Source organism: Diadema antillarum, unplaced genomic scaffold, assembly GCF_040938485.1.
Source record: "Diadema antillarum isolate AM-2024a unplaced genomic scaffold, OU_Dant_1.0 seq00000633_RagTag, whole genome shotgun sequence".
Classification (NCBI taxonomy): Eukaryota; Metazoa; Echinodermata; class Echinoidea; order Diadematoida; family Diadematidae; genus Diadema; species Diadema antillarum.
In genome coordinates this window covers 2084233-2156321 of record NW_027271550.1, presented here as the reverse complement: position 1 = coordinate 2156321, position 72089 = coordinate 2084233, and the positions used below count along the sequence as shown (strand labels likewise).

Sequence of the window (72089 nt, the reverse complement as noted above, 5' to 3'; positions counted from 1 at the left end):
CTGCATCAGAATCAGACTAAAAATCCTGAAAACTTTAAAGACAAAAAAAAAAATGCTCTGGGAGTCAATTTCTCTCTCCGCTGCAGATATTGACTTGATGGATCATATTTGCAACAGAATTTAGTTTGTTTAAACTCGATTGGAGGAATACAGAGGCAGAATACAGAAATATAGAAGCAAAATCTTTTCGGCTGTTTTAGCCAAAATACTAAGTATTGGAGGATAATGTATAGTGACTTTTCCTGTCGTATGGGATCACGCATACACACACGACATTGTGATTTTGTCGAGATAATTGGAGCTTAAAGCACTGTAGGAAAAAAAAAAATATTGCATGTAGCGCGGGGAGCAAGAACGAAGAACATGTGTTTTTATTCTTCGGCTTTTTAAACGCATACAGGCGAATTCGCATGTTTTCACTGAGAAATATTCAAGTATTCACACATATTCACCCACTGTTTAGCTTAATAACTGCAGGTCAGAAGGAAAGAGAAAGCAAAGGAGAGAGAAGAAAAATATAGAAAGCAAAAGCACGGACAGGTGTATTGCTTTTAACGATTTAAGATTGATGACGGCAGAAATAAATCAAGTGTATGGAGCAGTCCCACGTAAATGCATTTTGCATATACTTAAACGATATCAATGCATGTTTTATTCGATAAGTCTGGTTTCCAGCGCCGGGAAAAGCTTCTGTCTCAGCTAAGCACCGGTGAATGTATCGAAAAAGCGCTGAAACGTGATGGATACATCTTCGTAAGCTTTTATTCATGCATAAACGTTGATGTCTCGCATGTAACCTCGCTTCTCTTTCTATGCCCCATCTCTCCCTCTCTCCCACTACTATATCCATTTCCCATCGTTCGCTGCGCAAAGTGCAAGAGTGAAGATGAATCTTGAAAGCAGAAATTGAAATACGGGAAAGCCGAATTCAATAAACTACATGAAAGCCCCCGCTTCCTTTACTCAATGAATGAACAGAACGAGCAATGGCCATCGTTTTTTTTTTACTTGCACTGTGAGTCCGCTGTAAGTCTCTATTCTATTGAGACCGTATATAATATGACGATCTCCGTTGAGAAAGGAAGAGATGTTGAATACATTTCAAGCAAAGACAAATTTGAATCGCCCTCTTCACCTCAAGAAAGAGGGGTAGGATGTGCATTGACATTAATGGATGGAAAAATGAATGGTCTTCAGAATTTCTCAGATACAGTAATCTCAAATGATTTAGAACTATCATCAAACCGCAAACCACAGTAGCCAAGGAAATGTTTTCTATTTGCAATACCTGTGGTTCACTATGAAACATACATACTGAATGTTTATGCTTAGATCATAATAGTACATATCATTATGTGACTCAAGCCCATAGGAGTTATAGGAATGATTTATTTAGCGATGGTGAAAGCGATACAGAAACAATGCATAATTTCTCATAGGGGTATCACTAGGAAATAATGTGCTTATTTCCTCGAAGACGACAAAGGTGTCTTTGTGCTACGCAAGGTGTACGAGATAAAATGTTGATATTTCATAATGTCTGGTTGATGGTATAACCGCACACTATCTGTTTTGATGTCACTTCAAAGATTCTGTTTGACGATGAATGATTCACTCCAAAATCCAATTTTGGAAATTTAAAGAAACTGCATTCGGTCTGTTGATTAAAGCCCATCTAGTTCTTGGTTGAGTGATTGTGTCATTGTACAGTTAATGTGTAGATTAATCGCAGTTAACAATTTGCACTTCAAGTCTTGCATTACCCAGGTAGCAGTTTAATGCTTAAAAACGGAATTCAAAGACAAGGTGTGTGTGGTGATTTTTTTTTTTTGGGGGGGGGGGGGGGGGAGGGGGGGGGGGGACAGATAGTTTCTAGTATAGCTCTTATAGGTCATGATTTAACTAAGAATGATAATAATCGAACTTTTCAACCCGTTGCCCCTGTATTTGGGCAGTGTGCCCGACTTTCATATTTCGATTTGCAGCTGATTCCTGCTATGAATTCTACCCCCCCCCCCCGAAAGAAAAAGAGAAGGGAAAAAAAAAACAGAGGCGAAAACAGAAGCCTGTGCTGTGCTCTGACGCTGTACTACAAAGTCAATATTGTGGCGAAAAGAAGAGAAAGACGAAGGTTGGGGAAAAGAAGAAGAAAGAACACGAAAAGAGCCTCTTAAGCCCTAGCAGCCTTTCTTGGGGGCAGACAACATGACATGCAGACCACCGGTCGAACGTCATGCGGTAAGTACGAGAGGCCAAGCTAGGACAAGCGGCAAATAGAGCAGACTTAAAAGACGTTGTCATGCACTTGACTTATTTCCCTGACAAAAACAAGTTTCAAAAATCCAAAGATGATTAACAAAGGAAAAGTCTGTTTCTTTCTCGTTAGCGAGCAAAATAGTAATATTCTTTCAGGTGGGAATGAATTTATATACTGTGCAAAATGGTTGTGAAAATACGATCATGCACAGATTATTATTTTTATGTGCGTGTGCGTGCGTGGTGTGTATTTCTGGATTTTATTGATCAGAAGGACAGTGGAGGATTCTGCAAGTTGCCCGAAAACTGTAAAAAGTTTTAGTATTTCACAACGACAACGGTAAATACATAACAAGCAAAAAGATCTCGACATTACCCGTGGATTTTGATATATTCTTTCATTTTGACAATCAAACGACGTGTATATATGATGCCAGGTTATTCATAGTATATTCGAGATGATCATTGTAGCTTCTACATCTAGTATACTGAAGTAGCTTATTTGGCTCCGATGTATAGTGTTTCATCCCGCCCAAGCTTTTCGGCTCATGATGGAGCATCAGTAAATGACGACAGCTAAACTTTGACACTAATCAGGAAGACAAGCTTCGATTGTCCTCTGCGAATGTTTACTATTCGTGGGAAATATATCTGCCGTTGGATTTTGCCATCCATCGTCTGTGGGATCTCTCCCTCTCTCTCTATGTCTCTCTTTCTCTCTCTATGTCTCTCTCTCTCTCTCTGGCTCTTTATATATCTAAATATCTACATATTTTCCTCTGTCTCTTTCACTTTCTCTGTCTAATTCTCTTTCTCTTTCTCTGTTTATCTCTTATATCCGTTTCTCTCTCTCTTCTATCTTTCTTTGTCTCTCTTTCCACTTATATCCCTTTCTATTCCCTCTTTCCTTTCTATATGGATTTCAACGTCTCATATGCCCGAGCCGGTTCAGCTATTGCACCCTTACATCTTTCAGATCGACTTACTCCTTGACAAATTTCGTCAACTGTAGAGAGAACCACTGAGACAGTTCAAATAAACACGGTGTGCCGTCTAATTTGACGATGTTGCTTCGACGTCCACCACCCATGTCCAATACTTTGATGCGTTCATCTATTGGTTTCCTCCTGTGAAGCTTTCGCTCATATATTAAATTTTGTGTCAGAAAAGTTTCCTTCTTCACATTCTTTTGTGGATACTAACAGAAGAGGTATAAAAGTACCAGCAAAGAATGGTTTTCATTATGAGTGCGACTTTAATAAGCTAACATTCAAGTGCGTTCTCCCAGCTTGATGTTACAAAACTGAACTTTAATGTTAAATGCGACTTTGTTTATACTCCGTATAACTTCAATATGTGTGATCGAGCCTAAATGAATGTGCAAAAGGTTTTTCTCTTTAACAGGAAGTGTAATCATTGTTTTTCTCTCTTCTAAGGCCTGGGTGAATAATTGTTCTTTAGAGATTTTCACATCCAATGTTTGATTTTCATCGTTATCATTATTTTTTGAATACATTCGGTAGTATAGTAATCACTTGTATCCAGCAAAGGATAAGTAGAGAAGTAGAAGTTTACGGATCAATGCTATTTACGGCAGATAGCAACTCTTAATGATAACATCTACCATCAGAACAAATTTTCCTGATGTAATACTGTAATAAGAGCTTTCAGTCACCCCGATATTATGAGATGTGAGTGTGTACAAAGAATCACTTGGTTCGGAATTCTCACCATACCATCTCTCCACAAATGGAAATTCCAAGTTGCAAACGGAATGATATTATACTGTCATGAGTTTTTTAACCAAAGAATGTTTAGTCGATTCGTTCCACCAACATAGCTATCATTGCTTAAACTGTCTGCGGGTGGTTTCCTGATTTTTCAGTTGTAATTGCATCTATTTAATGTTTATATTCCACATGCACGCGCACATGCATTATCATCCAAAAACATGCAACACCATGAACACACACATACTAAATCACTGAGTCAGAAAGATGATTAGACTATAATGGTGACTATTAATTGACAGTCAAGGTCACCCTGGAGGCAAAAATTGTTTCCACGTGGTCTCTACAACAGACAGCCAGTTTGCTAGGCAACATAGCTAAACAGATTACCTCCGCATGACTTACATTAAGCGCAGTTTCAAACCGGTGTAATGTGAAGCATGGCTTTCCAGCACTTTATATTTGACTTTGTGAAGCAGAAAGTTTGCAAAGTAGGTCATATAAATTTGACACTTACACATGACTTCAGCCATTGTTTAGGTCAAGCTTTTAAGTGAAACATTTGCAAGGCGATACACGATTTACGCATTTAATCTAATAAAACTGGCTCATTGAATACATCCATTTTATGTAGCAGGTGTTCCGCGAGGTCTCATTAAGATATATTTGGTACAATCTGAACAAATTATCACAATCATTTTCCTATCGTTTCAGTCTGATAACCCGACCCGTTCCTTCCGCTTTGCACACATACTTGATCTGAAATGCATAGACACACCATGATGTGAATACTATCTCTTCAGCCCATGATGCACCGATCTGTTTACGACATGTCATCCCAGTGGCGGATCCAGAGGGGGGCGCAACCGGCGTACGCCCCCTTTATTATTTCGTTAAAAACAAAAGAAATAAAAAGAGAAAAATGAAATGAAACCCGGAAGTGGCACCAGAAATATCAGTCACGCCCCCCCCCCCCCCCCCCCTTTACAGAATTCCTGGATCCGCCCCTGTGATCCACACATGCTAAGGATGAACACTATACAGTATAGTAAGTGGTTGCCTTGATCGCGTCGCGGGATTCACCTGCACAATTCCTTTTGAGCCCATATGATATTATTCAAACAAAATATTGACCAACACCAAGAAAACACTCATAATCTTCCCCTTCCTTCCCGTGAAACATTCAGCGACTTTGTTTTGTTTTGTTTTTGTTTTTGTTTTTTCTCGTTTTGGGCCGAGTACGCCCTTTGATGGACATTTTCGACTTTTTCTTCGCCTTTCCCTATTTTCGTGGTCCAATCAATACCTGCGCACGTCATATTCCACGTGCAGGGAGAAAGCTGGCATTTATTTCGTCCGATGTCGAGTGGCGGGGAGCCGTCTCGAGTGGCTTGAGAGTGTTCAGGACTGAAAGTAGCATAAACTATGTGATTTATGCAGCTGGTGTAGAAAGGCATTTCATTTTATTTTCTTTGGCTTCGCGTTCTATGGATATTGGTTTGGTTCTTTCCTGTTCTAAAAGAGAATAAAAACCAAATATATACGTGGATTTTGAGAAAAATTGAATGTACATGGGTTATCTCATTTGGGTAAGCACTTGAATTGCCTTTTTCTGAAAGCAGGGGGAATAATATTCATGCTATTGTAGTAACATATGTCATTTGCAATTTGAGGAATTGTGTTCTTTTCATATAAATTGCAATTTTGTGAAATTCTCTTCATAATTTCATATCGTAGTCCATGCGTGACGTCACAAAATGTGACGGCGGCACCGAAACTTCAAAAATGCATAACTTTTGAACAGATCTTCCTATTTACCTCAAACTTTGCTAGTGTTCTACTAATATTGCAGCAGTCATTCAATCCACATATAATGAATAGGTTTCATTCCCCTCTAAGTTAACACGTGGACAGGTTGTTCTCTTTTAGATGTGCGCTTGGCAAGGTGACTTGTTGGAGAAGTATACGACAATGACGTTCTGCCTCGAAAACGCGAATACTAGTAATGGCTGTACAGGGTCTTGATAAATTAGTCAAGGCGATACCATGACTACGTTGAAGCAACACCTTTCAGAAGAGACACCTTTTTTTACATAGTGGAGTTTCTGGCTTTCAGTGCTATCCATAAACTAATGTAAGAATCTGATAAGTTGGTAATGGCACTGCCAATTTTTGTTGCTATTGCGTGTTCCCCACAAATGGAGATACCTATCTACATAATCCTGTTTACGGTAATACGATCCTATACCCGTGGGAACTGTGCTTTTTACTATACCGTCATCAACTTGCTCGTCTTTTCCTTTTTTCTAACTGTTTAAATGACCTTGGTTTGTAACCATCATTCGACAATCAGACAAATTAATATGATGGAATGCCATTAGCCTTGCAATTTCTCGCGTCTTTCCTGGAATATTATCGCCATAAACACTCAATTCTTCAAAACCCTCGATTACTACAAGTTGTATGGAAAAGAAATTGAGGTCGGCGGGATTTCGCTACCATGAAGAACCACAAGGCATGGTATACGTCTACTACATGTATTTCCATTTTTATGCAAGGTACAGACTTGAATAGGACTCAACTCTGATGGTGAACTTTTACATTTCCTCCTTCACACAAAAGAGCGAAACTGCACGCTGCACAGTGTGAAGCTTGAAGGCGAGAGTGCGATTCCAGTCGTACGTTTGCACACGCACTCACTCTCTATCCGACGGGGATATCGACAGATTCCCTCGGCAAAGATACATGAGGTTGCTAAGCAACCCGCATCATTGATAAAAACCGAGATGTACGAATGTGTGCCTCCCCTCGTGTGTTCCTCTTCTCAGCAAAGGAGAAGGATGAAATGGCAGGATTGTAAGTGAGAGAGAGAGACATAGAAAGAGATGAGAGGGAAAGACAGAGAGAGAGAGAGGGAGAGACAGATGCACACAAACTCGCACAAACACACACACACACACACACACACACACACACAACACTATTTAAACCACCTTGACGTTGCTTTCTTTATGAAGCCGCAAGGCTTTGAGCACCTTGTGACTTGCCGCCTTGTGTGCATTCATTATTGTACATTCAACAGCTTTGCAAGCATTAGTAGTATATAGGCCTTCTTACCAAGAACATGGAGCTATCAGTAGCTCCATGCCAAGAGCAAGATATTACACGGTCATACACAATATGGTGTGTATGAGGCTGAACAAGACAATGATAGACCTATACTTTTAACGTTATCATTCCTGTGGCTGTGTTGTGAGGTTTAGAATGAAATGAAATTACGGTAGGCGAATATGAAATTTAGGTCATGTGCAAAGTTCTTGAATATGAGATCACAAAAAATCATACCGAGCGTCATGTCTTAACAATGTACGGCCGTTTAAATAGAATATTTGTCTGAATTTCACTCCCCAATTAGCATTTTGATTGCGGGCCAATCATCTTATTCTTCATATCTGGTCAAAAATACCTCAGTCTGGATGAGGGACACCTGTATTACCTTTACCTGGCCTTCTCACATTAGACAACATTACGTAATCATGCATGGCTCTCAGATTAGGTTAGCAACTTTATCATCTCTATTGGACCGACTTCATTATGCCTTTCGTTTGGACACACTTGGCGACTGAAGTAACGACCATCTCAATGTATCTTATCTGCAAAGGCTGGAACAGATATAAGAGAGATAGAGAGAGAGAAATCAAGAAAGAAAGAATTAAGGGGATATAATTGCAGGCGACAGACAGACGGTGAGACAGACAGAGCGGGGGTTGGTTACGAAGGAGAACCGCGAATCTTCGAACTGGATCAAGACTTGTGTCGTCGTAGAGTAAACGAACACCGCTGGGGAATCTCGAACAGGTATGTGCACCTCTTTGCGAGGTCAATGAGCCTGCTCTTATCCGCTCTTGTAAACAAAAACCCGTCGCCCCTCTCAATCAAGGAGCGCCTTGGCGCTGCGCCCCGACGCTCGTGCGCACTGTGTCACTTAATACAGCCTCGGGTAATCGGCTTTGTAGCGTGCACCAACGTGTAATACAAGCCTGGCGCCAAATTAATACAGGTGCACAAAAAAGGTTTCGCCAGTGTGACTGGAAAAACAAGACTACGATAAACAAAACGAGACGAGTCTGTGATGCTTTTCTTTCTGCGTCTCGGTAACTAGATATATACTGACTTCTAGCTGTTGTTTTGTTACTGATTTCCAGCACATATACAGTGATATTGCCGATAAGACAGTATGGCAATCATATTAACGTAATGAAGTCAGGAACAAAATAAACTTGGGATGTGCTTCTAATCGATTCGAGTCATTTGCGCAAAAAATAGGTCACACAGAACCCCAGAAACGTATCAAGAGTGTTTCCATGAAATAGAAACATATGACCTTGTTCGCACGCTTATCTTACCAGAAAAATAAAAAGTTTAACTCACTTCCTCATTACTAGAGCATCATCTACTCTCAGTCGCTTGAAAATAATAGACAAGAAGTCTCTGCATTAGATCACGCTACCACCATATTATTCAGTATAATGAGCACGGATTGAAGAATTTTGTCATGGGCAGTGCAGTGTGAACCGTCAAAAATGAACAAGTGATTTGTTTGGGAAATAAAACAAAAATGGATATCAAAGATGTTAGTCATAGGAATTAGCGACCCTCTAGCGTTATCTGCATAAATTTGTTTATTTGATTACTGTGTCTGTGAGTCAGCTAACAGCCTTAGTGCAATATGAGAACGGAAAAAAGTGATTGGCAAGCATTTTTATCAGATTTTCTACTGAAACGGTGCCCTTTGTAACATCTCACTGTGTAACAGGAGACAAAACTCGCCGAGCGGAAAACAGTTTTCGTCTTTTTCTTTTCTTTCCTCATCGGCTGATTCAAACATAATATGACGGAAAAAAACCCACACACACATGAAACAAAACAAAACAATCAAACAAACAAACAAACAATAAGAATACACATAAATCATTAATGAAATTGAATTATGTAACAGCATAAGTCATTATTACGCCGCTTGAAATGACCTGAAACCATTGGGATTCAATTTTCTTTATACTCCAACCTTGAGTGTTCATGCATGCAAATATGATTTTTTTTTTCGTCTCTCTCTTCAGTGCCCACTTCCTTCCGATTGGTAGGTGACGTCACAGAGAGAATGAGAGAGAGAGAGAGAGAGAGAGAGAGAGAGAAAGAAAGAATAGGAAAGAAAGTCCAGAATGATTGACAAAAGGGGCGCTTCAGTCCATTGTCAGTGCACGTGCCTGGTGGAAAAAAACACGGCCAGAATGGATGCATCAGAATGAGCAAAGTAGCTCGTCACACTCCAATCAGATAAACAGCAGGTGTCTAGCAATGGCCATACGAACCGTGCGGGGGAACCGTAGAAATTCAAGCGTTTCTCCGACACTAGAGACAGCTGTACCATCAGCATGCCCTCATCCCTCCCTTCCCCCTCCCCCCCCCCCCCCCGCTTCCCCCAGATTCCCCCAGGTCATATATATCATATTCCTAATCTGCTTCAATCAGCTTGTAACTTCCTGATTACTAATTTTCCCCACTGACAGATCGCTTAGCGGATGGTTTCAACTTTCAAGGAAGCAAGCAATGGGGGGGGGGGGGGGCTCCGTTGTGACTGCTATCCACTCATTAATTACAGATTGATTCCTGGAGAACTGTAGAGACCAGATGAGTCACAAAATACAACAAACAAATAGGATGAAAATGACACAAACGGCATTGCTCAATCGCAGAAATATATTCATGTCCTTGAAGCGATTGCAATCACATTTGGACAGACGTGTTATTTCAGGGCGACGTGTATGAAATAATGATATGAAGCTGCCTATACGTTTATTAGATGCATTAGTTCGTCTTATCTATCATTGGATATGACACTAATGTAATATATAAATCCGAGAGATTTTTCTTACTGTGTGGATACATGTAATCGTACCGGATTTCCGCATATTCTGACATCTCATCTACAGTAGATCTGAAACGAGTGGAGGTAATTGAGTTGAAGAAGCCACGTACATGATATGGAAAGGGTTTGGGTTTCTAAACCTCCCATTTAAAATCTCTATAGTGGTGTCAAAGACAAGTTATATTCCAACGATGCAATCGTCAAAGTACATTTGTAAGCCGTTGGTATGGGGTAATTTTATCAATCTCAACCCTATCTACAGAAACCTGGTAGTCGTGTCGATAGATTATTTTTTTTTTGTGCAAAACCTCTTCTCGCAGACATCGGATAAATGAATAAATGAATAAATAAATAAATATATATATATATATATATATATATATATATGTATATATACATATATATACATATATATATATATACATATATATATAAATGTGGGGTCAAAAGTATCAAATGTGTATCTATTATAGTTTGCACTTACAATGGGAAGCATACTTCACTAGAAATGAATAAAATTGAGCAGCGTGTATTCATGATGTATTTCATCAAATTGATATAAGCTATTGTGTTACTAGCACTCAACCTAAAATTGATGCGACAATGCATTCTTTCCCTCTTTCTCCCGTCTTCTCTATCTCTTTAATGCACAGCATGTGTTTGACGATGTAACCGAAACCCTCTGCCAATACTCTTTGATTCCGCATTCAGTCCCGGTTGACCTCCAGGTATGGGAGGGCTGCTTTTAATCCGATGTCTTTGCCAGAAAAGGTGCGAACCGTGGCAAACCTTTGCGGGTTTCGCGCGCGCCACATTGCTTCCGAGCTGCTGAATCTAACAGTACCCCGGGGTGCGTCACATATTAAGTTTGATTCTCGCACCTTTCCCCTCGAATATTTGCCGGCCAGCAAATGGAAGGAGCTGTGACAAAAGCGTATATTCTGGGGTGCTTTCTTTTTCCCCCTTCATCCTTCACTGCAGCTGCAGGGGACAACGCTCGTAGACGGGAAACGGTATATCGAATTTGGTTTAGGTTTTCATTTTTTCTTACTTTGCTGGCTTAAATGGTCTTATTTAACGAAATGAAATAATGATGTACAAACTGTAGTATTTACAGAGTGAATTCGGGTAAACGCTTATACATTTGCGAAGGGAAAAGGTAAAATATGCTAATAAGCTTTGCAGGTGGTAATGCTTTTGATAAGATTATCCCATTTAACTTGACACGTATTTTAATGTATTGTTTCACAAGCACACACCATCGCACATACAATCACACACACACACACATATAGGCTATATATACACATGTGATACATACATACACATACATGCAAATATATACATTATATGTATATAATAAACACGTAGGGAGAGAGGTAGCTATAGCATTAATCAAAGTGATAATTTGTGAGGTAAATTTTACAGCTGCCTATCTTAGAACATTGAATGGCAGCAATTATAATATTGCAAGAGGACGAGACACAATGAAATCAGACTGGATTTGAGCAACAAACGAATAAAAATGGTAATAACGATGCCTTTAACGATCACAGACGTTGTGATACAAGTAATGATCTGATGTCTGATATTGTCTTGGTTACCCAGGCTAGACTCTTCCATGATGGCAATAGACTTCCTGGGGGACCTGTCACTTTGATTACTCCCACGTCACCCGTCTGTCCATGTACACGCTGAGGTCTAGCGAGAATAGACGTTACATCTTTTCGTAGGATAATGTATACTGGGTACTGTGATTGGAACCTTGAATCTTCAGTCTACGGGTCTGCATTTTTATCCGCCACACCCCAAGGACCAGCATTAATAAAAGCTTTAGCTGTACCCATCCATTATGACGCAAACAGATAATATAGGCAATGATATCGACGTACAGGCATTACTTTGAGTACATAGAACGCATTCTGTGCAAACTTGAATACACTGACGTTGGTCATGTATCAACTTTACTTAAAATTTCGTTTATATCTATTTCATATATACAGAAAGTGTTATTTTGCAATGTATTGCTATAGCATACGAGCAATGTGCGACTTCTTTCCTATTTCAATTTCAATAATTACATTAACTATTAATCAGCACAATTAGTCTGAATAATCCCTCTGTCATCGTACGTCATAAAGTCACAAATTATAAAGTCACTTACCTTAACCATGAGGACTCCCTTGGACACGAAGCGGTCTTCCTTTTGACTCTCCTCAAAATACTCAAACACTACATCCACAATGGGGTACCGGCTGGCAAACACAAGACCACTGTTAAGGAGAAAGCGGTTAACCTTCCACGAGTGCACTCCGACGTCATACAGTATATGACTGAAGTAATTATGCAGTATATGGACCAGCTGGTTGGCGGCCCTGTGATCAAAGACCTCCTGGAAGCAGATAAAGTCCAAGTGGGCTGGAAAGTTGGAGCTGATGCCGTGTTCGCATGGTCCAAGGCGTTCTCGAATACTGCTCTCACTGCAGAAGGACACCGGGCAGTGAGTGATGGTCACTCTAGGATTACCGGTTCCCGGCGTCGAGGGTCCGACCGACGACGCGTAATGACTCTGGGACGTCTGAACGCGCACCGTCGAACTGGATCCCACGGACTCCGGTGACGACGGGGAGGATGTCACGCCGCGGCTAGGCACGATGTCGGGAACTTCGTTGTCAGATGATCCAGTGGGCTGCTGAGGTAATTCCCTCTGCTTTCTGGCGTGGCCCCGCAAGGGTTGGGGCGAAGAATTATCTCCTGTACTAGTCCTTGAGGAAGTGCGGGGAGACCTCGGTGGGTCTGGGCTTCTGTCTCGGCGTCGTCGTCGATCTTTATCGCGCAGCGGTAGGGTGTCGTCTTTGGAAATACTGCCACGTGACGAGTAGCAACGACTGGTGTCGAATTTCAGCACGTTGTCATTGGCGCCGGCAAGGTGACTGATGTTCTGAGGAGTTAAGAGCACCGAGGTACTGGGTGAGTGGTAGAAGCACGATTGCTTGAGTTCGCTGTCTGATGGAGAGTGAATGAATATCTTGGGATTCGGGCGCAATTGTGAATTCACTATCTGCGTCGCCATTTGTTTCGCTCGCGACTGCACCTGACTTAAATTACTCATCCTCGCCATTGCCTCTGGCATTAGGCACGAGTCTATGAAGGCGAACTTAAAGTGACGCTTTTCGGTGAGGTCCGTCCAAATGCGGTTACCGATATTGATTAGATACGGGTTGCTTTTGAAGGAGAAGCGATAAGGCCGACGAAATCTGGCCAAGATGACCCTTAAGGCGAATCCAAGTCCGGCTAGCGGACATGAAATGATGACGATTGCTATCATGATTGGCACAAGGATGACGAGCGTGATGACCCGCTCGTAGCACGGCATTGCGTCTCCGTCCTGTAGCTCGTCGGACGTCCTTAGGAACAGCGCAATGAGTTGGTTTAAGGTCCATGACCATGGTAGGAGGAGGTAGAATCCCAGGGAGTACAGTTTCTCCTGGATGGAGTAATTGAAGAGAGACTGGTGGAGCATCTTGCGCAGTGCTCTCATTCATGCGGCAGGTGTGTTGAAAATTCAGAAGCTCATGCAATGCTTCGGTATTGTGCTCATTAGTGCATGCTTCATAAAGACCCCCCACTGAAGGGGATACAAAATAAACGAAGAGCAATATCCCGCAACACAATTACGCATACAACATCTATAAAAAGGAGAAGTTTACTACAACCGCTCAAACTTTAAACAGAAAAGCAAATGCATTTTAATGTATCATACTTGGATATTCCTCTCGAAAGCACAATCTCATTTCATATGAGTGATGAACAAACATAGCGCACACATTCACGCGTGCAGCATGATAATGTTGACTTTTATCTTAAGGCCACGTTCTCAATTCTGCTGAAATTATTCACAATCCACCGTACCAGCTTCAAACGACACAAGCAGCGCGATCAACACGTTTTCACTGGGTTCAACGTGGACGTGCAAATCTCGTGTAGATTTGTTGCTAAGCGCGCGGAATCTACTCGCTGAACTACACTGCAGACTGCGGTCGCTTCAATGGCACAATTTGTTACCTTAGTGACCATATGGACAGTACTGGGCAGAGAATCGTCACCTCACTTACGAGATGGATCATTTCGCGCCATTTTCATCCAGCAATCGTCCGTGAAGCATCCATGTATTATATCATGCTACATGTACCACGCCAATGTCACGTCCAGATTGCCCCATTCATCAGCAGCCTCTCTGCCAAGTACTCCCTCTTTTGAACGTGGCGTTGTCACTCCGCATCGATGGTAAAATTAAAGTCACCTGCGGGATGCCAGTATCACAAAAAAGTTTAGATATGATTTGAACGGTTTTAAACATTAACCTGCTTCAACTCGAAAGATTTCCAAACCCTAATAGCTGGTATTAAGGAAGAATTACTTTTAGTTTGATCGATTAGTTCTATATTCTAGTTTTGACGTTAATTGCATCCGCAGATTATTTCAAACATAAGGGAGATATTAAAGCAATGACACTGATCGGTTAAACAGTATTTTCGGCGTACCTAGAGCAATTTCTGTCAATCTGGGCAATACGATAATGAACTTCTCCGGTCTAGCGCTAATCGATGATAGAGTGGACCTCGAGAAATGACACTAAGATTTCCTTGCATAGATTTAGCGTGTATTCACCGAAGGGATGAAGCGACTGAAGGCGAAATGCACTCCACAAAGTGCACGATATTCGTCGAGTATAAATGCTGGATGTCCACCGCTTTCAGCATAAAATGCAGTGCTTGTTTTCATCCCCTTCAATCACGGTTCGCTCTCTCTCCACTAAGCGATTCCCAGAATAGTAACAAATCAACTCGCGCTTGTTACTCGTCCGTGCATAGATTTCTCTCACTGTCAAATGCAGAGGTGCTCGCGAAGTGCGGATTTTCCGTTCTCATTCCATCCCCATCTGCGAGTCCACACTGGAGACCCACGCGTCTTTCCCACTGCACGTTTCCTTCAGTCAATGTCTTTCGCTATGCTCGTCCGTTCTCCCGTCTTTCCTCTTTCCCGCTCAATGACTTGAATGCCGGCGACCAATTCTTAACCACGCACTCTCTCTTTCCGACAAAACATGCGCTGCCGCCTTGTCGTGTAAATGCGCGGACGTTTCCTCAAATACGCGTGCGTTCGTGTTCTACCACACAAATTATCTCCTGTTTAGCAAGGTAATTATTTCACCAACAGAGAGGGAGAAGAAAGAGAGGAAGGGAGAGAGAGAGAAAGAAAAAAGGGGGATGGGGAGAAGCTTCATTAGACAATCTAATTATCATATTGGAAAATGAAAAGGAGAACCAACAGTTTTAATTCCTCGAAATTTACAATGACCAACAGCAGGTATACATCCTCTACAGATTAAAGCGTTAATTTCAACAAGTAGATTGTCGCAAACAGTTTGACCCATTTCATCTTCAGCAAAGACAAATCTGAACGTCATTAAATACGCTTAACCTGGATACAGCACAATATCATCTCGAAATTGTACTAATTATGATACGCAGTTTTAGGTTTTAACCAGTGATCGTAAACTATGAAAATTCTCGATAAACTTCTCGAATCTTTGACAGAAATATTCTTACGAAGATATATTTATATAATGTCCGGCAGCCTACATGGGAAGACGAAAAATATTGCCCCGTCTAGTCATACGAAGATGAACCATGGGCCTTGAAGTATAGGGCTATATCGCTTTGTGGCGAAGTGAAAATTGTCAGTCAACACCCGCTTCGTTCGCTAGCTGTGTATATGCATGAATGTAATATGTATGTATGCATCATGTGTGTATGTGTATAGTTATACATAAATGTTTAAATAAGAATATACATATATATATATATATTATATACATATATATATATATATATATATATATATAAATAAATAGATAGATAGATATTGCACGAACATAAAAGTATGTTACTGTGGATGTGTAATGTTTTTGCATAGATGCCAATCGGATTGTTGTAAAGCGGTGACATCGCCACCTCGTTTGATAATAGACAAAAAATTTGCGACCAACATAATGGCTCATTAATGTATAAGTAAAGAATGATATGTCACAACTTTCCTATAATTGTATACTACATCGCTTATGATAAAACATCGATATGCCTGTTGGTTTGATCTTAATCTGCTTACTGAATTAAACGTTATTGTGCACTTGATCAGCAGATAGTGCTAAACGACAGTTCTGTCCGTGATAAACTAGCAAGTATCATTAATTCTATGTACGCTATTCTCACACTCACTTATTACATTTCATATAGCAATACATGTATGTCATGAAAATATAATATGGATGATGTACATAAAATGTATTTGTGTACACGTATATACTAGAAATATATGTATATACAATATATTATATATATATATGTATGAAATACCTAAAAAAATATATTATATCATATATATAATAGATATATGTGATATATATTATATTATATCAAAATTATATTATATATATATATATATATAAATTACAATCACAATTAGATTTTTGCAGTGAAAACTTCCAATATAATTAGACTGTCTAAATGCTACTTCAGGGTTTTAAAATATAACATCTGGGCTATATTTTGCATAAAACCCCATTCAATTTGGTTAAATTGTCGCAGAGAAATGTAGGTCTTTGTAAAGCATGTCATCGGTCTGATTCTTTCAAATTTAGCACTCATGGTTGCTCTCGGTAGTGCATATTATGATATGTGGACACAATGGACAGAACTTGGAGGGAAGGGATTCATGACTTGCTCTACAAAACTCCTCATTTCTCTTTGACCACTGAAGCAAATCGGATGTGGTTTTCAGTAAGATGTGGGTAATAAGTTATGGTTTCATACCCTGAAATTTTATTTGAAATGATAAATAAATATATATATATATATATATCCTTTTAAATGCAGTATGAAATGTACATGACACAAATATGAAGAGCCATTGTCAAAATGCCCTTGTGATATCTAATAACTTGGCAAAAGAGACTATTATTGTGTCAGTATGAATTTATTGACAGAGCAAAGACATACAGAGAATATTGCAGGTGTAAAACGTTAGTGGTCATGTTTTCACCTCCTCCGGTATTCTTTCCTTTTCATGTATTCACATCGGGCTAAACGATAATTAATGCGATAGTTGGGCGAAATTCACTTAAGTGAAAGTTTCGTATGTTTCCCGATCAGAGATTTGCCACGAAGATTACGTTCTTTGATCACATGTCTTCATTACATCAAACATTACAAAAAGTCTACACACGTCGGCGGACAAACTCTTAATGAGGTATGATGTCATATTTTCATTAACATACAACCAATTGAAACCCGTTGCTGGTAGTGTATAATGAATATTCATTAATTGATCACGCGTTGACCTCATTTGCATACAAACACAGGTCAAAGATATTAGCCAATCACGAGCTAGCGCTGGACGGCTGGCTAGCGTGGTCGCGCTCCGCGAAATACCAGCATGCGATGCGCGCAGCTAGCTGTATTATGCATGCACTGAGGGGATAGCTAGCTAGCTATACTAGTAGTAATATAGCTAATGTGACTAGATGTAGTTGTATACGTATGCATGCAACACAAGAAAGTGTTAGAACTTATTTCATATTTGGACTTCATCGAGTAGGGCCCTAGACCTCTATTCTACAAGTACGAGACTACTTCATTCTGGAACCAATGAATGAACACCCAACCCAAAGACCAAGGAGAAGATGTGCTTCATATTGCATCGGACATTTCAAAAAACTTCAAGAACTTCCAGAATTAGGCCTACCGCGGAGACCCAGGAGAAAACAACTGCAGTGCCAGTGGAACAAAAAGTCAGCATTTGATGTCGAGGTAGGCCTAACGTTAAACTCTACTAAACATCATTCTAATATTTTGAAGCATGTTTAAGTATTGTCTCATGTAACTGTTAGCGCCGATGTAGAATATAACGAATCAAACTAGTGTAATTTATAGAGGGGATTAAACTAGTAAAAGTCAAAACTATTTATGCATTCATCAAACAGTCACTAGTAAAAACAGTCAGTAACACTAACAGTGTAGATCTACTGTAAGGTATACACTCTAGTCTGTAGTGTACTAGCTATAGTAACTAGTAGTACGTAGTAACACTAACAGCACCAACCGTAACCCGGTCCACCAGGGTCAGTGAGCGGTAATACACGAATGAGCCTTTTTCTTGCGTATTCAGCGGCAGTTAAATAACGTCCCTCAATTGTTCTAGCCAAGTTACAGTCTCGGGAGCAGGCCTCAGGCTTAGGGTGTAAATTAGGTCCCCCAACATGGACCATGTTGTCAGGAAGGCGGGTGATATGAGCGCCCATCTGGGGGGCGTTTCATCAACAAGTTCGTCGGAGGTTTTCACCGACAAATTTGCTATCAGCCAGTCAGACGCAAGGATTTCAGTAGCTTTCAACAGTTGTCAGTGTATATCACTGACAAAAAGTTTACCGTTTCATGAAACGCATCACGTCCTCGACCACGTAATCGTAACACCATGATTACTTCCTGTCTCCCCCCCCCCCCCTCCCCCCGACCCGGGGGAAAAAATGGAAAAAATTGGATGAATTTTTTTTTTCATCATTTCATTTTCATTTTCATCGACTGTAAATCTGACGTTAGTGTTTAATAACTGTCAACCATATTAAAGCACTGAAGCACAGCAGTATTTAATAAAAGTCCCAGTAAAAAAATAATATCGAACAGTTTAGAGACAGTAGTGCGTGGGTAGCTTTTTTCTTATTTCCGTGAGTATTATACTATACTTATAGCACAAGGTGATAGCTTATTAAGTATATTGTCTAGATTGTTCATCTCATTCTAGAAAATCGTTTTCATCATTTCATTTGATAACTTATCATAGAAACTCTAGTTCTTACAATTAATTATTGATGCTCTGTTTATTTTTACATGAAAGATTCTGGAGGAAGATGATCACACTCACAGGGTTTTAGTTCACTATACCGGATGGGGGGATCAGTGGGATCAGTGGCTGGAAAAGGTAAGATGTATTTTCCAAAATTTAAACTATGGTCAATGGAAAGCCAAATGCCTGTTGACTCCTGCTGATGTGCATGGATGCTGCATACATCTCATTTTATTGTGCTACTTATTCATCTTCACATGTACTTGAATAGATTTTCAAACATTTTTGTCATTTTCTCAAACCTAAGCTCAAATAAAGATAAAAAATACTCCAGAGCACAGTTTGGAGAGGACATCATTTGCCAAACACAAATCAGTTCAACTAACAGGAACGTACAATAGATACTGCAATGTTGTCTTCCCAGAGCTGATCACTTCTTCATAATTATATACAATACCAGCATAGAAGAGAATTCCTATGTCAGAAATGCTGTCCATCTCTTGGAAAATGAAGGCACTGTGAATGTGTTGTACAAAGTCCCTAAAAAAGTCCTATGCTCCAAAAGCTCTTGGGAAGTTAAATTCCACTGTCAATTGTAGAATTTAGTTTAGCTGACTTGCGTTTGACAAATGATGTCACCTTATAGAGTGTGATCTGGAGGGTTGTTTATATTTATATTTTTGTTTTTAGGGTGAAGCTTAGATTTGAGGAAATGATATGATTGACAAAAATGTTAGAAAATTTGTCATACATTGTATACAATGTGAAGATGAACAAGTAACGTAATAAAATGAGATGTATGCGGTATTGCACGTCACCAGGAATCAACATGTATAATTGGTAGAGATGCTTGTTCTTAATTGTGTAACATAATTCAAATAATCTATCAGGAATCTTCAGTCACGTGTCTTTTCGTGCTTACTTGAATGCCCTATGGTATATGGAATCTAAATAATGTTTTTACTCTGTAGATTGCTCTAATGTGAAACTGAATGCCCATTATGAATTTTTTTTGTTGCCCTGTATCGAAATTGAATGACTCTCTATACTCTTCCATGCACTAATACGAAATTGAACAGGAAAACGTATATTCCTAATCATGTAACCCATGTTTAACATTAAACTGCCGAAGGGATAAAGCCATTGTTATAATTCAGTTATACATTGTACATGATTCCTTTCTACCTACTTATCCTTCGTGTGTATACTTACCACTTCTCTAATAAATGATGGGTGCTTAGTATTATCATCTTTGATTTACAGAGAGATTGTATGAACTTGACTTTTAATTTCAGGCGGATCTCATCACCAAAGAAGATTTTTCAGGCAGCTGCGGAACAGCAAGTGATGTCAAGACTGCGCTCAGGCTTGCCATAAAGGAAAAACTTACAATCAGCATAAACCAGAATCCGGAGTGCGTGGCACGTGTCCCTGTAGATCCACTGGTGTTCGAGGAAGTATTTGCACTTTGTAAAAATACTCAAGACCGTAACCTAATGAATGAGCTGAATGCCATCCTCGGACCCGACTGGAACGTAAGAATAACCAATATGGCAGGGGATTTCGCATACGTGAAAGAAAAGGGCCTTTACCTAAAGCTCAGGAAAATGAGACCAATTACCGAATTTGTGGAACGTAGTGGTACCCTGCAAGAACATCACCTGGAGAGAGGGCACTATCTGATGTTGAGGTTCATAAGGTCGTATGGAACTCGAGAAGAGTGGAAACAACAGAAATGAAGTCAAGACACAACAACGTTTTGTTTCAGGGTTGTTTAAGAGTTTTACAGTTTCTTAGTTTCAAAGTTATTTAGACATTTTACACTCACACGTCATTTCCATATTTTTTATGCAGTTTGATTCATTCATGAACTATGGCATACTTTTTTTTAAATGTAGATTTGGCTTTTGTTACTGAAGTTACAAAGTTACATATGCATAAGGGTCCACAACAGGTTTCAAACATTGTGTTTTCTTCTATATGTCAACATTATTCTATGAATATTTCTTCAACTCCTCGTCTACTGAATGCAATAAAATCGTATCTAATCAGACCGAAAGGACTTTTTTCTCGAATAAAGCAGTCACGACGTGGAGGGAAGCAGCGAGCTCTGTTCAGTAAGTGGCTTAAAAAGACAAAGACATGGCAGCTTAAAATTTTGCAGTCAGAATGTCCGCAAAAAAGTCTGCTTGATACCATAAAGAAACTGAAAAGAAAAAATGAGAAGTTGACAGACATAAAACAGAAGCTTGAAAAAGCTTTGAAAAAGAATGAACGCCTTGAATTGATCAGGAAAAAGTACAAGAAACGTGCTCTGCATCTCTCTATGTTACTGAGAAATAGACAATCAGGCAAGCGATCAGCATGGATGAGAAAAGAACATTACTCAAGGAGACATGCCAGGAGACTCTCAATGCATCTCAAAGAAGAGTGTCGGGCCAGGTTGCAATTTCTTGATTCGTGGGGAGTTCGTGTCATACATATCACTGTAACAGACACAAACAGTGGAGAACTGAAGGATATTTCTCTGATTGAAGATACAGAAGAGTTGTGTAGCATGACAGGATGTAATGAAGAGGACATTTTACAAAGGATAAATCTCGCCGTGCTAGTAAAGGATGCTCATGGCATCTCAGATGAGTCTTGGAATGCACTTGCGTGTATCAGCAATATCCCGAATCTCAAAAAAGTAAAAAGCCACATGACAATCACTGAATGCGAAATGGATATCCCTTTGTCCAAAACCAAGTCGTCTAACCCAGGAGTTCAAAGAGATATAAAGGTACTTTTGAAAAAAGAAATTGAATGTCTTGTAGACAAGGGCATACTTGGAAAAGGTAAGCAGAACGTAGATGTGAAGATAACTGGAGATGGCACAGTGGTAGGCCATTGGCATTACGTGAATGTCACATGTACAATTCTAAACGATGAAGCCAATGCAACTTCCGCAAGTGTACATCATCCCATAGCGATACTTTGCGATGAAGAGAAATACAGTCAGTTGAAAGAACACTTGGTGGATATAGTGCAGGATGTAGCTTCCTTCACAAGAGTTGTCATTGACGAGTTGGAGTACACTATTCGATATCATTTATCAGGAGATTACAAGTTTCTTCTAACCATCTGTGGAATGGGAGCGGCCAATTCCAAATATCCGTGTATCTACTGCCTGATTGATAGTCAACATTTGCATGTTACAGCTCCAAAACAGCCCAGGAGAATCGGTGAAAAGGGATATTCCTGTGTACGAGATCCTATATTCAAGTCGATCGGAACGGAGAACGTAGTTTTTGATACGTTGCACATGTATCTTAGAATCACAGACAGGTTACTGAAGAAGATTATTCAGATGATCAACGAGCTTGACTTGCAAGAAATTGGATCAGTGAGTAGGTGTTATGCTCCTGAAAAAATGAAAAGATGCGCTAAGATGGAAGACATCTTGAAGAAAGCAGGTGTGCGTGGTGCTCCTCTGGCTTATGACAAAGATGCCAAAATGGTCAAATGCCGGGATCTGAGAGGACCAGAAAAACAAAAAGTTGAGAAAGTCTTGGGTGACATAGAAAAGCTTGTTGACTCTCATGCACACGGACATGTAGTGGTAAATGCATGGCGCAGGTTTAGGGTTCTGTATGACGATGTTCGATCATTCAAGAAGGCTGAGGCCATGTCTCCTGACAGGCCTGCCAAATTGACAAAGTTGAGAAATGACTTGGTTGAGTGGTATGACAACCTGGTAGATGCTTGCACTTCGAAGATAGCAACCCCCTACATGCATCTCTTTGTAGTACATGCCGCTGATATCATAGAAAGGCTAGGTTCTATCCACATATTCAATGCTCAGGGACTAGAAAAATTAAATGACATGACAACAACGGAGTACTTTAGAGGTACTAATCATCGAAGAGGAGTTGAGTCACTAGTCCAGATCATGCGAAGGAGCAATAGACGCCTCTACCGTGCACACAAAGGCATAAAACTTCCACGAAAATCCTACAAGTGTGGAAAGTGTGGCAAATATGCTGGCCATAATAGTGCTACTTGTCAAATGTAGAATTATGTCACAATGAATCATAAATGGTTCATGCACATCCAGTCACCCAGACCATACAGAAGCAATGAAAAATTAATATGGATCTTTATGTTCATCGTTTTGTATAATAGTACAGAGATGTTGTTGATGTTCAAGATAGTATGCATGTCCAAAAAAAAAAAGGAGAAAAACGCAGGTGTTTAAACTTTGGGGTACTCTGCCCTACTTTGGGTAAAGGAAGCAATTGACAAAACTGACAGTTATTGTAAAAAAAAAGATAAATGTTTCTGTCATTCTTTATTGACGCCAATGTAATGTCATGATGTCTTGCCCAGCACATCACTTGGTAGGATGAGTGTCCATGCACAAGAATTGACTACTAAGAGCGCACTAGATGGTTAAGATAGAGTATGAAAATATCACTAACTCAGATTGGATGGTATGTCATTTGCTTCCAATTGCCAAAGTAGAGCAGTACTGTTCTGATGGAAGTCAACTTTTTGAAACTTAAAAATTACCCTTTGAAGAACATTGCATAATTGTGTATCTTTCCTGAGAATATAAGGGTATAAAGTTCTATTTTCAAATGTCACCGTTTCATGTTTAATAATGTTACTATGATGGATGTACATGGCAAACTTTTTATGCTTCCGCCAGAAGAGGTCCGAGAAGTTTTCGGGTTGTCCGTCCGTCCGTGGATCAATCAAAATGCTACCAATTGTATATGATTTAAAGAATACAATGCCATCTAAAAAGCCCGTAAAAGAATCGTTGATGTAATATGCATTAGCTTCTATGATCGCAGGTCTCAATTACTGGTATGTCTTGAACATTATGTGCACTTCATTGAGCCGTAAGTCTTTACGCAATAATCATGATAATGACAACGGCTTGCAACTATGCAAACTACTAGTATTTCTTCAACTTTATTTTGAAATAATTTTTAAAATGTTTATATTTGATTTTTTTCAAACATATCTCACGTTTATAGAGTACAGCTGTAGGCCAAATTCTACTTTTTATAAGGTGTTCTGAATTTTTGCAAATGATAGTGCAGTATCATTGTTAGGACCTATTGTATTCCTTCACAGTACATGCTAAAGTGCTGTGTCGTGCACACTTAAAAAAGTGTTCATAATCATATCCATGTATATCAGTTAAACGACTTAGAAGCAATAAACACATGGCCCAGTTGTTCTGAAATAGAAATGAGTTTTGGATATGGATTCCTAAGTGGTAGTTCTGAATACATGCACTCTGATACAATGATGATGCAAACAGGTAATACATTGTACTATATTAGCAACTGAAATTTTCATGATGTTCCTTGTTATCGTTGCAGATTATGAAATTTATATAAGGTTTTTTTTTTTTTAGGGAATGTGGTGAATTATAATGTAATTCATTTTAAATCTTTCCAAACCTCCGTGAAATGTATAAATTGACTCTCTCATAATCGAAATATCCTAAAGATAAAGTCATCAAAAATATAATTGTATTGGCTGGAATAGTTTAGCTTGTGAGTCATGCAGCCTGCTTCACCCGAAAGCTCATCAGCACTGACCAGTATTTTTGCATTCAAAAGAGAAGACGATACAACCCTTCGTGCCGTCTTCTTCCCTCATAAATGAAAGAAGCAAAACAAAACAAACAAATGGTCAGTCACTGATGAGCCTTATGGTGAAACATCCTGTACGTCTCATTAGCTAAACCATTCAAGCCAATGCAATTATACACACAGCTCCCCTAGTTCAGCGCTTTTCCAAACTTCAGTGTATTATGTACATACATTACACTATATTCGTATAAGCAAAAATATACCCCTGTTTTTTTGTTACAAGTTTTACGCGCAAAGGTACAATCCTGCCATGAAATTAATCCGTACATTGTTGACACAATGACTTGTTATTCAATTTCACACGCGCTGGATTCTTTTCTAAACCGTCACATAGTTTTGCAGATATCTACTACCTTGTAGGACTAAATATTTAATTGATAAAGACAATAGATGATTTGTACCAATTCTGTCTCTTGTTAGAGCATTTGTACCAGTTCTGTATCTTGTTAGAGAATTTGCACGTATTGTAATTTTGCAGATGACTAAAAAAAAAAAAAGACTGAATAAAAGCAAATGGCTGTTGGTCTACCTTCATATATACACTGTTTTGTGTTTATGTCCAAAAGGTTTTGTCAGTGTATGACATGTGTATACAGCATGTGCTTGTGTCGATTTTGCTGGGTAGAGGTGTGCCTGTGTGTGTGTGTGTGTGTGTGTGTGTGTGTGTGCGTGTGTGTGTGTGTGTGTGTGTGTAAGAGAGAGAGAGAGAGAGAGTGGGGGGGGGGTGGCGGGGGATCGAACTCAACGGAATCAAAAAGTAATTACGACAGTGCAGAGCGCAGTGACATACAAGTACATTATGCAATTCAGCCACACAACGACATTGAAAAGTGATTAATAGTTCGAAGTTTATTCATAGCCGTACACAAAAATCTAATCCGAATGATTAAGTGTCAATTCTGTAATGATCAAATTGATATTTTTTTATATTACTGATGTAATACTTTTCTAGCTGTGCGAGCTGTCTTTAATATTCAATGGGCATATATACCGTATTTTGATTTTGTCATACTCTACTAGTACGAGTAGTAGTACGAGTAGTAGTAGTAGTAGTAGTAGTAGTAGTAGTAGTAGGAGGAGGAGGAGGAGGAGTCGTAGTAGTAGTAGTAGTAGTACGTCCAAAAAAAAAAGTGTATGGAAGGGATTATAGAAGGCAGGAGATGCAGAGCACGCCAGTGCAGTGTGTGGTGTAAATGAGTGGACAGGAAAGAGTGTCGATGTAGTAAGGCGGCCATGAACAGTACAGAGTGTGGAGGTCACAAAGTACACTGTATCCGATCGCGATGCAGCGAGATCATTATTTTTGAATCTGAGGTTCATTTACATGAAGCCAATCACAGCGATCCAGTGGCGTGAGTAGTGATGAATATTAATGAAATGATCACGCGGTGACCGATTGCCCGAAAACCTATTAGCCAATCAGAATGCGGTATCCTAAAGTGCGGCACGCGTTAAATACAGTGTATCAGAGGCAGATTCCGTCAGCAGCTAAGGAATATGAATATTGCAGAGGTACCTATGGGAAAGTTTTTCCAATTGGCTAGATATTTCACATGAATATTCATTAGAATATGATTATTCATTTTAAGGAGTTACTTTTTGGTTGTGCGACAGGAATAGTGGTTCTTTTACGTCTCGAAGTAGGTCATTCTGATGGGACCTCTCCCTGCCTGTTCGCGCGCACCGCGCCGTTCATATAACGCGCGAAAATGTGTGTCCTTATGCGGAGTACTGAATCCTAAGGTGAAAAACAGCTAATTTTCAACTCAAAAGGTACCTATGTAAAATGTGTACAGAAATGTAAAATTTCTGCATCTACTCCTTGTGTACGACCTACATTTCCATTTTGATAAGTTACTTTTACTTCCCGAGATATTACTGCGCAGCTTTGGGCTCATGAACTAGACTTTGCGTGTATTAGCCCTATACCTGTCTATGCACTCAGATGAGTGCTTTTTCAAAACGCGCTCTGCGTATGGAAGATGTCACTTTAGAAATTGTAATGAACGAGAAACAAATCTGTTAGCTTGTGAGTCAATTAGTAATTACATGACACATGTTGATTGACGCAGACTATATTTCGAGAAAGGTGTGTTATGAATCTAAACCCTATCAATTATTTGCTTTCTTTCCCTTTTTCTTCCCGTTTCCTTTAAAATTCGTGCAATTTTCTTCTCCGTATTCTTTTCAAAACCCAAGAGTCTTTTCGGAATATTCATGTCGATGTTATACATGCTTCCTTCCTCCTCCTGCTTACATCTTCTCCTCTTCCATGTTTATGTTCTCGCCTTGGTCCCTGTCTTGCTGCTTCTTCCTCATCAATTCATTTTGCTCTCCTGCTCTTTGTCTTCCCTTCTTCTCATTTTCAATCTTTGGTTCTTGTTATTTTGTAGTACTGTCTCTTGCTTTCTCCCGCTTTCTATTCCTTTTTCTTATTCTTTGTGACGGTCGATTGCTACGTCTCAAGTTTCGCCTGATGTATTGTTTCAATCTGCCAAAGAAAGCCTACGCTGAAAAAGAGATTTAGCTCAGATTTTTTTCTTCATTTTCCCAGGCAGTTTTAGGAACACAAAAGGAAATTTTCCAACACTCATTGTCAGCGTCCTTGGCGGTAAAAGGGATTAGGTTAAAGGTCACGAGGACATGCATCGGCACATCCGGCATGTCGGATAAGCGATATTTTTTCTGGCACAGAATATTGCGTTAGATTTCGATTACACATCTAGATTGCACACACACAAAAAAGGAATACCTTCATTGCATAGACATATCATTCCGGTCTTACTTTGTTGTTTTGGGTTTTTTAGCCGGCTTTGTTTTCTATTCTTTAACTTTTGAAAGGTGAAACCAGAAAAAAACATGAGGTGTGCTCAGCAAGATGTCATAGAGATGACAATGGAATTCCATATGTACATACACTACACACATACACACACGCACACACACATATAAGAAAGATAACGAAGGGACAAGACAAATCAAATGGATAAAAAAACCTTTTCTTTCTGTAAGTTTGCCATGAAATGTATAAAAACTGTCTGTTACATAAGCACAGCGCTAAAAAAACAAACAAAAAAACCACATCATTCAGGTTTCCGAGAAAGTTAAACTTATTCATTGCATGAGTAGCTCACAGATAAACATCTCGTTAATCACCATTCTGACGATTAAGATATACACGTGCTCGACTCTTGATTGAGATGTCGATTAATCAACTGCGTTTGAATTTTTGTTGTACATTGAATGATAATGGCTAAACACCAGTCTTATCCAACGGCAATGAGGGATTTTTTTTCTTTTTTTCTTTTTTGTCGCGTCGTCCAGAATTGTGCCCGCAGACATCAATCCAAATGTCTAGTATTGCGTAAGACTACATAGGTAAACTTATCGACGCCTACACCGTCTGCACCACTGCATAGCATTGCTAGGTTTCAAGTGCTTTCAAAGCTAGGTCAACTCCTACAAAAGATCAGTGTCTGGTTACATGAGAAAGGGGAATTAAAGTGGGATGCAGGAAGTGTCATGGAAACGAAGCGACTCCATCTGAGCGGAAGACTAGGGAGAGAGTCTCAAGGGCTTTTTACACTTGTGTTTCTTAACCCCGGACTTTCTCTGACCCAGGACTATCGTTAGTCCCGTACCAATTTTTTCAGCTTTTTACACTCGCCAATTAGTCCCGTACTATCTCTTGTCCGGGGCTAAGGAGAAAACTGACCTTTTTACACTCGTATTTCTTAGCCCAGGACTTTCCAAACCACATGAATATTCATAATTACGCTGTGTACTGTACACGTACACGCACGCACCGGCAGCACTTGATTACCTCGTTTCTGATTGGTCAGTGAGGGTTGGACTTCGTCTCCGTCGCTTAGCCCAGGATTTTTTTCGTTCTGTTTACACTCACTTGCTTGGCACCGCAATTGCGGTGCTAACCCCTGCTATTTTGCAGGGCCAGATAGTACCGTACTATCGGTGGGGCTAGCCCACTTTGGCAAAAACGAGTGTAAACAGAAAGTGGGCTAAGGATAGTCCCGTACCAACGGTGGGGCTAAGGCCCCCCCCCCCTTAGCCCCACCGTTGGTCCGGGGCTAAGCAAAAATTTACAAGTGTAAAAAGCCCTATAGCGACCTAATCGGAAGCTTCATTGTTATCAAACCGGCGCGCCGCGGCGGATAGATTAGTCGTGGTCGACAGACTATCCAAAGGGATTACCTTAGATTATTCTTTGGCAGAACAGCCACATGACACTTGTTGCCTATATGTTTATTTCACGGAATACCTTGTAGACACAACTCTTATTTTCTAAATGAGGACACATCTCTTGAATGTCTCGATATTGAGACAATGTCAGATACGTAACGCACATTGGGATGAACATTCCACGGCCCTCACTCCTCAGGGGCGGATGTAGCTTTTAGCTAAGGGGAGGTGGTTAACCCAATCACAATTCTCCCTTTCAAAAAATGCACATCACACTTTCAATTGGCAGCCCGGGGTGGGGGTGGGGGTTTAAACCCCTAACACCCTCCCTGAATGTCGGATGTTTAGTTGTATCTGCTAACTTGTGTTCTATCTCATTTTATCTTATTGACATTACATAGATTTTTGTTTCTTTGAATAATTGTTATGTTATGTAACATAGTCACGATTATATAGTGCAGATTATGATAACTTCGTAAAATATAACCATTCCTATGTCGCCTTGTTAAAACAAATTAAGTTCTTCAAGATGAATGATCATTACGCATTAGCTCAAGCATTGTTAATGGATTTTTGGTCTCTAAAATGCACACCTTAATGTAATTATAAATACACACACAGACACACATCATACGTCTAAACTACACGAGTTTGTACTTTTGGTAGTTTATCATATTTTCTTTGAGTGTTTTAAAGCAAGCAGACCATGAACACATTAGCCTTGCCTATTGGCACCACTGCTTCCGTCAGTGAAACTCAATCGTGGATCTCGACTTGAGAGTCTGTGTCATAATGTTTAAACGCTCGCTACTATCATACTCTGTTTGTTTATATGGATTTTTAAAATAATGTTAATACTGATTATAATAATAACAATAATGGTTATTGCATAGTGCACAAGTGTACCTTTAGGTGCTCATGGTGCTTCAGGAAAAAATAATGTACAGAACATGAGAATGGTGAAGAAAATAACATTTTCACCTCTCCATAGAGTAAGGATTTTAATGCTTCATAGTACAGCAAGCTACCAAGGAATTAACGGCTGTAGGCCCCGTCTGGAAGACTATACAGTGCACTCCCGTTATAACGAAATGCTAGGGACCGGCAGTTTTCTTTCGTTATAACGAAATTTCGTTATAACCGAACAAATACAATAATTATATAACGAAAATAAAAAAGCCAAGCATATGACATTCTGTTTGTTGAATACTCGTCATACACTGGAAAGCTATGTGAACAATAGAACAAATAGTTAATCAATTTCAGATTATTGTATTACAATAACGCAAGTTTCCCTCGAAAACTGTGGGTGACACACCAAGCGAAGACACAGTGATGTGACGCGTTCGCCCATGCAGAGACGCTGTAAGTGCCTTTTTCCGCTACGTATTTTCGAAAGCAATCCGCATTTCGTTATAACGGAACACATTTCTTTTGTTTTTCTTTGTCAGTGGTGCTCGGAAAAAAACTTCGTTATATCGAAAATTTCGCTATAACCGTGTTCGTTATAAGCGAATTTTGTACCATAGACTTTATTGACGATAATTTTGGGACCAGATGTTTTACTTCGTTATAACGAAATTTTGTTATAACCGTGTTCGTTGTAACGGGAGTGCACTGTATAATGAGGGTAAAGTGTCTTGTCAAAAGGGCACCGGCAGATTCGAACCTTCGGACTGCAAGATTGATAGTCTGCGTTCTTATCCACTGAACCACAACGGGCCAACCAAGAGTCGTGTGGCGGATGGATTGCTAGCAATCATTCTGCTCGCCAGCCGTCCGCGGTCGAGCCCGCAACAGGACCTCGTGTGCTGGTGTCAGAAGACCTGCCTTTCCAAGCTCTAGCGGAATCTGATATAACAAGGGAAATGATAGGAAACATTTGTTTAGATGCTCATTGCTTTCTCTCCCCCTTATCCTCTCTGTCTACTCCCTCTCTTATAATTATTTCTCTCTGTCTCATTCTCTTGAATTGTATAATATTTGCCCATCTGTCTAGTCTATCGCATATTTACGGTGTTTTCTATACTATACTTCATGCGTACATCAAACAAATTTCCCGATTTGATAATGGAATCGACTTTAAAATGTGAGCGAATTTTGTCAAAAGGTGTTCTTATTGCCCCATATGAAGTCTTTAAGATTATTGATTAAAAAATATTATACTATCTCACCAAAATAAAGTGAGGTACACTTATTAATGGTGCGAGAAACCAGTAAAATACTGTAAAACATAAGATGAATTGTTCTATTTGGCGTCACCGTGTGGTGGCGCTGTTCCACCAAGTACCAAGTAATTCATTCTTCTTCTTCTTCTTCTTCTTCTTCTTCTTCTTCTTTTTTTTTTCTTCTTCTTCTCCTCCTTCTTCTTCTTCTTCTTTTACATACTGTTAACTTTTTTTTACTTTGTGATTTGGATTGACCGGACGTTTTTCCAAATGAGGGCTATGAAGAAATTAGAATCTTTCAGCTTTTGAAAAGCCTGCAGTTTAAATTGGCTCATACATTGGTCTACGTGTCCATTTATGTAAGTGTGTGTGTGTGTGTGGGGGGGGGGTAATATCAAAACATACCTTAGTCTGAGGACACGTCTCTAGGCGGTAGTTCTGCAAGACCTTAACGAGAGCCACTTTAGCTCCCATCAACGCGAACCTCATTCCGAGACATATTCTAGGTCCTCCACCCCATGGCAACCAAGAGAATGGGTGCCGCTTATCTCGCTCCTCCTTAGTGAATCTTTGGGTCAAAAATGGGGGGAGGGGGTAATAAGAAGAAAAAGGTTAAAGATAAAAGAAACAATCATCAACATTCATACAATAGGCGTACTTGTCAATCCTAGATTCATTATTCTCTAATTAGAGTACAGTGTTGATAATTTTCATTCTTTGAGATGCAAATATTATTCATATTTTCAAGTTGTGTCTGTTTGTGTCACAAAAACATATAAAACATATAAAGGCTGCTTAACATGAAGCAAGTTTGATTTCCGAAAGGAAAACACACAAGAAGAACGCAACGTCTTTAAGGCGCTCTTTCATTTCTTTTACCCAAATACACAGCCACCTTACGCAGCCATACTCAATCGAAAATCCCATTTTCTGAGGTCATTTTCATATTCATTCACGGTTGACGAGTGACGATACAGACCTGTCCGGGTCGAACCTATCCGGTTCCGGCCACAGTTCCGGATCGTGGTGGATAGCGTAGATCGGAATGATGACTCGTGTTCCTTCTGGTATGGTAGTGCCGTTGTAGGTGAATGGCTTGTTGCAATCCCGGTCAACACTGGTGATCCATAAAATGATATTAACAAATGAATTCCCAGTGATAATGAGAAGGTATCATTTATCAATTCATCATTTCGTGCAAAGGTCGTATTATTCTATGGCTGCAAACTCTTAATTACTTAATTACTGTCCAGAACAGATGTTAAATTGTAGCTAAAAGAGGCACCACAAATTACAGTCGTGATGGAACAATGGGAGTAGCAAACTTTTAAAATGCCATGTGTGCAGAATGAAGTTTGCATACAATCAAAGTTAGAGGATTAATTCAAAGCAGTCGATAGAGTGTGGTCATCATCATTTGGAATTAGAATGATGAGTGAAAAAAATCTCCAAAAAGCAGAAGCTTGTTATAGGGTAGGTCCCTAGAAAAGAAGTCATCACACGCATACACATTACGCACACACATATCTAGGTAGACACATCAATGCATAACAGAGAAAAATGAAAGAAAGACATCGGATCAAGATGTCTAAATCCTATCACAAGTGACTTGTTGTTTGTTTTAATATGCGGTCTGCTTACACGGGAGTGGGTGGATAGCACCTCAGAGTCTCGCAGATCACGTTATCTAGGTAGGGTAACTTCGAGACTGTGGTGTAGCCGACGTCGTCGCCAGAGGGCAGTAGTTCGTCTATCTCGGCGATGAGTTTTTCCTGTACGTCGGTATGAAGGGCCAGTAGGTAGGAGGCAAACACCAGGAGACCGCCTGTTGTGTCGTAACCCCCTATAAAGAATATCACGGCCTGGCATGAAAATACAGGTGAACAAGCTTGATGTTATGTCATGGATTGGCCAAATTCGAATAACGACAAAGACAAAGAAGGACTCATGCTATCGTCCGGCAGTAGATACACTGTTTTCTACTATCATAGACGCTCGCTTCTAACATCTTTACTGTGGTATCCACAAGACGTGAGGGCAACGTGTGAAGAGTGACCATGAATATGAGGTATATGTTGTGTAAGACTGCTTGCCGTGACTGGTGTGCTGTGGATAGGAAATCTATTTCAGTTAAGATCAACTACTAACAGTACCTCAGGAAACAATAATGTGAGTGTGCCTAGTTTTAGATCTTTGTTCTTTCCTTTCGCATGGTATATTATATCGGTTGCTCTTTGTCACAACATGTAAACAGTTGTATAAGGTGAAGGTCTGGAGAGCGTATGATGCGCCGTTTGCTTCAATTCCACCGTTTACAGGTATGGCATTCATTTTCTTGTCACTTATTAGTTTGTTAAATCAAGGGAACATCATTTCCTTCCGTAAAGATCGCGAACTTGCTATCAAAGCAGATCTTAGCGATTTAACTTGCTCTTGGCAACGACTAGTCAAATATCTGAACGTTTGACTCAACTCAAAGAAAGTAATCCAAATCTAAATCCAGTCAGCCCACCAAATTGTGGTTCTAGGTCCTTCGATATAGGCCTAGTGTGTCTTGAGATTAGACAGAAAAGTTCGGGTGTATTTGACTCCTCAAAGCGAAGTTGAGGAACCGAGTCAAAGTACCTGAGCCATGATTTCCGAGTCTGTCAGCTTGAAATCTGATCTCCGTTTGCGATTCTGAGAGGTATCCTCGTGGAGCTCGAAGATAGCATCATGGATGTCGGTTTCATTCTCGACGTCATCTTCGCCCTCCGATTTCTGAGAATCGACGATGATCTGCAGGAGATCTACCTTCTGCGGGATTCCAAGAAAAAACATTCAAAGAGTATAGATAGTCACTGATAAACTTCACTGATTATTGATTAAGAATTGAATACATTGTTATGACATGAAAACAAGGAAATCAAAACAAATACGCAGAAAAACTGTAATCTTTGACCTGTATGATCACTGCAGTGGAAAAGGCTTCATCCATAAGCTGTGCTGGAAAGAATACGATGTCCCACAGTGTGTTCACAATGTGCTCACATAGTCGACTATGATTGTGAAAATGCTCGAATTTAACATTGTCAAAGACTGATACATGTCTTTACCATGCTGGGAAACACATTTTTGTTATGCATATTTTCAAAAGTCCGCTTCGCTCCCTTGCATATACATGTATCCTCCAAATTTTGCCAGCCCCCCCCCCCCCCCGATCAAGAGGTCAACGCCCCTGCCGCGTATATGCATGTGCAAAATATATTTTTTGTCTTAAACATATGCACGTGATGAGATAAAGAGACACACACGCAGACAAGCATTTTGATGTGAAATTGGTCAAGGAAAAAATCAACAACTGTGATAGACCACGAGAAAATTTTGATTTTGTCTCTTTGAGGAAAACATCTCGCCAACAATCAGTAAATGCGTTATTGAATATAATAATTGAGCAAATCCAAACCTCAACAGTGTGTGTTTGATATGCGATTGCGTTCATACATGACAACATCAACAAGACAGCGTCAAACTTATGAAAGACAAATACCTTCGACTTTTGACCGTCTGCGTTCGGGGCTTTTCGGATTTCAATAGCCTTTTGGGCGACGTCCCGGAAAAACCCAATGGAGTCACGTGGAAACAGGGTAAAATTGAAGAATTTCAAAATCGGGGACGTCCATGGGAAGAATGCTGTAAAGAAGACGGAACGTCACAACTGGAATGAAATTCTACAAGACGCATGATATAATTCTTTTTATTAAAAAAAGGAGTTTCCTCCGCTTTTCCACCTCCTACTCCTCTACCTATAACCCTCCTGCAACTGCAAATACTACCACCCACTACTTTAAAGAAAAAGAAGATTCTGATAACACAATGACTATAAGTAATCATAATAACGAAAAGAGTAACGATATGTATTGTAAATATTTCACTGTGAATATCTTTACTATCAAATCAAATGGTGAAACTATGTCTACACGACTGATCGAATACACACCTAACTTAAACTGATTACACTAATATAATTACTAGTATGAGAATATGATGCTTACTTGCTATGATCAAGCCCACATTGGTTAAACTGACTTCGAAGGCTTTCTTGCCGTGTGCCACGAATGGATTATCCGGGTCTGCATGGGAGTCGACATCCAAACCGAACGTGCAGCTCGCTATCGTGTCCATGACAAAGGACCCGTATACCCTGCAAAGAAATGGAAGAAAAAGGAGTGCAATAAACTGTGACATGAATCACTACTGAGAAGAGAAAGGCTGCTATTAAATGATATAATAGAGGGACACGGGAGATTAAAAAGAAACATTGTGTATACGTTTGGCCTTTCAAAACGACAAAGATAAAGGGTTTTTTGTTTTTGTTTTAAACAATAATATCTTCGAAATATGTAAGGAAAAGTAATATTGTGTTTGGCTCTTCATAGTAAGCTCCGAAAAACTGTATAGGAGAGAACTGTGTATAAAATAAGACTGAACTTCACCGCTACGAAGCAGAAGATGGGGAGTGACATCGTTTAAGTGGATCTTTTATTGTCTTAGATTGACCCCCCTCCACCCCCTCAAAAAAAAAAAAGGAAAAAAATGAGAGAGCTTGGCCAAAGGGCCACCTCTCCACATTACACTCGATATTGCCAGAATATTTCTACATGTGCTGTGCACATCATCTCGTCAAGAAAGCCATCAAGATTCTAACAGGCTTGATCGCAGATAATCAAGCTCAAGAGCACGAACGTAACACCAGGGCCCCATTTCATAAAAGATGTTAGGATAGCAACTGGAATGGCGATAGCAACAGCTAATCAGGAAGCTGGATTCTTGTCATTACCATGACAATTGCCATCCCTGCAAGAGTTACCATAATATCAACTTTTTATGAAAAAGGGGCCTGAACTTCAGATCTATCAAAATGTGGTACAAGAACAAAAGTAATGATCCGAAGAAATAGAGTCTAGAGTTTGGTTGAATAATGCAGTAGTACAACATCTTTAGACAAGTCAGATTTGATTTTTTAGTCGACGGTACAAAAGCAGCAATATCTGAATTAATGATCTCAAGTTAAAGAATAAGAAAATGCAGCAATTTGTGAAATAATTTACATATTTGTCTCAATTACACTCCTTGTGTGTCAGAGATACGCTTATTTCGATTTAAACAAATGAATATCCTGTACATCCGATCATGTAGAACATATCAGAGGCTTATGCCCCGCATGCTGACAACTATTACAAGTCACCGATGTACATGTAACTACTTTTACATCGATGCGTCCTGCAGGGCTTAGCGTAATAGATTGAATGACACGTACTGTTTACATTCGAAGTAGCCGTCCGCCTCTTGATATTTCCTGATATTCTCAACCATCCTGTCAGCGATCTCGTTCACCATCGGTGACATCTGCGAATAAAGCCACACATACTATACATGGTGAGATCATTGTGTAAGACAGTTGTAGGCCATTTTGAAGCCAGCTGAAAAACAGAGAATTGAAGAGGAGTTTACTGAACTCGAGCAAATCGAAAAGAATGTTACGGATTTTTCACAAAACCGAGAAATCAGTCGTAATAAATTGCATGAAGCCATGACCTCATGATTCCCCGCACTGATTTGTTTGCATGAATATCGAAAAGTTATGGCGTCTACATGGAATGAAGAAACACTGAAGTTTACAGCTTACACTTACATTCTATACAAGTACACAAGCTTTGAAAACCACGCTATTAATATTAGGGAGCCTTTGAATCAATTTTTCAACGAATTACTGTTTAGCAGACCCCCGCCTGTCATGCTTCTAAATCTGCCTGAAATTAAGAGAGTTTTTTTTTTTACAACTCAAAATCAAAAACATATTTGAGTCAATTTTACCGATTCTGTGATTTGTAAGTTATGTACACATTTTATACAGTGTATGAAAAAAATATCACGTTGTAGTTAATGTCACTCACATTTTTTGCTTGTTTGGTTTCTGTTGTTGCTGTTAATGTCGTCGTTATTGAGATTTCCACGACAATAAATTGTCGACCCCAATCTTAGCAGCTTCACCGCTGGGAGACCGGTAGCAGGCGGGATTCAGGCAGCTAAAATTTGTTAAAACTGGAAACACTGATTAAGGTATTGGAAGCCGCTGCTTCCAAACTCACCTGTTTCATTTTGGAGCCGCTGAAGGCAGGTGCTATCATGTTGCGAACGTTACGCCAGTGATCATCGCGCAGGTTTCCCACTGCCTCTTCCGTCTCTTTGTTGTTAATGGGTAGTTTCTGACAGTCCAGAGCAAACGAAGAGATGACAAGGATTTAACTTAGCACCATAACTTTACGACAAGTTTCTCTCATAGGGTCAACTGATAACTTGAAGCAAACAAGACGCTTCCAAAATCATGTTCATAGTTTCATTAGTATGTATCTGTTTTGTCTTACCGATTATTTCTCAGTTATGATATGAATATCTAGTTCGCAGTAACATTAACCCCCCCCCCCAAGACGACATGTGAAACTTTCAACTCTATAACTTTCTTATCTATGGTCCGATCTTGGTGAAACATGTGCCATCCTTTATGTTTGATTATGCTCTATAAAGCAAAGGAGTTTTGAGATGGTGCAGAGTAAAGCTTCAACTGGGATTCTCAAGTATTAAAAGCTAACCTTCATTATCAGATAACCCTTAATGGTCTCATTTCTTTATGGTCTCACATTATTATGTTGCCCACCATCCACTTTCCTAAAACACCGAAGATTTGATATTTTACCCATTCAACCATAGAGCCTTTCCCTGATATTTGGCAACAAGCTAGGTTTCTCTAGACCAGAAGATGAGTACCTCAATCATTGAGTTTATTACAATGACATGGTCTCTGAAAACGTACTGCCAACGTTTCAAATGTTAACTTGTGGTGGGTAATAATACCAGCATTTTTTTTTACTGACATTGCCATTATTTTCATATCTTTATCTTATAATTTATTAGAAGCAGCAGATTTTTGTTCCGATTAGTACTATTATGACGTCACAATCATCATTACCATTATTATTCATGATGCTACAACCACTTCCATCAACATTAGTTAACAGCACAAAATAACCAGAAAACAAATCCAATACCCGTCTATTGACGAAGTGGTTGAAACTCTTGACCATAACTTGCTTCACCATGTCTGGATCACCGCACACAACGGCAGGAAGTCGGCTGTCGTAAAAACTGTGAAGTCATAAACAAGATATATGTCAATGACATCTTTAAAAAAGTAAATTTTATATTGTAAAGTGCCAGTAGACACATTTGTCAAATTCAACTTGGACAACGGCACGTTGTACGAGTTTTATCACGTTTTTCGCCATGATACCTTAATGATCGTGAATATAAAGCAAGTGAAAGTTAAAACTAGAAATGTCGCTATGGCGACTGATGCCTCCGCCATAATGCATGATTCTCCCAATAGGTGTATAGTACAATGTCTTCACAATGTGTGGTGACAGTTTCACATAACTGGCAAAATATTGAAATGACACGTTTGTCAGAAATATCTTGAATGTTCACTTTCCTTAAACTAGGTTTGCTATAATTGTCTATGAAAGAGTTCAGGTACACATGTATTTGGGGAATTGAGGATTTTTACTTAACTTCTGACTGACCCTTTTATAAGTTTATGCATTGAGTAATTTTAAAGGTATGAAGAAAGAGTGTAATAACAGTGCAAAATAGATTTTTTTTGCATTTAAACCTTGCCTTGACCCTTAACCTTTGACCTTTGACCTTCTGGCAGGAAATTTCCAAGAGAATCTCCATTAGGTAATACATGTACATATTGTATATTGAATTTTAAAAATAATAATGCAAGCATTGCATATATATACTAGTATATGAGGGAAATAGTAAAATATTGAGGAGTTGACCTTGACCTTTGACCCCCTGACTATTGACCCATGACCACTAAATTCCCTAGATAATCCCTTCCAGTCAGTACATGCGTATGTACCAAGTTCCATGAAGATACATTGAACCATTTGCGAGAAAAGTGAAATTGTAACATTTTCACCAAACCTTTGACCTTTTGACCTTTGACCTTATGACATGAAACTCTCTCTGGAGAATCTTTACGCAGTAGTACATGTCCACACCAAGTTTCAAGAAAATACCTTCGGGCATTGCATAGATATGGGGGAAATTGCAAAATTTGTAGCATTTTACCTTGACCTTTTGACCTTTGACCTCTGGACAATGTCACTAAAATCTACTCAACTAATTGTCCCATCATACATCATCCTTTGACCAAGTTTGGTGAAAGCTGCTTCATCCAGTTTTGAGTTATCACGTAAACAGATAAATTTTAGGATTTGACCTTGATCTTTGACCTTTGACCTCTGTCCGATTTCACTGAAAAACTAATCAAGTAATTGTCCCATCATACATCATCCTCCAACAAAGTTTGGTGAAATTTGCTCCATCCAGTCTTGAGTTATCGCGTAAATGGATACAATTTCATGATTTGACCTTGACCTTTGACCTTTGACCTTTAGCCGATTTCACCCAAAATCTAATCAAATAATTGCCCCATCATACTTCATACTTGGACCAAGTTTGGTAAAATTCCAGTAAATATTACTCAAGTTATCGCGTAAACGAAAGCGGACGGACGTACGGACGTACGTACGGACGTACGGACGGACGGACGGACAACCCGAAAACATAATGCCTCCGGCACCACCAAGTCATTGACTTCATCGGCTCACAACTCTTCGATTAATTTGTTATTGTAAAATCATGAGAAGTAAACGATATCACAACTTTTTTTCTAATGTCTGATTTTTAAGAATACTATTCACTTTGTTCGGTGTAACTCTTTTAATCAATGCTAGATTGAATATATTCTGTGATACAAGGATATGCACTCGTCAACGTATTATAATGGGAAAGAAAAAAATCAACGACATGATGATGATGATCCACAGCATTTGTATGGCGCCATATATCTGTCACAGAAACATTCAAAGGCGCAGACTCCTCCAAGACAGTTAGCAATTAAATGTCTGGTGAAAAATGTGAGTCTTGAGTGAGGCTTTGAAGTGATCCAGTTTGTCAATTTCACGGAGGGAAGATGGGAGGGAGTTCCATAGGCGAGGAGCAATAGAGGAAAACGCCCGGTCTCCGTATCCCTTGAGATGTGTGATGGGCACCTGGAGAGTGAGGCCAGATGAACGAAGGCCAGGGCGAGGCTGCCGTCGCTCAATTAGGGAAGACAGGTATCCTGGGGCCAGACCATGAATGGCCTTAAAAGTGAGAAGTAAGATCTTGAAATCAATTCTGTTCTTGATGGGAAGCCAATGCAGCTCAGCCAGGACAGGGGTAATGTGATCATACTTCCTCAGCCCGGTGAGCAAGCGTGCTGCTGCATTCTGTACTGCTTGAAGTCTGTTCAAGGTTGCAGATGGAAGGCCAGCTAGGAGGCTGTTACAAAAATCCAGTCTTGATGTTATGAGTGAATGAATGATGCTTTCTGCTGCTATCCTTGTAAGCAGAGGTCTAATAGCTGCGATGCTACGAAGCTGGAAGTAAGCAGTCTGGCATACCTGCGAAACATGCCTATCCATCCTCATAGACTGGTCAAAGTAGACCCCAAGGTTACGGACGTTATCTGCAGGAGAGACAGACACATCACCGACCTGAAAATCCATGGAGACGATCTTGTTTCTCATTTGTGGAGAAGAAATGATGAGGCATTCAGTCTTGTCGTCATTGAGTTTCATGAAGTTCTTCACCATCCATTGTCGGATATCTGACAGGCATTCAGTCATCCTCGTAGCTGCTGCTGTTTCTTCAGCTGCCACTCTTGGATCGAATGTCACATAAAGTTGAGTGTCATCTGCATAGAAGTGGGGTTCTAAACCATGCTGACGTGCTATGTTCCCAAGGGGGGAAGTGTATAGTGTAAAGAGTAATGGTCCGAGGACTGAACCTTGTGGGATGCCACAGGTCAGGAAGGCCTGCTCTGACAGAGTTCCATTGATGTTCACAGACTGTCATCGGCAATGGAGATAAGATCTGAACCATTGAAGGGCAGTGGCGCCAACTTTGAAATCCTGCTGCAGCCTGTGAATGAGGACTTTGTGATCAATTGTGTCAAATGCAGCTGACAAATCCAAGAGAAGTACCATGGCTGCTTTCTTGTTGTCAACTGCTCGCAAGATGTCATCAGCTATTTTCAGAAGGGCTGTCTCTACGCTGTGGTGTCTCTTATAAGCAGACTGCATCGGCTCATAGAGTTTGCAGACCTGGAGATGTGACATTAGTCTTTTGGCAACTACTTTCTCGAGGACTTTGGCAGGGAATGGCAAGTTAGATATAGGTCGGTAGCTGCTCATCTTATCCGGATCTAAGGGTGTCTTCTTAAGTACAGGAGTGACATGGGCGAGCTTCAGCTCATCTGGAAACATTCCTTCCTGTAACGAAGCATTGATTATCCTGGAGATAGGAACGGCCATTAGTTCATAACTCTCTTTCACAATTGAGGTTGGGATTGGATCCAGGGAGCATGACTTGGCAGGAGAGCTGCGGATAACACTCTGTATTTCTGCTGAAGTTGTGGGCGCGAGTGTAGTAAGATGTTCATCACTTGAGGTTGTATCACTGTCTGACTCTGGCTCTACAGTAAGAGACATGTTCGACTGTAGATTGCATCTTATAGACTCAATCTTACCAATAAAGTACCTTGAGAATTTAGAGGCTACACGACCAGGAGAGAAATGATGCCCTAGTGCCACAGCTGATTCTGTCTTTCTGTACAGAAGCTTGTTGATGATGGCATAGAGTGCTTTTTGGTCAGATCCACAATCATAAATGAGGCGTGTATTTGTTGTGACTTATTGATTATCCCGATGGCGTCACATTATGCAAAAGTGCTTCCAGGCAGTTGTTATTTCATCGAGAGTTCAAAATGTTTCAATGTTAAAAACTCTAAGGACGGCAAAGATCATCATTATTCATTCATGCTAAATGTATAGATAATCTGACATGACGCCAGTGACTTGGTCATCCTTTAAAAGTTGGAATTGAGCCAAAATATGGACAAATCCTAATCAGAAAGAAAACAAAAAATGAAGATTAATTATCAATTCATCCATATTACTTTTTGCTATTTAATATAACTAACAAAATATTGCGGGGAAGATTGTTTTCGTGTACCAAGTGGCAACTGGTAAGAAAGAATGTCCACAAGAATAGAGAAACAAGGAGAAATACAAAGAGTTTTCACCAATATTCGTTTCGGAAAAGAAAAGGACACCACTATCTCACCCCTCATGTTATTTCGTTTCAATTCAATCTGAATAAATGGAAGAGAAATGAACGCAGCCACCGCAAAGCAGGAATACAAATAAAGTTAGGTATAGTTACCCATATACGCGGCCATGCTTTGCTGCCAATGCTCGAACTGCAGTTGCAATTCCCTGAAATAAAATAAGTGAAACTATTATATCAATCAGTCTTGTCCTAAACTTGTAACTATCTGAACACTATACGTCCCTATCTGCAGTGCCTTCTAAATAACTCTCCCAAGTCGTCTTAAAAAGTTCCATGTCTTTGATTTCATAAGTATACTGTCGTTGATATGTATGCGAGTTTTCTCATTAAAAACAACAACCTTGCCTTGTATGTTATCTTAAAAATAGTATACAAATATGGAATTAATCAAATGGTATCCTACTTATTTTCTTTATTTAATCAAAGTTATCCAGGTTGAAATGCTTAAAAACAATTAGAAATCCTCACATTTCACAATTAATATATTACGCAGGGCTCGACACTAACTTTATTTTTCGGTGGCCCGATGGGGCCACCAAAATCATCAATTTCAAATTTTTGGTGGCCCGAGAGAAAAATTTGGTGGCCCGAAAAAAAAACATTGATAAAAGTCCTTTTTTTTTAATAAGTTGCACACTCACTGCATGCATTTATGCATTTCCGGCGCAAAAACTTACGAATTTATTGACACACTTTTCAAAAAATTTTGGTGGCCCGAGATGGGCCACCAAATTTGCCCTTTTCTGAAATTTGGTGGCCCGACTTTCATTTTTGGTGGCACCGGACCACTGGGCCACCGTTAGTGTCGAGCCCTGTATTACGAGATACGAGAAATAGTTCAAAACGGATAAACTCACTCTTCATTATGAATATACATATATATATATCCGTAGGAGAAAATGCCTTTCATAATAAAAAGTTTAACTTGAAGGAATTTTGATGAAGAGTGTGATCATTTTGTCTGACAGTCCGAATCTTACTATACAAGTACTTCTACAACACTTGTAGTTATCTAGATGTTTCCATATGTCTCTTGAACTAAAACGAGATCAAACTTCAAATCTAAATTTACTCAAAATGCTTGATTTACCACTACTCTGAACTGTAATGAGACATATACTTTGAGGAAATAAAATGAGAAAACTTACATACACTCTCTGTCATTTATTATTCTTCAAGCACACCGCAAGTAAACACATCATTACACATCATTTTGTTTCATCGCAGTAAAATTAATTTTCTACCACTCTGAATCCTGCACGAGGTTGGAAGGAAATCGTCTGTGCCACTTTTGATGCTTACGGATTGTTAGCAACCCCTGCGCCACTCAAAATAATCTGAAAGATGTTTAACAACCTTAAACAACTCTGATTATTGGAAGGGGCTGTTAGCAACTATTTAACAACTTGGGGAAGATGGTGGAGACTTTGCTTACCACTCTAAATTCTGGCAGGTTTCCGACGACAGGCCAAGCTGGCACAGCAGGGAAGCCGCGTCTTTGCCAAAAGTTGTGGCACCAGTGGTCGTACCTTGAAAGAGCAATGATAATGATTACGATCCTCACTAATCTCATCAATTCATATTGCTGTAAAGAGCGACAATGGTTACGAGACTATAGTTATCATAGCTGCGTGTAGAGCAGCAACAACGTTCTGTCACCAGTCGTCAAACTATAGCTCGGCAATGGCAATTTAGCAAAGCGTTACAGTGTGATAGCCATGTGGGACCGTAATTATTTGTGCATTATAGCTATCATAACGTTGTGGAGTTGTGATGGAGGTTCAGACCAACTATACCTAGCTGCGTGGAGCAGAAAATAGGTATATTACTATATCATACTTGTGATACCAGTTATAATCATTACAATATATTACGAAGCATAGATAATTTCATGTTCAGTTATAGCTGTAGAAAGCAGTTGTACCAGTAAAGGCATACAGAAATATACATATGTATATTTTGTTGTTGTTGTTGTTTTCTGGTAATCTAAATTCATATTAAAAAAAAACTTCCTTTTTCTCATTCTTTTTTCTTTTTGAAGACGAACGGAATTGATCACTTAAAATGGCCTGTGAAACATCCCGATCGACAAGATATTCATGAGGCACTACGCCCCCTGGCACTAGCCTCAATTTACAACTCCCTGGGTGTGTACAAAGGGAACTACTAGACTTTTGACACTTTGCTTCCTGGCCTAGACCTCCTATATCAAACTCACAGCACGGCTGATGTTCCACTATCATCAACTCCTGAGTGTAGCACATTATCATGGTTCGTAATGGAAATATTGCTTATTCCTAACGCAATAATGAACGCATACTCACAGAAAGAAGAGGCTTATCGCTCCACACGCCAGAACCCATGTTGGGGACAGGACTAGACCGAGAACCTCAACCGCCATAGCGTACCAGAATATCTCCGCACTGCATTCAACAGGTGTGCGTGGTTTGTTATTATGCTATATGCATACACAGCGCTTTCGCGAAAGCAAATGCTCTGTTCTTCTTATTACGGTGTCTGATCAGGCTATACACGACCGTGCTAATCTCCTCAGGCTGTGTCTTTTCCCTTTCACTGCGGCCCAGGTATTTTCCTGTCTATATTCAATTACATGAAACTTTCAGCAAAGCACGTGCGAACTCGGCCAGATCATTCCCTTGAACAATAACTTTATTCGTTATCTCTGTCAATACACCATGGTTATATAGGACTAATTATTTGGACTTTGCCCGGGCATAATAATTTTACGCATATCAAAGGTGAACGAACAATACAGGTCATGACGGAACCCAAATTAGTCGGTTCTCTGAACCGATTCAAGCTGTACAGGATATAAAAAGATAGATAGGTCCTAAGCTGTTTACCATAGGATGTTGGGTACAGTTTCTACGTCATCCTCAGGCAGCGGAACTGGGATTGGGGGAGTCTGGATGAACTGTACCCCTCTTCTACCCCCCCCCCCCCCCACCCAACACATTGTAAACACACCTTTACCTTTTCTTCCCACTGTATTGTAAACATAATGTCAGAAGACGCAACTTGCCTTGTGTTATCAACTGCCACTAATATACTGTACCATATACCATGAAATACGAATATTAATGACGATTTTTTTTTGCATGTATATGTATATATAATTCACAATGCAGAGTATATTCAATATGCTGGTGTATTTGCTACATGTTTGAATACAGTGTACAAGGTAGGCCTAGAGTCCGATGACCCACCATTGTGCTAACCCCAAGAAAGCAAGACGGCAAAGCATTCATTGCTGACGCAGTCTTAAAGCCATGCATAAAGGGAAAAGAATTCCTGGACTCTATTCGTTCAGCGGTGCGTGACGCCTTAAAGGTGAACTGGACGACTGGATGCGACGAATTGACGTCAGTTGTTGTTGTTGTTGTTGTTGTTGTGTTTGAGGTGCGTCATTCACATTATGAATATTTGTGTCATGGAGGGAAGGATTATAGTTGTTGCTGTTGTCGTTGTTATTTTTTTCTTGGCGTTACACGTCAGTCAAAAAGGATTATAGATCTGGGGGTGTTTCATCAACGTTTGTCAGCGCTGACAACTTGAATCACCATAGTAACAGTCAGTGACCAGAGCATCTCAGCCAATCAAAATCAAGGATTTTGCTGAAATTGTCAGCGTTGACATTTGTCACAAACGTTGATGAACCCCCCCCCCCCGCCCCGTTTTATCAAAAGATGTAATCGATTATGAATTTCCTTACCACATGGGCTGCCATAAACTTATGACAGAAATCAACTGTATAATCAATTATAAGTCTTCATAAAACAGGGCCCTTGAGTTCCATTTGAATAGTTACACAAAGGAGATTGCTAACCCCCGATCAGTCAATAGGCAGTTATTGTATAATGTATTCAAATTTATGGATGTGTCATTCGTGGGAACTTAGACATTGTTAGAGACGAGTTATTCCATTAACCTGCTTTTCTTAAATGAAATTCAGTTGTTGGAATCAAGTTTGCATAGTTATACAAACTTGTACTACTTGTTGCTATGTCGGACATGCCTCAATATGATCAGTTGAATTTAAAGGGAGTGAAGATTTTGCACTGAAATACTCTGTCTTCTCCCGAAGTTATCAGAAATAAAACTATTGTTGAGTCGGAATTTAATTTTATTGTTATTTTCATTTTATTTCAACACGGTGGTAAGAGTGACTTGCTCAGCCAGTGGTAATGATTGCAAGTCCGTGCATACAGTGTAACAATAGAAATACACCACAATTAATTCAGAGTACAAAATACAAACAAAAAATCATATGTAGAGAAAGATATATATTCAGATCATGTAGAGAATACAAACAGGCACAACAGACTGACATAAAACAAAAACAACGATAGTACTCATCACAAACGCATATATCAAGCTTTATAAACAGGAATTATCTTTGGTGTGTTGTAGACATTAGACTGCAACTGCCGCTGTTTTTCTAAGGGAACCTGAAATTATTAAAGCTGAAAATCTTCATGTCATCTGGATTTTCAGTCCACTCTTTACTCCTTTTGTATTGTACACTTCTGCGTTTAAAAGTATAGTTAAACTAAAAAACTGGCATATCTCAAATATTTAACATGGTGCATCGACAAAGATTATTTCTATAACAGAGCCTTTGACTCCATGAGCAATTTTGTGCATTGCATGTAACATTCTGTGTCTTTGTCGCATTTCAATTTTATCATGCCTAAATAGTTGTGTTGGATACTTCTTATTGTCTTGAGTTGAAGTCAGATTTGTTCTATTCTCTTTCATCTTTGTCTCTCTCTTCCCCTTTAATTTCACTGTTGTTTGTTGGTTCTTTTTGTTGTTGTATTACGTGTATGTGTGTTTCCCGACTTTTCTTTTCTTACGACCTACAATCACAAGGCATGCAGTGTGTAGATTCATCCACACATCATCTTAATTGTCAATCATAAATATTCTGGACTGATTTAAGCATATATTCTGTAACTTTATTATAATGTTAATTTGATTCTCTTTATATTTTTTTTTTGAAATTTTCCTGCTATTGTTTGATGTGTAGCACCATACCATGTAGAAACATGCACCAAACGTTCGTAAGAATGTCTCAAGAAGTACGCGAACAGTTTGCGGATAATCCTTTGTCAAAAATGATTGGATATACTTCGCTGCTTACAGCGGGATATAACATGCGAGACATTTTCCAAACAGTCAAGATCTGTTTGGGGTTTCACGTCTTGAGTAGGTCTTGTCCATATGACGAAATTCAGAAACTGCTTTGCCCTATCACAACTACAAGACATTATTTTCCATCATTCTGCAAGGTATTCTTGATGTCGTCTGAAGTTCATACGGGTGAACTTTAGAGTGCATGGCTTGGCATCCAACTGAGATGTCTTCAAGCAGTCGGACTTCAAGGCTGCAGCAAGCATTCATAGTGTCCTGGCACATACACGCAGACGCTCTACATAAAGATCTTGGTAGCAGCAATGACTGGTTGCCGACCAAAAATCCTCATGGCTAGGGCTAGAAATCACTGAAGACCAGTCCTAAGGAGAGGTTGAGGACCTCTTCAGAACCAATTAAAGCCCGAAAATTCTTTTGCCGAGAAGTTTGATCGCATCAGGTGATGTTGTAAATTATTATGACACATCTGATATAGCTACCCCTTCTCAAAATAACCAAATCGTTTTATTCCTTTAATGCGCAAATCACAGCGGCGCTGACAGAGAGGATATTGGCAAATATGACTGTATCAGTAGAGACATGCATTTGTACAGTTTCCTGGTGGATAATGATAATGAAAAAGCCTGAATGCCGATATCCCTGTCTGAAACTCAAACGAATTTGGCCCCAGATCCGTTCCGATGACCCACAGTCGCTAGGTAAGGTCGTTGGCCGGTTTGCGTGTTGGCTACATGATCCTTTGGTTGACGCGCAACGCCATACCCTTCGACGGGGTGATTAGACCCGCCTTCCCGATCTCAACCGGAATCTGTAGGGAAGCAATTCAGTTTGAAAACTATTTGATCGAACTGGCAAGTTGTACTTTATTGTATTATGCATCAAGATAGAACAAGTAGATTAATTTGAAAATCATGATGAACAATGGCGTATGGGATTATCTTACATGTAACCTATACCGTGACGATATTTTCTACTCCTGGCAGTACAAGGACAAGATTCTGTCTGCCTTTGTCGTATACGGCATGATTCATTTACCTTTGTCTGTAGACACGTCTCAAAGCGGTATTTCTGCAGCACCCTGACGAGGGCTACCTTGGCCTCCATCAGGGCGAACCTCATCCCGATGCAGTTCCGTGGCCCTGCGCCGAACGGGATCCAAGCAAACGGGTGCCGCTTCTCGCGCCTCTCTTTCGTGAATCTGTCAGACGAACGAGACACACAGAATCGAGCTCATGGATATGCTTGCAATTTCTAATTCTTCTTAACACTATATCCAATCATTTATGATTCCCACCTTATTTCCTCCAACCAGCTCAACGCCTAAAAAAAAAAAAAAAAAAAATCGAATCTCGATTTTCGCGTTCACTATTAAAACTTGTACTCAGTGTTTGTGTTCTACGTTTCGTTTTTCGTTTTTTCGTTTTTGTTTTGTTTTTTACACTCAGCACTGAAAAAAAAACCAAAAAAATGTCTAAACGTACATTGACATCTAAATGAGTATCCTGAAAATATAGTGGGCTTTGTTCTGCATCTAAGCTTTGCATTAATTTCTTGTTTCGAATCTTTCAAGATTACTGTATTATAGTAAACATTGTTTGATTCGATTTGATTTGATTTGATTAATTTATTCTTTGTATGCCATTTTTTCAAATACATCAACGTTCTGCAATTTCATTAACAAAGTACAAAATACCGTTATTTTTTGGCGTACAAATTATGAATGTACTAAAATTTCGCATTGACATCCATGCCACTGACAAACTGAGGCAAACGAACTCGCATTCGATTGATGTGAGCAAAAGAAAAAAAGAAGGTTAGGATCTGCTGCATCCCGTATCAAACACAGATGAACACAAAAGTGTTACCCGGCATATATCAAGTATTACAACTATAACACTAGTAATCGCTTTCGCATGTTTGAGTAGTCTTTACGCACCTATTCGGGTCGAACTTCTCGGGTTCGGGCCACAGCTCCGGATCATGGTGAATGGCGTACATCGGAATGACAACCTGCGTGCCCCTTTCCACGGTTACCCCATTGTAGGTAAATGTCTCATTGCACATGCGGTCAAGGCTGACAAATATTAGGTGATAAGCAAACGAAATGCAGAATTTGTAACGTATCACAGACCATGATGAAACGAATGTACAAGTTTCCAATATTTACTCGAATATTCAAACACCACAAGATGAACAGCAACTCTAATGCATGTATAGCAACATCCTCAGATGCCGTTTTGTAGTATAGTAAAATGCCTACTAAGAGAAGCACATAAAAAAATGATATTACCTAAACGGCTTTCATACTATCGGAAATACAATATGGAGCATAGTGTGGTCAGCTTATGATTAGGTCACAGTAATTTAAAAAAAAGGAACTCGATGCCCATGACAAGAACAGATAAACTTCTATGATTTTCAATTTTCTCAAATTTGTTATGTTCGCACAGGAAATGTCATACCCCCATTTTTGTTAATAACATTGCTATCCAAAACGATAATTAATTATGATTGATTAATCAAATACGTGTCTTCGAGTCGGACCGACATTCCCTGAGAATATCGGCCTAATTTCTATGACTTCAAAACTGTCGAAAACGCTCTCCTCCAATCAGCTGCGCGCTCCAAAGACCAGTAGTGCGCGCTTTCCTTCTTTAAGAATTTGTGCATGGTAGCTCGATCCCAAACTATCTCACCCCTCTTGCTTGCGTTCGTAAACCGAAGAAGAATGGATGACAATATTCTTATACAATCTGATCAACAAAGAGGAGGAAGGAGAAGACGATACTGATTCATCAAATTCAAACAATCATGAGGATGACCGAGATTTAGGGGATTTGATCCCGACGCAGGAGGTAAAAACCAAGACGCCGCTGTTGATGCCGACTGGAGTGCCGGCTGCATGCATGCTTACATGAACCGGGGCCGTCGGGCCGAGACAGCTGCGTGATGGTGATGATGATATTCATGAACACTTTGCGAGGAGAAATGAAGATGTGTTGTATGACTTGACCCTAATAACACTAGAAATTGGTACGTATTGTGTTGATTCTATCATTAGTTTCTATCTGGTTTGTCTGTGAAGTGATCATTCTGCTTAATACTTACCGAACCACCGGAGGAAAACATCTCAGAGTCTCGCATATGACGTTATCCAGGTAGGATAATTTCGAGACGGTGGTGTAGTCGACGTCGTTGCTGGAGGGCAGCAATTCGTCGATCTCGGTGATGAGTTTCTCCTGTACGTCTGGATGCAGGGCCAGTAGGTAAGAGGAATAGATGAGGAGGGAGCCAGTCGTGTCGTAGCCGGCGACGAAAAAGATTATCGCCTGATATGAAAGACAAAAGCAAATCTGACACTTGAAATAAGTGTGGAAATAACGTCTCTTCTTTTTTTTTTGGATAGCTTTGTGCATGCCTTTGTTATGTCTCTGTAATTATTTCTTTTGCTTGCAAAGACTGTTTGTGACTGCATTCTTTCGAGCCAGCATATTGTATGTGTCCATATGTGTATGTGTGGCGGGACTAGTGGAACTCGCCGTTGCATCATGTCTTGATATCGGAGTTCCAAATTATGTTAGAAGTGAATTTAATGGAGATTATTAATGTTCTTCGATATTCATATTTCACCTTGATACAGATTGAATTAATGAACTATCTGAATCAATGGCACATTCATTTACTCTGGACAAAACTCTCTTTCCTAGGATGTTAAATCGTGTTTCTCATCTTTGCTTATTTCCATTTTTATAATGTTGAGCAAAATAATGACAGCTACTCTATGACCGATATGAAACGTCTCACAATCGGTGTCTATCTAGTTATTTATCATTTTTATCATTATTATACTATTATTGTTAATAACGATATAATGATACTACTACTACTACTACTACTAATACTACTACTAATACTACTACTAATACTACTACTAATAATAATAATTATTATTATTATCATTATTATCATTATCACTATTATTATTGGTAGTAGTAGTAGTATTGTAGTTCCGAGAGAACGTGACGCATTATCCTTTCAAATTAAAGTTATTACTCCGAGGTGGGATCGAACATGGGCATCATGACAACCAACGCTGAAATGAGAAGATTCACCTGGGCTATAATTTCTGAATCTGTCAGTTTGATCTTTGATCTCATCGAGCGACTTCGTTCCCCACTTTCATGTCCCTTGAACACGCTATCATGCACGTCGACTTCGTGTCCAGTTTCGTCATCGTCTCCCTCCGACCCCTCGCTTCCTATTTGGGCTTCGATCATCATTTGAAGAAAGTCTGCTCTCTGGTAAATAGATTGGTATTTAATGCAAACATAACGACATTAAAGACAGTCGTGCTATCTTGTAGAAAGTTCCCAAGACAATTAGCTAAGATTTACATGTTGATCGCATTGCAGTTTACGCCACAGTTTGACACAATCATAATATACTAAAGCGTGCGAATTGAAGAACTGCGATCTAATGCGAGAAGATAAAAGATGGGAAAGAAAGCAGTGGCTCTTTTTATATTTCAAACCATGCATATTTCCTCGTTTTCTACCTAAAACTGATTCAAATAATGATATCTATACTCTACAGGGCGTATCAAAAGAAAGTTACACTTTTGAAACAAAAATTTGTTTTGTTGATTGCACTTGATAGATGAGACTATTGGGTATCCATAAATATGAAAAAAATCTTCCAAATATTTTGAAATGTAAATTAGACAATTTTTTTAAAAGTGTCACTTTTTTTTTGATAGGCCCTGTATAATACGTGTCACGACTGCAAACAAAATACACGATTCTGCTGTCTTTGACATGTTGCGAGTTTTGCTCAGGTTATTTCTTTAATTGCAATCAATCTCTTTAGTGCCTCCAAGAAAAATGAAGCTCTTATCCTCATAAGTATCGGTTTCCCCAATATCTCATCAAATCGAGACATCAGCAACTTTGTTAAATTATATTACGAACTATTCTGAACATTCATTAAGGGTATTCTGTATTACTACATATAGAATATACTCTCATGTAATGTTTGGCACTTCCGTCGTGAAGCTGCACTTGTTACACTTACAAGCGAAGCTTATTGAACAGTCTCTGTCTGTCTCTCTCTCTCCTCCTCCTCTCTGTCTCTCTCTCTCTCACACACACATACATACACACTCTTTCGATTTCAACTTCATATTTTGACACTAATGTATTTCACTTGCTGATAATCTACTTCAGACGTGCCGGTATGAGGTTTTTTTTCAGTTTACTAACCAAAGGTCTCTTGAATACCGAGTATCATACAATTACTTTAAAATGTCTTAGTGCAATCATTATATCACTAACTATACAGTGGAATATGTAAAAAAGTAGAACTCTCTAAAAGGTGGTTAATCCTTTTTTTTATCCTGTGCATGCCAACTGGTAAAAAAAATCCAAGAGCATTGTATGCACTGTTCAAATTCCCTGGCACAGAAATGGTTAAAGCATTACAATCTCGTGCTACAAGCAAACAACTCTACCTTTTGCTTGTCTTTGTTCGGAGCTTTTCTCATTGCCATGGTTTGCTGCGTTACATCACGGAAAAACTCCATCGCGTCTTGAGGAAGCAAGAAAATCTTGAAAAACTTCAATAATGACGATGTCCATGGCAGAACTCCTTGGGATTTCAATAATGAGATAGCGATGATGATAAGAACAACGCAATAGTGATTATCATTATGATAATATTAGTACTAATAATCATAAGGATATGAAAATACTAATGATAATGAGTATCAAAGAAATTAATGGCAGCTTCCTGTGTATCTTCAAATTTCTCTTTATTCCTTTGTTTTAGAGAATTCGTAGCGATTTCAAAATAACAAGAAGTTGACATCACAGAGTTCATGTAAGACCTCAATAAAGACTTGCGGTATATTTTTTGTCGTTTTCTTTGTTGTTGTGGTGAGAACTGTGAGAGATTCAAACATAGAGAATGACTTCATGCAGAGACAATCTGCCATATCTTTTCAGTTTATATAGGAGCAATAAAAACCTGTCAGTCACATCATGAACCAACAAGTGGAAACGAATTGCGCGGTTGTCACAGTATCACTATAGAAACGAAAGCACCAACGCAATACCCACAAATCTCAGCGAATTCTCTCCTCTTCCATCTTATGAAAAACATCCACATTACCATATTACTCACAATCTGAAAGTGGAAAAACTGTAATAGAAAAAAAAAACCACACACTTGCTAAATTCTTTGTAAAATCTCTCCATCCATTCCTTTCAGTGATATGTGCTCACGGTACCAAAGGTCAAAGGTCACGCGAGATCTCTCGAAAAGTGATCTATATCGCCGGCCCCTACAACAGACTTCAACTTCTTACCGCTTATCAGCAGTCCCACATTGAAAGGAGTGAAATGGAAGGCTTTCGTGGCCATGGCGACAAATGGATGATCCTGGTCACCCTGGGAGTCGACCTCGAGACCGAACGCGCAGCTCGCTATGGTGTCCATGATGAAGGACCCGTATAATCTCGAAGAAAATTGAATATGGTGCAAAACACACTTTAACAATTCAACCTTCTTGCATCGCCATCCGAAACTACAGTGCAATTTGTATGATATTATTTTCTCTATTTTATCCTCTCGAGATACCAGACTGGACAATTGTTTCTTCCCGTAAGATAAGAAAAAAGAGTTCAGCAGAATTCACGTGCACAAAAAAAAAAACACACAAAAAAGACAAAAACGCACTTCAGTCATTCTGCGTCCGAAACATGAATTGAATTCTACATTATTGGCATGGCAGTCACGTGACCACAAACTCCGGCTCACTAATTATAGTAGTCTTCCTTTGGAATCGCGAATGGAATTCCCGCATGGGACAAAATGATGGATTTGCAGGTGCATCAATAATGCTTGGAACAGTATCTCCAATCACGCCGATCTTGCAATATTGCCTCTTGAACACCAAAAAAGACAAGACAGACGCCATCATTCTTAAACGTAACACTACTTACTGTTTACATTCAATGTAGCCATTAGTTCTCTGAGAATTTTCAATGTTCCGCAGCAGTCTATCGGCCCCAACTGTTACGTGGTGTGACATCTACAAAGAAAAAAAAACATAGACAAGGAACTTTAGTTGAAACGTCAAGAATGTTAAAAAAAGAAGGCTTTGAGAAGGAAAGTTGTAACTTTTACCGTAATAATTACATTGTAAAGACACAGTGCAAAACTAAAACGATACGTATCATGATTTTATTCGTTCCAGCTTTCATATCGCTTGAATGAATACATCAATATAATGTGCATGCAAGCACCAAGGATCAATCCAATTTTTAATGTCACTTCGGCTTTGCTTTGTAGTGGTTCATGTCAGCCTGAAATTATGGTTATAAAGTAATTATTTGGAGGTTTTTTTTGCCACTTAAATATATTGTGCTTGATGTGGTCTTGTGAGTGTATATAAGTCGTCAGTTTTTACGGACATGTTAACGGGGAAATCGAGACAGTCTTGCACAGGATATGACGAAGATTTCAAATTCAGATACCAGTACGCGTTGCTGCACCTGTTTCATTTTTGCACCGCTGAAGGTAGACGTCAGAGTATTACGAACGTCTCGCCAATGGTCATCCTTCAGGTTCCTCAGGGCATCCTCGAACTCCTTGTTGCATAGTGCTGTCGTCTGCAGGTTCAAGAATTGGCCCGGAGGTTGGGAATGGCAAAAGGCAACCAGAGTTAGAGAGATAAAGGCAAAAGATATTGTCAAAAAATTAAACTTCACGAGATCAACAATTTTTGTTCCTCTTTTAGAAATGTCATGGTTCTGATGGTAAACACTGTTGAACGAGTGTAACAGAGCAAAACGAGAGGAAAGACTAATTGTTTTGTTCAAAGAAAACGACGAAGAAAAAAATAACAATTTTAAGGAGAGTAGCACAGAATATAGGTTTACTTAACATGTATTTTGTGAAGAACAAACTGTGCAGTGAATTGCTATAAATGTTCATCTCTAAAATAATGTTTAAAGGAACACTTCCACTGAAATAAGATAAGCGCTAGATAACCGTATAATATATATATATACATTGTATATATATATATATATATATATATATATATATATACATATATGAAGCTCTTAATCATGACCTGCATGGCCATGCCAGGGTCTCCACAGACTAGAAATACAGACTACATTAGTTCATAGATAAATGAATACATTGTATATGTATATATATATATATATATATATATATATATATATATTATATATATGTAAATAAATGAACGAGCAAACTTACTCGTCTGTTCACGAAGGAATTGAAGCTCTTAATCATGACCTGCCTGGCCATGTCAGGGTCGCCACAGACTAGCACAGGACGACGAACGTCATAGAACCTATATTAGTTCATGGATAGAAAAGTGAACACAAATTATTTTTCTTAACACGTTACTTAGTATGTTATATAGATAATTATTATACATGAATATGAATATGTAGATGATGAATATACAAATATAGATAGGCCTATACGTATATAACATGTCTCTTTGTGTGCACATCACGTTTACTGTGCATATCATACAGATACACACAATCATGGTTCAGGTAGTGTCATTACATAGAAACAATATAACTATAGAGTGGTGAGGGTGTGTAAGTGCGCTTGTGTGTTGTTTTATCGTATAAGACTTAGTTATAGAGACGTAGGGCCCACTTTGAATTTATTTGTGTAGAAACTATCATACGCACTATCATATAGGCCTACCTCATTTGATGAATTCTCGATCCTAATTGGCTAAAATCGGAGGCATAAATTCAACAATTATTTGCATCTTCACAGTACTCTAACTGCCCAATAATGCTATTAGCCTCCCCTCCCTTCTATGTCAGGGTCTGATATGTGAACTGGCCAGCGAAATAACGATAGACCGAGACAAATTTCAGTTGATTCTATTCAGTATGTAAAAAGATATAGATTGCCTTTATTCGAGGCTTGGAATCTCAAGTAGATGCTATGACCATCGGAGTATAAAGTTCCTGGGATCATAGCATGGAGTTGGGATCGAAATGATAAACAATCCCGCGAAAAGCAGTCCATACTTGTATTTAATGAGATCGAATATATATATATATAATCTCAAGCCGATTGCAATTAAGACAAGCTGTGGGGTGGAAATTATGTTGACAATTAGAAAACATACAACATTTGATACAAGTTATTTTACATCAAAATGTTCAATCTCTTTCAAAAATTATCGCCTGACACTGTCCGTTATGAACTAATCAGAGATGACTAATGTGACTAATAACAGACTAATGTGAGATGGCTTGGAAGGGAATGAAGCTGAATATCTTATTCAAAAGGCGTATATTTCTTACGGCAAGACTTGTTTGATGCAAAAAGTGTCAATTTGGCACATATCGGACGTGACTATAAACTGTCCCCAGGTATAATAGATTATCAAACAGGGAGAATGACAATGGAGCGTCTATAAACTGCGGTGATGATCTGGTGGTAACAACTACAAAACTTTTTAAGAGATCACATATAGCAAGTCGCACAAATATAAACATTACATTGCACCGATTACGACTGTTGTGCAAGCTGTTGTATAAAATTTTTGATCGCAGTTTTCAACAGAGCGAATCATCAGCATAACAATGCTATTCATGGTCTTTTCCTCAGAATTGAGTGTGCGCACTACAATAAACGAGGTCGTCTGTTGACATGTAATAGTGTCTGGCCAACCTACCCGTAAACTCGGCCATGTTCTTTTGCGAAGCAAACATGCGCAGATGCAATACCCTGAAAAAAAAGGATACAAATTACAGGTTATATAGGCAGAGGTATTTTAGTTCTAAAACAGCTTGACAGGGGTCTACCGGAAAGAGAAATGGTATGTCTTTGAAGATCTTGTTTACGTGAGAGATTGGCAATTCTTATAGCTAGTGAAACTCTTACCATAGAAGTAGAATAATTGCAGTTAAGTGTTTTACACAGCAAATTAAATTCATTAACAAAATTACATCTATCAGGTTCTCTCAAATATATATATATATATATATATATATATATACATACCTTCGGTCAAAGAGAAACGATTTGACCTATAGGAATTTTTTGTTTGAGTACCTAGAATCCTGAAATCCTATACCAAAGAGTTCCAAGAGTAGCTGAAAGGCTTCGTAACATTTAAATGTTTTTATATAAAATTTCTAATCGTGGTCGTGAGGTACCTGTGTGAAATCCCTGAGATTGCCAATGATGGGCAAGGAAGGCACCGAAGCCACGCCTCGTCTCCGCCAGTAGCCACGGCACCAGTAATCGTACCTGTAATGGTAAATCAATTAAGAAAGGAGTATAACGGGTGTTTAGCTAAACATAATATTGACCATTGCATAAAAAACTTGCTCTCATTGTATTATTGCATATCTCGTTTCGTATCGTTTTTTAGAATTAAAAGTAAATGCACACTCAACCGTTAAAAGCTGCGACCCCACAGGATGAAGGTGGAAGACTGTGTGTAACTCACGTGAATTGATTAATTAGGCCACACGCACAAACTGTACGTGTGTGTTTGTTTTTTGAGACGAGTCACTGAGATACCCTGTACAAGCCTAAACACAAGGAAATCAAAAAAAAATGTAAATTAGGGAGTTTTCGTTGACTGTGGAGAAATTACATATCATTATGTGATAAAGCATTCAAAAGCGTTATACTTTTCAAAACTGGATTTTTCTGGTGACAGACCTTGCTTCCGTTTGATACTTGATTTTTTTTTCTCAATTTATTAAGCGGAACAACTTCTAGGCTGCATAAAATCATTTGAAAGCTTAGATAGAGCTGGGACAAGACAGAAAGGAATGGAAAATGCAAAAACTCATGCAGATGGTCGTTTATATGTATAAACTAGACACTAACAATAGAGCAGATAGTGGTGGAGAATGTTCCTGCTGTTACGGAATCTTTTAAGTGGCATTCTACTTGACGACACGGCTTGATACTGCATCTTGCCACATCGATTTTGATATTCATTTCATGTCGACATGTCAAGATATATAAGTTACCATATTGACTTATCAATTTTTACAAGTGTACATGGCGATATAGGTTATCTTGCCAAGTCAACATCCCAAAAAAGTGTATGTCGACATGGGGACATGAACTATCTGGACAAGTCGACTTCTAAATAAATACATGTCAACATGTTTTGGGAAGTCGACTTGGCTAGATAATGTATGTCACCATGTCGACTATTAAAGTTGGTATGTCGACATGGTAAGTTACAGTATACCTTGACACGTCGATATGATATGAATATTATTAAGTCGACTTGACAAGATGAAGTATCTCGCCATGTCAGGTAGAATGGCACTTCAAGCTTCCTATTCTGTGGAGTGTTCCTCCCGCGGAATCGGTTGTGAGGTCATAAATTGTCCTCATGACACAAAAAGGAAGTAGTGCCTACGCGGTCATATTATGTGGTCAAAGACATTATGCGCGTATATATATTGAACAGTTATTTGCTATAATAGGCCTACAATATTGTCCCGTATCATCGAGCAGCCTCTCCATTATTAACACTGCTCTTTCAGACAGTCTGACATTGTCCTAACCCTAATCAGTAATGGGTTCCTAGTTTTACACAATGGGTGAAGACAGGCATCGCAGAGATAACACAGTATATGGGAAAGAAAGAAAAGAAAAAACGTTGGCTGCGTATACACTGCTTTACACTCCCTCCCCGGTTTGGTGAATACTTCAGAAACGAAAGCACATTACACTCTCAGTCCAGCACACTTCGACTGTAGACAAGTCGGTTTACACAGATCGATACATCCATGTCTTCCTCCCATTGCATCATCATGACAACTATAAACATCAATGATGCACATTTGTGAATTGTAAATAGCCAATGTATTGTTACAAGTTGTGATTTTTACGTTTTCATTGTAAAGTGAATGTATTTCAATCTCTGGGCTGCTTATCTTCCATCAGTAAACCCATATCAATTCAATTCAATTAAATAAAAGTAATCCACAAGTTTACACAAAGTTGTGAGCCTCTCCCAGCAAAAATTTAAGTTGAATACTTACAAGAGGAATAAAACAACCGATCCAATAGCAAGAACCCACGTCGGGGACAGAGATAGACCAGACACCTGGAGTTCCATGTCTACTGCTGCACTGCATGCACATAAACAACCAAACCAGAGCAGGAACCCCAGATTTTGACCAAATCAATGGCGGGTGTTCAAGCACTTGTCGGGCTTGATGTGCACACACAGAAATGAATGCACTCTTTAGATAAAGGGGGATTCCCCTGCACTCATAGAGAAATCACACAGCAGCGTCAGTCGAGTCACACGAGTCACTTCCTCAACGCGAACAGTGCACTGAACCGATACTAAACACACAGATTATTTCCCTACGAAGTAATTCTCGTCCCTATACATATAGCCTGTGGACTTTGACCTTCACACTCTCACAACCAACATAAAATCATAAAAACACCAGCTTATGGAGGCCATAATATTCCTTTATTGTTCTCTCTTTTGTCAACTTATGCGACACTGCTAAAATATAACCAACCATGACTGTAGACTACTATTCTACGCATATTGACAGTTACCGCCAGTTAGCGCTTATCACTGTTGTTTTAGATGGCTATCTACATTTCTGATTCATGGCGTGTATAATTTTCTATGATTCTGTATATCCCGCATTTCATTGCGATTCATGTTTTTCAGGGATGTTTTCTGTATGCTACCTTGCTTATTTATTGTATGTCTTTAAAAATCTCTGTGACGTGCGGCTTCAATGAGGGCTTTACCCTGGTTGGAAATCAAAAGCAACTATCAAAACAGACTACAGACAAATAAACAATCGAACAAACAAGCACATAATTCCACTTCGAATTTTTTGTTTCAAATTTAGAGAAATCACACTTTAGAATCACAATAATATATTTCGTGTTGACATACGAAATTCGAGAGAAACTTTACTCTTAATGAAACGGTTCTCACTGACATTCAATGTACAATGCAATGTTCGTATACACGAAATCCTTATACGAGACGTACTTTACGACACATAGCTGATTGCATTACATACCCTATATAAAACAAGGTCGTGGAAATTTCCTTTGGAAACGTTCCTTCCAAATTCTCTTGGAGACAATATTACTTGTACTGCTGAGTCTAAAACTAATTGACTGTTACAAACGAGTGTGTCTTGTCTGCGTGTAAATCATAACTTTTGCAATCCTTTCATCAATGCAGTTTTACCAATCCGTGAATGACAAATAAGAAAACATAATTTCCACTCAATTCCAAAATATGATTTCAATGGACTTTTATGTAGCAGTCTACCTGCCCTCTTTCCCTGCCTGCTACAAACATCACTCCTTAATTCGCAGCCAAAATTCTGTTCTTTCAGATATCACTAACCGGAGGCCCTACTGAATATTAGTTTACTTTTCTGATGTAAAGTCGTTTACACAAATGCCTTATCCTATAGACAATCATTCTAATGACAAAACATGTATGACATATTTTACACGAGATAGAAGTGATACTGCTAAACACACTGCTTGATTTTGGTCACATCCTGCTCTGCATGAATAGTTTTTTTAATTAATTTTGTAATTTATTCATCTTTTTTTTCGTGTGTAATTGCTCAAAAATACTATGATCATACGTGTATGGTGTAATGCAAGCCAGCAAGTTAAAAAGAGTTTTAAAAATGTACTTATTGCTGTCGTTATTTTAAAGCAATTCACACGGATTAGGTTTTTAAAAGCATACTGCAGGCGTGTGTGAATGTGGTTTGATTGAAGTTCTAGTGGGTTTATGTTGATTCATACTCTTTGACATCAGGTCAATATCACGTGGTTCGATTTGAGGGGATTATACGCCCTTTGTAGTTGTTTTTCTGTTTTGCTGTTGTCAGTAAGATTTTCTACCTACGTTTCTACCAGGAGATTCTATTTCAACAACCCAACAGAAATGACTGTCAAATGTGTTTCTACAAATTCGATGAGTCATAATATATCCACAGTACAGTGTGCTGAATTGCTGCTCGAGAGATAGCCACGACTATCGCAGAATGTGACACTATAAGATATGATTCTCTGTCTTCTTGGCTTGATTCTTATAACTGAGTTCTAATTTGATTCAAATTAATTCATGTTTCCTTTCATAACAAAATTCAATATATAATATCATTACTAGCCCAAAGTGTGCAAACATCAACAAAATACAATTCAAAGCCATAATTCATTAAAAGTTAGATGGAATTGGTAAAAATGGCCAGGCTTATGTTTGATTGAACTTTTGTGCAGTTTGAGGGAACCAACTATGAATCAGTAACTAATGCCTGTAAGTAAGTATTAGTGGGTTTGTACTGTAAAGTTTAAATTACACAGTGCATAACAAATTCTTGAAACATATGCATATTCAATTTGTATTCATATCAACACTAACAAACGATAAAGAAATGAAAGACAAAATTAAGGGTAAAAGGGTATCATGTTTACTTTATTTTGATAATCACATTTACGATTAAGGGTTCAGGAACAAAGAATACGGACATGTCACATTAAATCGCAATCTGCCGAAATTTCAAAAGATGAAGAGTGTTATCTATAGGCAATGTTGTTTTTAATAATCAGCTGATGATATTGTTTAATGGACAAATTACAGCACCTTTGACTGAGAGGATCTTGACATAAGATATTATGCGTTTTCAGTGGAATGCATTTTTCGAATGGATATTGGATAGTGACCAAACACACCAAGCTAGACTGCTAAAGGCCTTGGAGTGTCACTGTCCCTGGAAACCAAACTATGGCCCCAGTCCGTTCTGGAGTCCCTCAGTGGCTAAGGATGTTTCCTGCTTTGCGGTATACTAAAATGTCCGTGGACGGGCGCGCAGCGCCAGGCCCTTCGGCGGAGTGATAAGACCCTCTTTTCCGAGCTCAATCGGAATCTGTAAGGAAGCAGCGATCCACATTTTTTTTTTGAGACGACGACGTTAAAAAAAGGCACAAAATGATGAATAATTATATACAAAGTGAAAATATAAAACAATAACAGCAATTGTGAAGAACCCAAAGAGAAGATTTGTACACATAAACACTTAAAACTGGCGTAGTGTAGTGAGACAGACAAAGGGGTATACAAAATAATCGTGTTGTTTTAAAGTAATAAGAAACTGTTTTTCATGAGTTGCATAGAAGGTATCGATCCCTCTGCCTGCCCCCATCATCTATACACACAACGACCTTAAAGTTTCGATAGCGTACTTCATGTACTCACACTCCCCAACATGTTCCAGTTGTATTCTTTATCTAATTTGAAGACATAATATACGCCCAACCATGCAGCTGCCGACCCCTGTTTGAATCCTACGATGGAGTGTTTTCAAGATTCAAGATTCAACTTTATTTTCACTTCCATCAAATAAACAAAGAAATTATATACATTGCCTATGTACAGGATATTTGTAATACTTATGCAGAACATAATTTGACAAGGTGCGTATATGAAAATGAGAAGGAGATGCGATTACATCTTTGTTGATATATACATAAAGCGTATAATACAAGTCAACTAACAGCCTGACTAAGGATGAGGATGAAAGTGGAGGGTCCCACTAAGAAGCAGAGCTTGTACGATATGGGACCCTCAGAAAATACACAAGACAGCAATATAAAACAAAATAAACGAACCGATGTCAACTGACATCAAAATGATTGGGAAGGGAAAAAGAAAGATAAGGAAAAAAAGAAGAGAGAAAAAAGAGGAAAAAAAGGAGAAAAAGGGAAAAAAACTACAGCACGTGCCATCGTGGACGCAAGCAATCTAGATTCCATAATGTAAAATAAGTGATGAAATACAAGCTGGATTGAATGTAATGCAAAACATTTTTTATACGTAATTATGTTGGTAAGAATGCAAGAGAAAGAGAGAATAAACACATCGTTATGTTTAGAACACAAATAGGGACATAATTAGAAGGAGGACTTATGTAAAAAAGAATGATGACTTGACTGAGATGATAAAAGGGAAACTAACTCGGTGTTAAATCTCCCTATAGTGTAAACATTTATTTTATTTGTGTTTTTGATTTGGACGTCAATAGGAGCAACCATTCAATCAATCAAAGCAAAATAAGAAGGGTTATACCTTTGTCTGCAGACACGTCTCAAAGCGGTATTTCTGCAGCACCCTGACTAGTGCTACCTTGGCCTCCATCAGGGCGAACCTCATCCCGATGCAGTTCCGTGGCCCTGCGCCGAATGGGATCCAAGCAAACGGGTGCCGCTTCTCGCGCCTCTCTTTCGTGAATCTGTCGGACGAACGAGGTACACAGAGTGGATCCCACTTGCTTACATTTGTTTTATATCGCTGGACACACTGTAGGAATAATTATACATGGTCTGTATCTTACTTTTTTATAAACAGTTCTACACCACATAAAACTCTCATTCTTATTCTCGTGTGCATTCCTTGTTGCTATCATTAATCTATTTTATAGACTTCATTTTGGCTCTCTGGCTGTTCTTCATAAAACCCTGAACTTCCCTGTACTGGCATCCATACAACCATTCTGGAAGTAGCAGCCTGTGTCCTGCGTCACAGTTTTGCATGCAGATCTACACTACTGAGGAAAGTATGGCAATTTTCCGAGCACTCTCTCATCGTATACTATAGGGCCTACATTGTTTTGACTCTCACTTTAGTATTTAATTTCATGCGACTGAACAACTCGCTTTGTTCTATCATTGTGAGCACATGAAGAAAAATAGTTTGTGTTTTTGTAGCGTTTATCATGCAGCAAAGGGTTACATTCCAAATAGGATCGTAATACACCTATATAGGTGCGAGAGTAATCTACTGGTACTGTCTCTTCTCTTTGTGATCTTCATGCATACCTATCTGGGTCGAACTTCTCCGGTTCGGGCCACAGCTCCGGATCATGGTGAATGGTGTAGATTGGAATGGCAACCTGCGTACCCCTTTCCACGGTTACACCATTGTAGGTAAACGTCTCACTGCATATGCGGTCAGCACTGTCAGGTATTAGGTAATTAGCAAACAAATCGTAGAATTCTTGTAACGCTTTGAAAAAACAACCACTGTGTAACGAATGCACAAGCTCTTCCTTTCTTTTTTTTTCTCTCTCTCTCTCTCTTTGCTCGAATATTCATTCAAGGCAATCAAAGGGCAGACAATATCTAATATAAAAAAATGAACGATAATTACGTGCATAACAATCCTACATAACCCTCAAAAGTAGTTTTTTTTTTAATTATGCAACGTTCAGTCCGACAAGACTTAGTGTTCCTTAGTTAATTATCCCTTTACTTTTATTCTGATTTTTTTTACTTTATCTACAACAACGGATAAAATGATTCCAGCTTCAGTTAAACGGCAGCTTAAAGTGGACTTACAAGGCTTTTTTTTAAAGGATATTTTCATGAATTCGGATGGACATAATTCATAATGTAACCCCATGACAGTTCCAGAATATTGGGCATTGCGTAATACTTTGAAGCGTAAAGATGATGGGTAGATACACCTCACGGTCTTAAGTCACTGGATTATCGAAAATACGATCGTATGGCATACATGGTTTGTGTGTGAAAAGAGCTGTCCAGGGCCCCGTTTCATAAAAAGTTGATATGACAGCAACTCTTGCTGGAATGGCAATTGTCATGGCAACATTGTCATGACAACGACAAGAATCCAGCTTCCTGATTGGCTGTTGCCATTGGAAGTTGCCATTCCAGCAAGAGTTGCCATCCGAACATCTTTTATGAAATGGGGCCCAGAACTTACAGGGCCGCTGGAGGGAAGTACCGCAGAGTCTCGCAGATTACGTTATCCAGATAAGGTAACTTCGAGACGGTGGTGTAACCGACATCGTCGCTAGAGGGCAGTAACTCGTTGATCTCGGTGATAAGTTTCTCCTGTACGTCTGGGTGCAGGGCCAGTAGGTAAGAGGAAAAGATTAGGAGAGAACCAGTCGTGTCGTAGCCGGCGACGAAGAAGGTTATTGCCTGATAAGAAATAGGCAGGAGATACTGTTGAAATGACACACACTAAAAAGAGTCTACTTTTTAGGTAGTTTTGCGCATGCATGTGTGTTCGTATGTTTATGCGCAAGATAATACATATACATAATATATGTGTGTATGTGTGTGTGTGTGTGTGTGTGTGTGTGTGTGTGTGTGCGTGCGTGTGCGTGTGTATCAGAACGCGGAATGAAAGTGGATGGATTAGAGAGAATGACTAAACTGGTAAAGCATTTTAATGAATGTTTGTGTGGTTTACGATCTCAGCAGAGTTGGTTTAATTGCTTCATAGGCCGAGGAAATTGATTTTAGAAAAATATTCAATATCATTCAAAATCTATTTAGGATGAAATTTAATTTCATAGGCTATGAAAAGTTGCCCAAACTTTTATTCAAAACAAGTATTTTCTCTAAAATGGTTTCTTTCTTCTTTCTTTGTTCTTCTCTGTTCAGAAAAAAATCGACTCACTGACAGTCAAAAACGTTATTCCTGTGACAAATTTCACAAGTAGGATTTCTATAACTGAAGAAAAAAAATCTTCATTGTAGACATGGTAAATTTTCGATTAAGGGGCAGTCATAAAGTTTACTCTTATTACAAATTTCAAAATCAACAGATAAATGTGTCTTTGTGATTGGCAAAAAAAGGTAATCTTATCCGTTATGAACTTTTCTTCCAAAAAATCATATCACGTGAGTACGATTTGCTTGAATTGCATCGTCTGAGTTTGCCTGGTCAGTTCTGGGCCCTCTTTTATGAAGAGTTGAAATTGATTATATTAATTTCAACTGTTAGTCTATGGCAGCCTGGCAGCCTGTGTGGTAAGGAAATTTAAAATCGATTTTATATTTTGATAAAACGGGGCCTTGGGCCATTTTTGTGTCCGCTTTAAAATTCACATCGCAGAGAGCTACTCGACGCAATACTACCCTATGGGGGCGCCATTTTACAATATCATTGTACTCTGTAATACTGTATAATAGGCTGTGTCATTCCGTAATCAAAAGCTACTTTGCAACACGACGCAGAGAGAGGGGAACGGCCAACGCAATCGTCGTCTTAAACGTCCGCGTCTCAAATCTAAAGCTCCCCATTGTTACCGTGATACGCAAACGCTGAGATTATAGAGCGCTCACCTGCGCGATCATTTCTGAATCTGACAGTTGGACCTTTGACTTCAACGAGCGACTCGGAGCAGCACCTCCGTGTTCCTTGAACACGCTATCATGCACGTCACCGTCATCACCGGCTTCCAGCTGCCCCTCGCTTCCTTTCTGGGCGTCGATTATCATTTGCAGAAAATCTGTCCTCTGATAGATGGATTGATTTATCAATGTATAATGCAAGGAAAGCAGAGATCAACTGAGGTTTCGCCACAGTTTGACACAAACGAAAGTACGATTTGAGGGCAGAGGTTTTAAGAAGGAAGATAAAAGCTGAAAGAGCCAGAAACGATTCATTCGATATTTCGTACCATTTTGTTCTACTAAAAATATTTAAGTAATGATACTGGTTTCGCTATCTAAATCATAATACCCACTTCCGTTGTGACAGTATGACTCAAACATAAACAAATACGATTGCAATTTGAGGGCAGCTATTTAACGATAAGGAAGATAAAAGTTAAAGGAGCCAGAAGAGATTCATTCGATGATTTGTACCATTTTATTCTTCTAAAGAATATTCAAATAATTATTTACTGGTTTCACTATCTAAATAAAAACACCCACTTCTACGTTATAGCCTTAAAACGGCTCTAGGGATTGTTTGGAGTAAGTATATATAGGGTACTTATGTATAATTCTGTTCACCTGTAATGTTCAAGACCATTGCTGTCAACAATAATAACTGGTTCTCATTGACATGAAAAACTTGTGGACTGTTTCTCATACTCCTTTTTTCTTGCTCCTTTTGTGTTACTTATCTTTTTGACCTCATTGCATTCAACGTATTAATTATCTAATCCAGATGTGTAGATATGAATTTATTGCAAAGTAAATTTCTTCAATACTCACTATCACTCAGATAATCATCGTTGAATTGCATAATCATATTTTCAATACTCTATATAGTGTATAAATTGCCCAAATTATTATGTGAATTAAAGTGCAAAATGAAATCATCCCATCTTTCACATCGTGTGCAGCGGTACATTTAAGTTCCGGAATGAACTAATGTGCAAAATAATCATTAAAGCATTTAGAGGAAAAAAGTTTGCTTCAAGCGATCAAACCTGCCTTTTGTTTATTTTCATTTGGAGCTTTCCGCATGGCTACCGTTTGTTGAATTACATCGCGAAAAAAGTCCATCGAGTCTTGAGGGAACAAGAAAACCTTGAAAAACTTCAGTATTGGCGACGTCCAGGGCAGAAAACCTGGCAATTGAAATTAAGTGAATAAATGATAAAAAAATGGCAACTTACTGGATATCTACTTGTTTCTTCTTACAGTCAAGACCCTCAGGGACTTCAAGTGAAAAAACAACCCCGATATTAAGATTTTATAGCAACTGATTGCATCGTTATGTTATAACAGTAATATATCCCAGATATCTCAAATTAATTTAAAAAAGAGAGGATCGACTTATCTGTACATACAAATTCAAAAGAAAATTATTGTGTGAGAGCTTAGAGTGATTTCACAAAAGAATGGCTTCGGTAACAACTTGCTTTATACCATTTTTATAGTAGCTTCAAAGCATCACGCACCCTCTGACAGTGAAAAAAATCTCCTTGAAAAACAATCGCACCCACCTATAATTCTGCACAGAAAGCATCAATCTACTCTTACCACAGAAAAGTCCGCACAATTCCAAAGTTTAGGCGAGCAATCTTGGAAAAGCTCATATTGTCTGTCTTTTATAAACTCGGCTTGTTCTTACCGCTTATCAACAATCCCACGTTGAAAATAGAAAAATTAAAGGCTTTATTGGCCTTGGCTACAAACGGATGATCCGGGTCACCCTGGGAATCGACCTCGAGACCGAAAGCACAGCTCGCTATGGTGTCCATGATAAAGGACCCGTATAATCTGGAAGACGATGGAGTATAGTGTAAACAATCGAAAGGGAAATAATCTCCAAAATCGGCAAGGTATAGTTACTCCGGCACTTACTACAGTAGTTATCATTAATGACATTACCACATAGGGTGGGGTAAAGGGTACATGCCAACAGGTCATGTAGCATTTTCCAACAGACGCTCCGAAAGCATGTCCTACTTTTTTGTGTTATTATCGATATATGATCTAAGCGCAAAATGAATATCTTTTATGCATAATCTAACTCTAAAGAATTTTGTTCTAGATTATGTAATCTATGCATGCACTTAACTGAAAGAACCGACTATACTGATATTGGTTAATTACATCACATTTCACACTCGTATTAGTTATGGGCTTAAAGCTTTTTGGTTCTGTCATCTATTTAGATAAAAACCTTATGTTATTTGCCTGTTCATGCATCATTGTATCACTTTTGTAATTAGTTTTCTGTATTTCAAATCAATTCTGATGATTTTGATGCTGTTTTGCAGTAATGTATGATTTAGTTTGTTGCAAAATATGGGCAACTGCATATAATGAAGTAAAAAAAAAAATCAAATTACTCGTATAAATAAAACGAACAGCTCATTCATTTACCACACAAAAAGTCATCAAATTTGTGACTCCATTCAGGATTCAAAATACCATAGATCTATTTTCACTATTTTTTATCTCTCAATAAACAGGATAACAGTTCCACTGATTCTAGTAGAGAGGAAATACGCTTTAAGAATGTGAACAGAGTGTTACAATATCTCATAATCCTGGTCGTAAATACATTTTATTTAAAGGAATATTAATCTACATAATGGAGACGACGGCAAATTACACTGTAAACATGAAATGGTAAATTAACATTCTAAAAGTTGTTCCTCCTCCAACCTTTTTGTAAATGTTGAATTCAATACTCAAAATGTGGATTTACCATTTCTGAAATGGTATTTCAACATTTGGAGTGTTGAATTTAACATTTTGAGTGTTAAATGTAACATTTACCATACGATTGGAGGTGTTGAAACATTCAAAATGTTGATCTACCATTTTATTTTTAAGAGTGTAGCAGGTGTACCAATAATGAGTTTTTACAAAATCCCCGGTTCGTGTCTTTGCCTCGTATATTAAAACACTCATATTTTGACATCGCTTACTGTTTGCACTCCATGTAGCCTTTAGTTCTCTGAGAGCTTTCAATGTTCCTGAGAAGTCTATCAGCCCCTGCAGTCACGTGATGTGACATCTACGTAGCGAAAATAAGACGGGAAAATTCCAGAGGATTATTTTCCCTTGATTTGCAGTTTTCCCTTTTTGTAAGGGGGGATTTTCGTTAAGATGTCAATACATGAAAGGCTGAACAAAATGTCCTTGCTGAATCAACCTTTTAAAAATGCTGCATTTTTAAAGCCTTGCTTGCATTTCAAATAGATGCTTTTGTCAAAGTCATCAACCATTCAAGGAGAAACCTAACAACAAAGCTTAAGAATGAGATTGCTAACATCATTGTTAAAATGGCTTCTCCGATCAAATTAAAGATGTAAATCTAATCAAAACTTCTGTTATGATACAAGGACTGTGCAAAGGTTACATGAACCATAATTCTGAAATTTTCACACTATATACTATTAAAAAAATTTAAAAATGACTTTGATTCAATCGATGCTATGAGAACGAATACAATTTATATAGGACCAACACCAACATTTCTATAGAGCAGTCGATCTAGTATTCCACCCACGCTCTGGAATGATTCATGCAAAGCTGAGACCGTTAATGAAGCGATTGTTTGTTTCTGGTGAACATTTCAATTTGATTGTTGGACTTCTGTGAGTGTTCGAATTGACTGAATCATATAAACTTTTTAGAAACGTATACTGGTAATTTGAAATTTGAAAGTCACATGCGGATTGCTACACCTGTTTCATTTTTGCACCGCTGAAGGTGGGGGTCAGCGTGTTACGGACTTCTCGCCAATGGTCATCCTTAAGATTCATCAGGGCATCCTCGAACTCCTTGTTGCATAGTGGCGTCTCCTGCAGGTGGAGACCGAGTTTCAATGTTTTTAAAAAGGTAAAACTACAGAAGTTTAGAATTATTATGTGAGCCGAAATTCGTTGTCACAAGAGATGTTTTATGCTTTAATTTCTCTCTTAAAGATATGCCATTGTGCATGGTAGTACGTAGTATATAGAATCTTGACAAATAATACAACATGATATAGATCGAAACAAGAGGAAATGCAAACTTAGACAAGGTTTGAAACTTCTCGAAACCAAACGCCGATTAAATCCAGACAAAAAGAAATACCTGGTGACAGCAGAAAAAGCAAACAACGACGAAGAAAACAAAACACTGAAGGAGATGAGACAAGACAGAAATAATATCGAACATCCTTCAATGCACGGAGAGGTTATTAAAACATTTTGGCAGATCAGAGATCGCTGATTACAAAAGCGTTATAATCGGATTATAAGGCAACTACTACAATCAACACATCCAGTGAGATGATGATAGACCAAACTGTGCCCAAGCATGTTTAAAAAATGATCGCAATATTGGTTTAACGGAAATAAATGTAACTGAACTGAACTGAACTAGGTGTCTACTGTACACACAGTCATAATCATCACGAAAAAAAAACCTTACCCGTCTGTTTACGAAGGTGTTGAAGCTCTTAATCATGACTTGCCTGACCATGTCAGGATCGCCACAGACTAGGACAGGACGACGAACGTCATACAACCTATTTCAGTTCATAAATGCATGAATATAATTATATTCATTAATAAAGACATGAATATCTAAATAAAATACGCACATGTAAATTGATATATATATATATATATAAATATATATATATGTTATGATGAACATATTTGTATATAATAATGATATCAATGTATATATTCATATGTTCGCGCCATTTTGTAACATATCCATGTCTGCGCAATACTCTCGTACATGCTAGATACAAGCTTTCAGAATAATTCGTGGTAATGAATAAATCTTCATACAAGACTACAAACGGGGAACTTGTACAAGATAGAAAGAGATGATAAAGATCTTGGATTGATAATAGGCATGTGCCGAATATAGATACATCAGTTAAAAGTATGCAATTCGCGGTCAAAGCTTGACATATCGATTTGTAAGTCACCAAGCATAATGTCCAACAAATTGGCGATTGCTCGGCCTGAAAATGTAGTTTGCCAAAAGCGTTTGAATATTTTACGACTATACTCGTTCCAGGCAAAATGTAACAACATATTGCGTGCTATTCTCTGCTGCACCACTGTCTAAATATTGCTTCGAAGAAGGAGCTTGAATATTGTCTCGTTGACATTACAATGTTGTTATATGAGCTGCCAGTGACAACCTTTCAGAGACTAGATTGCCAGTCGCAAAGAATAATATGCCTTGCGCTGACTACAGAGAATATTGTCATGATTGTGGATGAAAACTATTGTAGACCTATATCGTATTTGTCAATAGAGTAAAGAAAGCTCTTTTACACATTGGAACTGAATTTGTGGTGAAAGGAATTTTAAAAAAATGTAACAAAATTGTATGATCACCTTCTGAGAGTTTCACTATGTGTAATTCATGGTATTTTCTTCTCTTTTTTTTTCTGAGACGTGAGCTTGGCGGACTACAACACTAGATAGGAAGCCGTTTGTTGTCACAATTGC

General features: G+C 38.8%; 4 protein-coding genes across 4 annotated transcripts in view; all 4 read right to left on the bottom strand.

The window, feature by feature from the left end:
- LOC139736228 (sphingomyelin phosphodiesterase 3-like) overlaps positions 1 to 13438 on the bottom strand; it is a 103531-nt gene extending 90093 nt beyond the window's left edge. The window contains exon 1 of the mRNA XM_071646960.1: positions 12080 to 13438. Coding sequence (XP_071503061.1) covers positions 12080 to 13438 — 1359 coding nt within the window. The remainder of the gene's footprint in view (positions 1 to 12079) is intronic.
- A 16928-nt stretch (positions 13439 to 30366) lies between these two features.
- On the bottom strand, positions 30367 to 44522 carry LOC139736207 (cytochrome P450 3A6-like). The gene is made up of 13 exons (XM_071646940.1): positions 44446 to 44522; positions 43557 to 43650; positions 42215 to 42267; positions 37927 to 38023; positions 36970 to 37086; positions 36138 to 36226; positions 34873 to 35021; positions 34368 to 34510; positions 33464 to 33634; positions 32480 to 32700; positions 31818 to 31955; positions 31244 to 31406; positions 30367 to 30521 (listed from the first exon to the last, which is right to left on the bottom strand). Exons 1-13 carry the CDS (start codon positions 44520 to 44522, stop codon positions 30423 to 30425), a joined length of 1611 nt encoding a protein of 536 aa, XP_071503041.1. The 3' UTR covers positions 30367 to 30422.
- A 1777-nt stretch (positions 44523 to 46299) lies between these two features.
- On the bottom strand, positions 46300 to 59497 carry LOC139736227 (cytochrome P450 3A8-like). The gene is made up of 13 exons (XM_071646959.1): positions 59382 to 59497; positions 57522 to 57615; positions 57038 to 57090; positions 55582 to 55678; positions 54846 to 54962; positions 54294 to 54382; positions 53658 to 53806; positions 52803 to 52939; positions 51409 to 51594; positions 50405 to 50625; positions 49233 to 49370; positions 48332 to 48494; positions 46300 to 48104 (listed from the first exon to the last, which is right to left on the bottom strand). Exons 1-13 carry the CDS (start codon positions 59456 to 59458, stop codon positions 48024 to 48026), a joined length of 1602 nt encoding a protein of 533 aa, XP_071503060.1. The 5' UTR covers positions 59459 to 59497; the 3' UTR covers positions 46300 to 48023.
- Positions 59498 to 62192: 2695 nt separating this feature from the next.
- Positions 62193 to 70406, bottom strand: LOC139736205 (cytochrome P450 3A9-like). Its single transcript, XM_071646939.1, has 8 exons — positions 70317 to 70406; positions 69555 to 69643; positions 68265 to 68394; positions 66502 to 66675; positions 65129 to 65349; positions 64222 to 64359; positions 63473 to 63635; positions 62193 to 62273 (listed from the first exon to the last, which is right to left on the bottom strand). Exons 1-8 carry the CDS (start codon positions 70392 to 70394, stop codon positions 62193 to 62195), a joined length of 1074 nt encoding a protein of 357 aa, XP_071503040.1. The 5' UTR covers positions 70395 to 70406.
- Positions 70407 to 72089: the final 1683 nt, after the last annotated feature.

Coding starts and splice junctions, on each gene's coding strand:
- LOC139736207 (XM_071646940.1), bottom strand. CDS start 44,522: ATGGCGGTTGAGGTTCTCGGTCTAGTCCTGTCCCCAACATGGGTTCTG. Junction 36,227..36,969: donor GCGGCTCCAAAATGAAACAG/GTGAGTTTGGAA, acceptor CTTTATTCGCAG/ATGTCACCGATGGTGAACGA. Junction 31,956..32,479: donor TGCTATCCACCCACTCCCGT/GTAAGCAGACCG, acceptor ATGGATCACCAG/TGTTGACCGGGATTGCAACA.
- LOC139736227 (XM_071646959.1), bottom strand. CDS start 59,458: ATGGAACTCCAGGTGTCTGGTCTATCTCTGTCCCCGACGTGGGTTCTT. Junction 57,091..57,521: donor ATCTCAGGGATTTCACACAG/GTACCTCACGAC, acceptor CTTTTTTTTCAG/GGTATTGCATCTGCGCATGT. Junction 54,963..55,581: donor ATTCCTTCGTGAACAGACGA/GTAAGTTTGCTC, acceptor TTGAACCTGCAG/ACGACAGCACTATGCAACAA.
- LOC139736205 (XM_071646939.1), bottom strand. CDS start 70,394: ATGAATCTTAAGGATGACCATTGGCGAGAAGTCCGTAACACGCTGACC. Junction 65,350..66,501: donor ATTCAGAAATGATCGCGCAG/GTGAGCGCTCTA, acceptor ATTTCTTATCAG/GCAATAACCTTCTTCGTCGC. Junction 63,636..64,221: donor GAGAAGTTCGACCCAGATAG/GTATGCATGAAG, acceptor TTCGTCCGACAG/ATTCACGAAAGAGAGGCGCG.